Source organism: Hemibagrus wyckioides, linkage group LG13, assembly GCF_019097595.1.
Source record: "Hemibagrus wyckioides isolate EC202008001 linkage group LG13, SWU_Hwy_1.0, whole genome shotgun sequence".
Taxonomy (NCBI): domain Eukaryota; kingdom Metazoa; phylum Chordata; class Actinopteri; order Siluriformes; family Bagridae; genus Hemibagrus; species Hemibagrus wyckioides.
In genome coordinates, this window is record NC_080722.1 from 16,422,154 (window position 1) to 16,483,629 (window position 61,476).

At 38.3% G+C, this 61,476-nt stretch overlaps 6 protein-coding genes across 10 annotated transcripts in view; 2 read left to right on the forward strand and 4 right to left on the reverse strand.

Moving 5' to 3' along the window:
* Positions 1 to 533: 533 nt before the first annotated feature.
* On the reverse strand, positions 534 to 25,230 carry rhbdf1b (rhomboid 5 homolog 1b (Drosophila)). 2 transcript variants are annotated; one of them, XM_058407162.1, is made up of 19 exons: positions 24,950 to 25,230; positions 13,517 to 13,658; positions 12,938 to 13,080; positions 12,217 to 12,330; positions 9,695 to 9,908; positions 6,489 to 6,695; positions 5,806 to 5,928; positions 4,159 to 4,322; positions 3,647 to 3,898; positions 3,401 to 3,512; positions 3,244 to 3,318; positions 2,976 to 3,137; positions 2,564 to 2,664; positions 2,416 to 2,479; positions 2,173 to 2,267; positions 2,011 to 2,086; positions 1,725 to 1,825; positions 1,429 to 1,582; positions 534 to 1,322 (listed from the first exon to the last, which is right to left on the reverse strand). In XM_058407162.1, the coding sequence occupies exons 2-19, from the start codon at positions 13,628 to 13,630 to the stop codon at positions 903 to 905; spliced, it is 2,691 nt and encodes an 896-aa protein (XP_058263145.1). In that variant the 5' UTR covers positions 13,631 to 13,658; positions 24,950 to 25,230; the 3' UTR covers positions 534 to 902. The 2 variants fall into 2 exon arrangements, with proteins under 2 accessions (XP_058263145.1, XP_058263146.1); XM_058407163.1 differs by lacking the exon at positions 12,217 to 12,330 and having other exon boundaries at positions 24,950 to 25,222.
* Positions 25,231 to 39,688: 14,458 nt separating this feature from the next.
* hbae4 (hemoglobin alpha embryonic-4) lies at positions 39,689 to 43,685 on the forward strand. 4 transcript variants are annotated; one of them, XM_058405421.1, is made up of 4 exons: positions 39,689 to 39,768; positions 40,255 to 40,386; positions 40,533 to 40,743; positions 40,934 to 43,685. In XM_058405421.1, exons 2-4 carry the CDS (start codon positions 40,295 to 40,297, stop codon positions 41,060 to 41,062), a joined length of 432 nt encoding a protein of 143 aa, XP_058261404.1. In that variant the 5' UTR covers positions 39,689 to 39,768; positions 40,255 to 40,294; the 3' UTR covers positions 41,063 to 43,685. The 4 variants fall into 4 exon arrangements, 1 of the variants encoding a protein (XP_058261404.1); XR_009206281.1 differs by lacking the exon at positions 39,689 to 39,768 and having other exon boundaries at positions 39,794 to 40,386; positions 40,934 to 41,126; positions 42,758 to 43,685; XR_009206283.1 differs by lacking the exon at positions 39,689 to 39,768 and having other exon boundaries at positions 39,794 to 40,386; positions 40,934 to 41,126; positions 42,919 to 43,685.
* Positions 43,686 to 43,823: 138 nt separating this feature from the next.
* hbae5 (hemoglobin, alpha embryonic 5) lies at positions 43,824 to 45,589 on the forward strand. Its single transcript, XM_058405422.1, has 3 exons — positions 43,824 to 44,737; positions 44,832 to 45,039; positions 45,385 to 45,589. The coding sequence occupies exons 1-3, from the start codon at positions 44,643 to 44,645 to the stop codon at positions 45,511 to 45,513; spliced, it is 432 nt and encodes a 143-aa protein (XP_058261405.1). The 5' UTR covers positions 43,824 to 44,642; the 3' UTR covers positions 45,514 to 45,589.
* A 2,389-nt stretch (positions 45,590 to 47,978) lies between these two features.
* Positions 47,979 to 50,696, reverse strand: aqp8a.2 (aquaporin 8a, tandem duplicate 2). Its single transcript, XM_058406791.1, has 5 exons — positions 49,411 to 50,696; positions 49,195 to 49,321; positions 48,858 to 49,072; positions 48,493 to 48,627; positions 47,979 to 48,360 (listed from the first exon to the last, which is right to left on the reverse strand). The coding sequence occupies exons 1-5, from the start codon at positions 49,662 to 49,664 to the stop codon at positions 48,318 to 48,320; spliced, it is 774 nt and encodes a 257-aa protein (XP_058262774.1). The 5' UTR covers positions 49,665 to 50,696; the 3' UTR covers positions 47,979 to 48,317.
* A 416-nt stretch (positions 50,697 to 51,112) lies between these two features.
* aqp8a.1 (aquaporin 8a, tandem duplicate 1) lies at positions 51,113 to 54,519 on the reverse strand. The gene is made up of 5 exons (XM_058406986.1): positions 53,596 to 54,519; positions 53,222 to 53,348; positions 52,727 to 52,941; positions 52,259 to 52,393; positions 51,113 to 52,152 (listed from the first exon to the last, which is right to left on the reverse strand). Exons 1-5 carry the CDS (start codon positions 53,850 to 53,852, stop codon positions 52,110 to 52,112), a joined length of 777 nt encoding a protein of 258 aa, XP_058262969.1. The 5' UTR covers positions 53,853 to 54,519; the 3' UTR covers positions 51,113 to 52,109.
* Positions 54,520 to 55,037: 518 nt separating this feature from the next.
* The window catches only part of lcmt1 (leucine carboxyl methyltransferase 1), a 6,944-nt gene continuing 505 nt past the window's right edge, over positions 55,038 to 61,476 (reverse strand). The window contains exons 3-12 of the mRNA XM_058406984.1: positions 59,951 to 60,042; positions 59,637 to 59,758; positions 59,382 to 59,458; positions 58,211 to 58,272; positions 58,032 to 58,134; positions 56,683 to 56,803; positions 56,381 to 56,482; positions 55,561 to 55,652; positions 55,258 to 55,355; positions 55,038 to 55,179 (exon numbers count right to left, since the gene is read on the reverse strand). Coding sequence (XP_058262967.1) covers positions 55,157 to 55,179; positions 55,258 to 55,355; positions 55,561 to 55,652; positions 56,381 to 56,482; positions 56,683 to 56,803; positions 58,032 to 58,134; positions 58,211 to 58,272; positions 59,382 to 59,458; positions 59,637 to 59,758; positions 59,951 to 60,042 — 892 coding nt within the window. The 3' untranslated portion in view covers positions 55,038 to 55,156. The remainder of the gene's footprint in view (positions 55,180 to 55,257; positions 55,356 to 55,560; positions 55,653 to 56,380; positions 56,483 to 56,682; positions 56,804 to 58,031; positions 58,135 to 58,210; positions 58,273 to 59,381; positions 59,459 to 59,636; positions 59,759 to 59,950; positions 60,043 to 61,476) is intronic.

The window sequence follows — 61,476 nt, forward strand, 5'->3', positions numbered from 1 at the left end:
CAAGCGACTTCAGCAGCCTGCAGCCCAACGCACACATATTCATTTGCTACCTCTTAATTACCATTTCGGCTAAACTAACACAGGCTCTGTTGTGCTGTGTTGTGCTACAGTAGGGAATGGGAAGGTGGGGGTTGAAATTAACATAGCACACAATAGAGAGGAGCTTTTTATCGAAGGAGGTACGAGAGAGACGGTGAGCCGTGAAGATGGAACTCTATTAATGCAGTGATGCGTTCGATGAAGACTGGAGCTCATCCTTCAGCCTGTGGCAGACAACATGGCGATCCCAAAACACATACCTCCCCCCGTCACACACACCTCGTGCCTGTATGCTCACCACATTAAAAATTGATCAGCACAATAACAAACACTCAGAAAAACTACATAAAATAACCCTTAGATGGACAGTGTAATGGATAATTACATTAGGTCATTGGGCCCTGAATGGAATCCTGAACATATTCTGTTCAAGATGTTCAGCTGTTTTTCTTCTCCCGAAAACAGAAAATAAAAATGACACACAGAGAATGAAGTTTACTCTTATTGGACTGTGTATTACAAGGGACCAGGTAGCTAAAACACTACCAAACATGCACTACTTAAGTAGCAGTGTACATATTACAGGTTAAGAACAAAAGTGCTCAGAGTTAATGGAACACAGAGATCGCAGCAGTTGGTATTGATCAACAAGGCACTAGAGGCATTTAGATTATCTCTCTTCCTCAGGGAGGACATTTCACTGAGCCCATGAAATGAATAACTTCATTGAGCGCATATAAAAATACACATTGATGAAGACTCTAAACACAGCAAATAATGTCAGTTAGAGCTAGAGGATTGGAAACCGTTTCACATCTCTCCCTGTTTTTTTCCTCTGGCTTTCCTCTTCTCTTTCTAAGGCCTCAGTGGAGGTGAGCATTGAGGTCATATTTCTCACAGAACTTGTCCGTCAGAGGTATGCACGTAAGCAGCTCGCACCATTCACACTTGACTGGATACACATAGAAAAGCACCACAAAGCTAGAGAAGATTCCCAGAAAAAGTGCGAGGGAGACCAATATCTGGCAGCGCTTGCGGTATGTGTCCATTCGGCCAAAGCTGATGTAAGGCAAGAATGCGAAGGAGAGGAAGAAGCCTGAGATGAAGCCACAAATGTGGGCGAAGTTGTCAATCCATGGCAGCAGGCCAACAGCAAAAAGGAAGAGAACCACACACAGCAGCTTGATGAAGGCCCGCCACGGCCGCGCCAGTATCTGCCAGCTCTGGAACAGCTCTACAAACAGACAGGCGAGGATGCCGAACTGAGAGCCTGCTGGACCGACCTGATAAAAATACATGATGGAAGATGTTAGGTCTTTGCATGCTTCATCACATTACAACTCAGATTCACCCAGATGTTGATAATGTACTGTAGGAGAATGACTGCACCTCAGCTCTATAAGGAAGAAATATGGCACTAGCCAAGTTGCCTGTAATGCCGCTGAGGATGTAGATGATGGATATTCGAAGCCACCCTGCTAGTTTTTCCAAATCTCTCAGGATGGTCATTTGGAAGCACACAGACACCAGACAGTGTAGAACCCTGAGTAAAACCATAATAAAAGTTAGCTTGAAAAACAATAAATGTTAGCTTGAGTGTGAGTTACAAAAATCAATTTGATTAACTGCAAAAACATTTTAGAAGTTTTAGAAGGTGTGATCTTCGGAGCAGACATCTCACTTACCCAGCATGCAGGAAGAGAGACAGCCACAAGCGATAGAACTGATCTGGGACCTCTGGGTTGAGAAAAGGCAGCAGGCCACACACATCATCCATGCAGTGCACCTGATGAAAAGCATGATTAAGAGAACTGCCACTAGTTTAACCTCCACCTAGTGGGAGACCAAATATGATTCAGTCTAACAGACTGAGATCAGCTGGACTGTAGCTCTGTACACCCTCTGCTGGTTATGTTGAGTGACGGCTAAATGTTTACGAAATAAGTGCAGCTGTGAGATGCAGTAATGTACCTGGGAGCAAAGTGTAGCCTCTTCATGAAAATAGCCCTTCATAAAGTCACAGTACTCTCTGGATGTGATTTCACACCTGCAGAAAATAACGATGTGCTGAAAATAATGCTGTATGTCTGGTAGTCATGCTAAAATCTGTGTAGGCCTGTAGCTCCACCTCACCTTCCTTTGGTTCCAATGCAGCATGGCCGGCCTGTGATCACACAGTCTACGTGGGGCAGGTTGGTGTGGTTTCCACTGCTGTGCCTGGTGCAGATCTGAAAGAAGACAGTATCCGTAATCACACCATTCTGAATAGTGTGAATTGAATAGTACAGCTAGCTTGGGTATAACAAGTACAAATCATTTCCAATAGAAAATTATAGCGTACTAAAATCATAGGTCTTGTGACTGTGTCATACTCACTGGCCACTTGGTGATGTCATCAGGCCACTCATGAGGTGAGACAGAGCCTGGCTCCAGACAAGTCCTGATGTCATTGCACAGAGCCATCAGTCATTTGCCTGAATCATGCTAGCACTCAGTCACTTTAATCAAGCTTGTAATGTGTTACCTTGGGTCTTGGTGACAAACTGAGCCATACGTTCGTAATTTGCCGTTTAGATATAGAACGCTTGAGTGCTTAGGCCACTTCACCCAGACAGCCAATGTACTCTTACAAAGAGAGAGAGATATGTGTTATAATATAATATCAATATGATTAACATTAATGATAAACTTTCACAATACATTACAATACAAGGAATATTAGGAGTATTGTTTTTGTAAATGTCTTTCCATGTTAAACAATACATATTTGTAGGAATTTTAAATATACAATATAATTCATCTTAAATTATAACTTTATCACAATATTGTGAAAATGTCTCTAATTGCCCACCCAAAAAGCCTTTTGTAATTCTAAGCCACATGTATTTTTATTTCCATAGCAATATCCCAGTGAGGAATTAAGTAATGGCACTGACCGAACACTCTTGCTGAGAGGTCTGCACACAGCCTGATTGATCATTTCGGACGCAGCAGGCTGAGTGGCGCTCCTTCTCTCTCTTCTCCTGGATCAGGTCATGCACCTCCTGGTCTTGGCGCATGCATGGTGAGAATTTGGCTCCCAAATGTATCAGCGCCACCTATCAGCCATGATGTGAATCTCTGGTTAACTCTTTTGTTCCCCACAACTGAGCAACAACTGGACTATTAAAGTGAAGTCAAGACTAGACATTAAAGGCAACCTACCGAGTTTGGCCCAACCCAGAAATTCTCTTGCTGCACATACTTGACATTCTCATAAATGCCTTTATTTCTTAAAACCTGCAACCGAAAAAAAACGTCATAAACTGTAAATGTAATTGGAGAAAAGGAAACTGATATATACTAAGCAGGTATGACTTACAGAATCTACAGTTTCGTGTTGAGAGAAGCCAATAGGCGCAATGCCATAGATGGAAACTGACAGGATGGTGATGAGCAAGTGGACAAATGTTATCCAATATGTGAAAAAAGGCCTACAGAACAAAATAAAAATCTGTTATTACATCTGTTAGTATTTAAATACACATGGAAATGTAAATTCTTAAATGAACTGTAATATGTAATGGTTTTGTTTTTGTTTTTATTTATAATCAAAAGAAGGACCAACCTGTGGTTGTTCATGTCTTCTATCTGTCTCTTCACATAGCTGTCAATGCGTTTGCGGTACGTGCGGTTGGTCAGCCTGCCCACTATGCCAAGGCCGTAAGGACGCTTTTCACGGGCAAAGAGCTTTGTAACAGGTACCGTGATCCGATGTCCCCGTCTCTGGCCGCTCACACTCACAACTTCCTGTCGTAAGCGGACTTTAGGTTGGACCAGAGAGCTATCCCTGCCTTTCCTCCAGCCCCTCTCAAGTGGTCTACAGAGACAGAGATTAGGAGAATCTGGAGTTGTGGTTCGTACGTTGAAAACATTCAATCTTTAGTAATATTTATCTGTTATGGTTCAGTCTAATATTTACTTAATGCTCACTGTTTAGATTCCCAGTCTTGTTTGTCTCTGACTGATGGCTGGCAGTGTTTGACATAATTACTATGAGTAAGCTTTTTTACATAAGCAAACAGCTGGCCATGAGTATGTATGTGTTTGTATGTGTGGATGAGGGAGATAGAGACTCACAGCATTAGGTGACTCCTTTCTAACTCAGGCTTTCCCAGGGCGCTGCCTGTTAAATCTGTCTCACAGGGCACTTTGTTTGCATCATTCTCACGAATGGCAGCCTCAGAGGGCGACTCAAACACATCGTCTGCATATGTGGATAATTCCTCCTGTACCAGTCCATCCTACACACACACACGCACACAAACAGCTTTACTATACAGCTCTCTAAATTCACAATGTTAGCATATGATAAGGGAATATGTTATTCTTAAAAGCCCAGTGAATTAAAAATTTCTAATTAGATTTTTACAATACAGTGTAGTTTCTGATGTAACAGTGCTATTGAGTGTCAAATAAAACACTATATAATGTGTTTTTAGTTGAAAGATTTCTGAATGTCTTTTTTGGCAGGAACTTCTTCCTTAGGCAAGTAGGTGATTCCATAATTAGAAACATGATACCCACTGAGCATTTTTAGGACTACAGACAAAGAAGAATTTTGCCTTTTCAGTGATTAGTACAGATAAATTGTACACAAGAGCTAACATGGTAAAGCAAACCAACAAAAAAGATAAAAAGAACCTTTGAAGGTTCAGTGATCATGCCATCAAAACAGTATCTATCTAAAATGTCCTCAATTTTAAATCCACTGTTTTAGTACAGAGGTTTTTGTGTGGTATCAGTGTGATGCAGTTCCACCTTAAAAGCGACGCTGATCAGAGACTTTTTTTAATTATTAATTAGAAGTGGTGAAGCAGCAGATAAACCCACACAACGTGTGATCTTATTTTTATCACTTCAGCTAGTGCAATATTCTGAGAGGTCATGGCAAAAAAAACACCAACAGCACGGAAACACTGATGAGGAGTCATAAAGAGATCCAACTGTTCTAATCAGGAGAAAAATATGTTTGTATTGAGTTTACATATTAAACTGTGGCTATGGACATACACCAACCAGGCATGACCACCTGCCTAATATTGTCTTGGTCCCCCTTTTGTTGCCAAAACAGCCCTGACCCATCATGCACTGTGTATTCTGACACCTTTCTATCAGAACCTGCATTAACTTCTTCAGCAATTTGAGCAACAGTAGCTCGTCTGTTGGATCGGATCACACGGGCTAGCCTTCTCTTCCCTCGTGCATCACCGGTTCACCACTGTTCCTTCCTTGGACCACTTTTGATAGATACTGACCACTGCAGCCTGGGAACACCCCACAAGAGCTGCAGTTTTGGAGATGCTCTGATCCAGTGGTCTAGCCATCACAATTTGACCCTTCATCAAACTCGCTCAAATCCTTACGCTTGCCCATTTTTCCTGCTTCTAACACATCAACTTTGAGGACAAAATGTTCACTTGCTGCCTAATATATCCCACCCACTAACAGTTGCCATGATCAGTGTTATTCACTTCACCTCTCAGTGCTCATAATGTTATGCCTGATCAGTGAGCTATTATGTAATTTTATACATTTATACTAAAAGATGATTAAGTGGCATAATTCAGTATCACAGTTATCTCCGTGATCAAGTCTTAGTTGTGAAGTGCTTTTGCATTGAATGGCCAGTAGATGGCAGTGTTGGCAGTGAGCTCGGACAGCAATCAGGAATAAAATCTGTTGCTCGCTGTAGACCTTTGAAGGAAATACTACTGTTATTCTCACCCTTGTAAAAAAGGAGGTGTCCAGTTCGTCTAGGAATTCCCCTGTGTCATCTTCCATGAAGCTGTTTACAGCAAAGCTGCGTCTGTGTACTCGTCGCATCGTGCCATCTTTCAAAGAACGACCCTGAAAGCACCACCTTCATTATCACCACTTCCTTACCGTCTTCACCACCATTATTATTATCTTCCAACACAAAAAATATGACCAAACGTCTTAAAAGCAAAGCTGTTGTTGCAGATGCGTAATGACAAGGTTCTTTCTGCAGATTAGTTGACCAAACTAGTACATGGGTTGTCATACATTTTACATCAAGAGAAGCCTTAAACATGGTTCTGCTCAGCACAAATCTGGAAAATGATCCAACTATATAAATATTAGCCATACTGTAATGTAACATTCTAAAAAATCTTCAGTAACTTAACACAATGTAAATTTGTGCAATTCTTGTCACTTTTAAAAAAGACTTCCTAAAATTGCTCATTGAACTGAAGAGGAGCGTTTCATTACATTACATTGTTCATCTAAGTGGAGAACAAAAAAGACTATTCATTTCACACATGAAACATTTATTTCAAACAATCCCTGAGTTTCTTTACTTTACTCTACACGGTTGAGCTGAGCTTCAGTAGATAGATCTAACCCTCGATGTATATCTGAGACACAGAGAAAGTTCTGACTCTGACCTTCATGAGAGCTGCGGCTGCTCTGAAGCCCATCTTGGCCACAGACTCTCTCTTACGTCTGCGTGGCAGCCGGTTGAAGCCAGAACGGGAGCTGGTGAGAGAGCACAGGGAGACAGCTCCAGGGGTAATAGGAGTATGCGTCCCATTGAAAGCATCCACATCGTCCAAGTTACGAAAGGCTCGACCCCGAGCCAGTGGGTCCACGATCTGCATCAGGAAGAGGATATCAGCACCAAAAACTGTTTATATAGATATATATATATATATATATAGATATATATATATATATATACTACTCACAAAAAGTTAAGGATATTCGGCTTTCGGGTGAAATTTCAAATGCACTATAACCTTTACAGGTGAACTTAATTTGACCTTCTCTACACTTTTGAATGCACATGTCCAACTGTTCAGTGTTTAATTTTTTTCCCCGCATAACTTGCTGTTCACTAACAAGGTGCTTAACGGCAAAATTCAATATGTTTGATCCATAAATTGACCAATAAATTTTCTGGTTCAATTAGAATTGGTATTTAAACAGTCCTCTTCATCATGCTGTTCACATTTTGACATCATGAGACCAAGACGACACCTAACAATTGATCAACAGTACCTCGCTTCAAACAGGATGTTCTCAGAGAAAATGGGCACTGATCTTAGTGTGTCACAGAGTGTCATCAGCAGGTTGCGACAGAGATACAGAGAGACTGGAAGAGTCACAGAAAGGCATAGAAGTGGCCTTTGGCCACATCCCACGTTGATGACCGCTTCATTGTGAACAGTGCCCTGTGGAACCAGATGATGAATGCCACTCAACTCCAGGCACATTTAAGGGAGGTGAGAGGCACCGAAGTGTCAGGTCAGACCATTCAAAACTGTTTATATCAGCGTGGTCTGTGTGCTAGGCGACCTGCAAGAGTTCCTGACCACACCACCTGGCATCTTGCATGGGAGCCAGGGAGCATTTATCCTGGACGAGGGACCAGTGGGCCTCAGTGATGTTCTCTGATGAAAGTCGATTCTCATTGAGCAGAAATGATGGCTGCCAACGATGTTGGAGACGTCAAGGAGAGCTCTATGCATTAGCCACTGTTGTGGTGGTGTTACAGTCTTGGCAGGTGTGTCTACTCAATACAGAACTGCCCTACATCTTGTGAATGGTACAGTGACAAGCCAATACTACCTGAATAACATTAATCCAGTCATTGTGCCCCTGCATGAACAACACAGGCCTAATTTCACCTTCATGGACGACAATGCTCCAGCTCATCGAGGTTGCATCATTAGGGAGCGGCTGCTGGAGGCTGGGGTACTTCAAATGGAGTGGCCTGCACTTTCTCCAGACCTGAATCCCATAGAAAACCTATGGGATCAGCTGAGTCGCCGTGTAGAGGCTCGTAACCCTGCTCCCCAGAACCTCAATGACCTGAGGGCCGCCCTTCAAGAAGAGTGAAGTGCCATGCCTCAGCAGACAATAAGTCGACTTGTGAACAGCATGAGACGTCGCTGTCAAGCTGTAATTGATGGTCAAAGGCACATGACAAATTATTGAGACATTGACATTTTTTGTTGTGGTATACCCACCACTGTTGTTAGCTTTTGTTTCAATAATTTTTTTTTAGATGAGGAAATCATTGCATGCTTCTACTTCAGTGCCCTACTTTCATGATATAATATCACTGTGAACTTTTTACATTTTCCATAAATTTCACCCAAAAGCCAAATATCCTTAACTTTTTGTGAGTAGTGTATATATATATATATGCATCACACTAATAATAGCAATAATAATGAGCAATTAGAGAAACTGTTGATAGGAATTTATGTAATAAATTGTAATATTGTTACATTACATTAAATTACATTAAATTATTGTAATAAACTGATATACACACATATATTCACACATATATATATATATAAGGGTTTATTCAGCTTGACAGGGTAAGAGTTCAAATCCCACTGATGCCAACAAATTTTGGGCATTGGGTTAGTGATTACAAGGTTGGGGGTTTATTCCCCAGCACTGCTAAGTTGCCACTGTTGGACCCTTGAGCAAGACCCTTAACCATCTCTGCTCCAGAAGGGGAAGCTGGGATGAAAAAAGAGTCACTGTGCTGTAATGTATATGTGACAAATAAAGGGTTCTGCATAGTGGGTTACGATCCATTCTGAATTGATTTATATTCATTTATCAGGTGAGTGTACTTCAGTGTACCTGTGCTATGTTAGAGTAGGATAATGAATAGAATAGCTTCAAGCAAGGATCGTTGGAAAAAAGGCAACACTGTCTTGCTGACATCAAAATAAAAGGCTTCTGTAAGTGCAGATGAAGTGAAGTGAAGTGAAGGTTAAGTGATGTTTTTGATAATGACTCATCACACTGTTATATATTTCTTATGAATAACTTTGAAAAATGCATTCGCTGAACACACACACACACACACGTAGTCTAGGATTTGTTATTCAGTGTTATATTATTACTATAATATGACTCGGACAAACCAGAACTAAAAAACTTGATATTACGACAATCTAACAAACAACAGAAAATTAATTCAGAATTGTAATACTTAGGTCAATTCATGTGCAACATTTCTTAGTGGAATAACTTCTATACCTTGCATCATTATAGTCATTTAAGATTGGAAATCATTCATTGTGCAGTACCTTTACTGTTAACTTAATATTTATATTTATTTTTAATTCTTATATTTTATTTTACTTTTATTTTACTTTAGATTGTACTGTGAGCAGCTGCAACTTAACCATTTCCCTGAATGGATCAATAAAGCATTCTGATTCTGTGGTCACTTTCTCTTAGTCCACGTCATGGTGGATCATGGGAACACTGGGAGTGAGGCAGGTATACACCATGAATGCAACACTAATCTATCATATGCATTCATGCAATCATTTCTTGGGGCAATTTAGTGTAGTCATCCTACAGGTATGTTGTTGGGAGGAGGGAAGAAAATAGATGACCCAAAGAAAAAAAAACAACATGCAGCTCAGTACAGCTCAATGAATTATAAATTGTGCTTTTAATGTGCAGCAGGAGAACACTGTTATTTACAGTATGTGTGCTAAGCAATAAGCATGACACTGTAACATACTGCAGCTGCACATGACGTATGACCCAGCGTAATAACAATGCTACTAGTTACAGAAAAATATGCAGTTCCTAGTATTAAGAAGCATCTAACCTTCTGCATGCCATGGTGCACCGGAGGGACATAAAGAGGTGGTGGAGTCTCTGTGCTTGTTATGGAGATGTTGTCCTGGCTGGGCAGGTCCATTTCTCGGAGCACCTGTGGTTTTAGCTTGCCATAACGCTGGTTGCAGTGGCGCAGGCTCTTCCTCTGCCATTTCAGAGTGCTGTCGATGTCTTTACTGACCCCAAACCAGTCTGCTGTGCCCCTGGATAGTGAGCACAGCCCAATAGCATAATAAATACTGTGGAATACTTGAAAAGTGTCTTACTTCCTGTCATGCTAATGATTAAGAACTTCTGCTTGCATATGACACACATCTGTTATGAAACCAACCAAAACACTCTTCATTAGTAAAGAATTTGCTGTCAAAACATCTAAAACATCTCTTGTGAGTTTTTGCGAGTCAAACAATGCTTATAAATAGTGAATAATGAACAGAATTATAAATAGAAGTGGTGCTCTAAAAACTGTTATTATATTTAGACTGCCTAACTTGGATATCTCTCTCTCTTTCTCGCTCTCTCTGTTTATTGTGTGTGTAAATTGGGGAGAGTGGGAGGATGTAGGGAGTGTTTAGAGTAAAGGACACTCAGTAATAACAGGCCGTGTGTCATTACAGAGTCCAGCTGGAGAAGGCCTTTTAGGGTAGAATGTAGGGGTGGAGATATGAGTCCAGTTTATTGTTGTCCTCCTTGAGGGATATTTCCGTAATCTCAGTCTCAGAAATATATACAGCAGGTATGCATTATATCTGGTACTGGTGCATGAACTCACATGAAGCATGACCACACATGGTTTATAGTTATGGATAATAACCCACATGTATCCCATTCTTTAGAAAACATCACACAAAAATGCCTGAAGAGTTTTCTGGCTAGAGCTTTCAATTATGTAGGCATGCGATTCATTCGAAGCTTTTCTCACAAACACAGACATGAACATGAAAAATGCTGGAATCAAATGAGAATAAAGTCAAAGTAATAAAAACAGGTAACAGTGCTGAAATCAATACAAATAGCAAAATAAGCACCATGAATTAAATTATACTCCATTACAGTACAGTTACCCCATGCTAGTGCTTAAAGTAACAAGGTGGAGTCCATGCACAAGAGGAATGAAATGAAAAGAACAAAAGCTCTGATGAATGAGAAAAGAGTGCACAACATTCTACAAAAACACCCACGAAATCAGCAAAAAAGCTTCTGTGTAAGTTTCTGCTATCACATACCTGTTTTCATTTGCAGTAGCTAGAAATGTCATGCCTAAGGTCATACTGAGCACATGAGGGCCTGGCCGAGTCTGTCATCGATCCAAGGACACTACAAGGACTGACACAAACTGAAAAGCTCTGGCAGTGTGACAGATCTTGTGTGGTGTACTTTAAAGATGAGTGTTCTCTCAGACACTATCCCACTGCATGACCAGCTAACTACTACCCCTGTGTGCTGCCTGGTGTAAACACCTTCTGAAATACCAGCCTGCGTGATAAAAGAGACAGGAAGGACATGCCTCTGCCTGAAAGCAACGAACTTCACAGCTGCACTGTAGATGTAAACACACATGTTTGTAATGCACAGTCACACATAATGTGTCAACACAATAAAGCAACACTGAAACCAACATCATTTCAACCATTTCTAACATTCTGTCTGCTGTGATAAAACATGGCAGTGTAGTTCAGACATACTGACAGTTTTAGTACACAAGCCTGTTAGAGCAGTACTCTAGACAAGTTAACACTAATAAGATGAATCACAACAGCCATCAGCATTTAAAAAGAGTTTAATTATCAAATTTCTCAGAGCTGTGTGTGTCTGCCATAGAAGGTAGATGCCAAGCTCATCCAGGTTATCTTTCCTTATTCATATCTTTGAAGGTTGGCAGACCACATGATCTGGGACCAGTCGATAATTAAACTACAATCCTGTCAAACTCCAATGAGGAAGAAGCAAGCTCTGAAGACATCTGTTTTGTTTTTTACTCTTTTCCCAAGTCAACTGGATCAGGAGTTCTCAAACATTTAGGGAGCAGTGTAAAAATCAACTAACCCCTATTTAAATATCAGGTCTATAGGCAAGCATGTAATTAAGCCTCAGATTAAAGGTATAACTATATAATAAAATGATAAAAATTTATGATAATATTTATGATAGTGATGAAATCTTCCTGTCCATACATCATAGGCACTACTTTGAGAATGATGGATTTTTGATGACCTGTAAGTAAGAGTGAAGTGCTCACATAAGTCTGTGAGGCTGGCTGGTTTCACTGTTTCACACAGCTGTATTCTGGGCTGCTTAATATTTACACACCACATGGCTCTCACAAAGATTAATACATTTTCCACAAAGCATACCAAACAGCGGAGCTAAAAATACAACCCAGTGAACACATGGTGATCTGGTGTATGTCTTTGAATGAGCAGTGTGTTAGTGAGATACACAAGAGGCTATCAGTGGTCACTGGAAGGTTTGTAATCCTCCTCCTGCAGGTCACTCAAAGCGCTACAGTACCTGAGGACAACATGGGGTAGCGACTGGCGCCTGGTGGCCTCCAGCCGAGAGAAGCATTGGCCATTAACCAACAGTGTGCTCATCTGCTCAAAGCGTACCCTCTTCCCTGGAGGGCTGAAAACATGATCCGGCAAGAGAATAAGAGATGGGGAACAGAAATAAGAAAGAACAAGGGGTTAGAGGAATAGTTTTTAAAAGCAATTAGAAAGGACATGGTTAAATGGTTACAATAAGAATATTGAGGAAGTCAGAAAAGTTAGATCAGCATTAAGCAGAAAGGAACTCAGCAAGAAGGTAAATACTACAGCAGATGGATAAACATGCAGTGCAAATGGGGATAAATGTGTGATCTAGTGTAAATCTTAATAATGGGATTTGCAGGCGTCATTGTTCATAGAAACGGGATTACGAACAAGAGGATGCTATTACACCGTTTATACAAAAAAAACTTTAACGAACGCCTAAGTGTGTTACCCTTGCAAATAAATTAAAGTAAAACAATATCACAGAGAGCCGATTGCACAAAACATGCTTTTTCCTGACTAAAGATTTAACTAAATGATTTTATAACTCAGATGTTATACCCTGTGAGAAATACAAATATAAAATGTACAGTATATGTTCCTTCATGTTAATGTTTACCTGCTTGCCTCTTATATTGATAATCATACCTGTGTGTGTATGTCTGTGTGTGTGTGTGTTCTGTGATCTGTTCCTATACCTCCTGATGGTCTGTGAAAGGGAAGGTTTGCGCAGCACCGAGGGTCTTCGAGAGGCATAGGGGTCCACAATCGGAAATCTGAGCTGAATGTTCTCTGTGGGCACGCTGGCACTGCGCAGGTAAAGACTGTTACGTGCCCAGGGCTGAAAGAAAGAACAGAACACTGATATCCCATACAAAACGCTGATACACTGAATACATGTTCTTTTTTATATTTGAGAATGTCTAGATGTGACTGCTAAATCTCACTTTGAAACTTTTGTAAATGTTACAGACACACAACATATTCACAGAACCAGCAGGCAGAGGTCCTATTATCTGTCAAAAGACTCGATTAAACATGTGTTTGAAAGATTTAAAAACATATGAGAAACAGCTTCTGAGGGATGGTCTAGTCTATTGCAAGTTACCAGTACCATAAAGTAATATAACATTAAGTCCAAGTAATTTATGACTAATGAATCTTCCATCTAAATAATTACTCTGCAAATGTATCTGTGTTTCTGTGTGTGTTGTCAATATTAATGACCTGAGCAAACTGCAAAGAAACTAAGAGCATTCAGTTTCTCTGCTCAGTACCTGTATGTAGTTGTGCAGCTCCTCTGTGGGGCCCTGTGTGCTGGGGAAATCCAGATAATGCCATGGTGGCTTCTTCCGCTGCTGACTGCTGCTCTCCTCATCAGTTTCAGCCATGCTTATCTCCCCTCACCTCGCCTGCCAGCTGGAGGTAGACAGCAACAGGGAAACACTCATCGTATGTGCAAGGCACTCACAGTACATGCAAAAGTGGTTGACCAACACACACACAGCACAACAGTGATTTACATAAGATCCTTATCTCTATTTCAAGCTGGTAGTCGGATGATCGCTCGTCTTTACTCTACATACAGTTCTACCTCTAATGACTCAAGCATCACTGCATGATTTACTGCTGATCTCATCTCTCTGAATAGGAGCAAAGAAAATCCATGCATCAATATAAGAGTCTGGATAATTGAAGGCTTGCACAAATGCAGATGCATGTGCATGATGTGAAATCAAATGGAATGGTAATTGTACGCAGTTTTGGTTTTCAGTGTTCCTAACAACTAGGCATCTCTCTTCACTTCCACTAGAGGGTACTGATATATCATCACTCCATACAGATACATCACAGCTCCTCAGGTCTCCTGCATGGCTACAAAATTAAAGAGCAATCTGAATGGACATACGGAACCAGGATACTCTAGCAGTGTCATGATATGTTTAATTAATGAATGTGAAATAACTGTGAATATCCAGATTCTTACAGAGTCACATCCTTTGGAGTTAACAATATAAAATAGATTTTTCTGGCTCACACTGCCAATTTTTGTTTCCTAACCTCTTTTTTTTTGCCGTTGAAGTCATCAACCTACGCACAGCAATGTAGGAACGAGGAACAAATTTTATTCACTTGTGGTTACAAGCTCAGCCGTATAATATATTCAGCAATCGGAAAACAATAAATACACATCCTCTGTAAAGACCAATATGCTAATGAGTTCTTGATGCTTTTCACGTATTTGCTGTCAGATTTTCACCATTTTGAGAAAACCCACTGACATGTCAAAACAGCACAATAGACCCAAGACACATTCAGCAAGCATCATGAAGAACAAAAGAGCATTTCATAAAATGCCAGCCACCCTATGTAATGGCCACTCAGTCTCTCCTGTCCTGCTCAATAGGCCAGAAATTGTATTTGTATGTACAGTGATGAAAGACACACTCAGAGAACAGTCACTGTCATACAAAGCATGATAAATGACCAGATGGAGATTTTTCCTCCCTGCAGACACGGTTATTGACACAGATCTAGAGTGTTATAGAAAATGGGTCTTCCAGCACTTGTCAGAGCTGTTCAGATGAGGTCAAAACCCTTCTTCATAAAGACTCTATGATAGTGCTATTTATATATTTTTCATAAAGACATGCATTGTCCAAATCAGGCCCATTTTCAATTTCAAATGAACAGTCTGGCTAGAAAATGGGAGGGAGAAACTGCACAATTTGTACTATTGTTACTGGAACTATTGTCTTGCTTTGAAATAGCTTGGTCCAAGAACCAAAAGTCCAAGTAACTCAGCCAAAGCCAACATGCTATGTGCTATTCAACACCAACTGGTTCACCAGTCAGTCTTCCTGACTACCACAAGCTATTTCAAGTCTTTTGGATAATAGGCCATGGCACCAGCCACATGGAAGGATGGGACAACATAAAATGTCCAGTTACCAGCTCTGGTTTGATGTAAACTCATATTTTAAAGGCATATTTTCAATGGAATATGAAACCAACCTTTTTTTTTTTAAAGGAAAAACAAATCTTGAAATAGCATCCCTTGGCAACAATCTCACCACATCCTACTGCAAACCACATTTCCCCACAAAGAATCTTCAGGGAATGACCTTTTCTTGATTGTGGCTATAAATAACTGACAAATGTACACTTTTAAAGTGTACTTTCGTTTTTGTAAAGTGAAGCAATATACATGAATCCTCCATCACTTTTGCCTCTGCTCTTGCAAGTAGATCTTTGATTTCCAGCACACAGTACCTTCTCTCCAGTGTGCATGATTAATTTCCACTGTACTGGGTTTTTATCCAGAAATCTGATCAGACTATATTTGACATGGTCAGATCCATTGGCATACTTTATTCCATTGACACTGATCATACGCATGTTAAGTGATTTAATGCATTAAAATGGGCTGTTTATTGTATTTTAAAAAAAGCAAAATGGAATAAAGGATTCCTAAATTTTGCAGTCCTTTAAACTAATCGAACTAACAAATAAACCCAAAAGAACACATAAAGTATTAACACAGCAATGCAGAGTACATCACTAGACATTTTTCCAAATTTGATTGAATTTCATTTCACTAGCTAAATGCCAAAATAGTGTACATTTGCATCATTTCATTTTTTTTCCAAACTTTTTTGCCTGACCCTCATGATTAAACTTATTTCTATTCATGAGTACGAAATGATTACACAACTGAAAGTTTCATAGTCCACCACTCAGTATTCCATCATAAAGTAGTGCCTCACATTGACCAGAATGTTTATACAGCTCTAAGAAGTCATATTCACAAGTAGACCAACACTCTCAAATTTAACACCATGCAGTAAACCTGCTCTCGGTTTTAGCCTTATTCTTAAAAATGATGTTTTATACAGCAGAATGCTGGTATCATGGAAATGTCTGTACAACAGACTTAAGGTTAATGACATCTTGGACCAAAGTTTCCTTTAAAGCATCTGGATGTGCACTAGCGCATACTCCAGAATAATCCCTCCGTCATAACATTGGCTTGCCTTCTGTCATGATGTGTGACCCTCTTTCCTGATAGAGGAGCTCTATGCTGTGTTGTAATGCAGGCCAGTGTTTTACTAAGGCCAGATGTTGTGGTGAGATGTTGGGTCTGTGTGTTTAACTGGGAATTTAGGGAGCGTGGGAGCAGATGTCCTTGGTTTCTGGACAGTGATAGATGACCTCAGTTGGCAAACACTTCCTTCCTGTGAGCAGTGTGCACCTCTGCCTGTGCTCCTCCTCATCATCAGTCTGAACTGTGACCAATAACAAATGAAAATACTGTATTAAACCAAGTAGAAAATGTGTATATGTGTGTATATGTGACCTCAATATGTTTCAGATTCATGTTCATATAGGTTTTTGTTCTTCTAGGGAGTCCAGGCAATCTTTCAATTATCTCGAATCAGTCTTTCCATCAACAATACCCCATGACTATCACTGTCTGGCATTTATTATACACAAATGAGGACACACACTCCAGACCTCTTCTAAAAAAAACCAATTGAACTCAGCCTGAACTTCATGAATTCATTACATGAGCTAATAGAGCGTTGTCCTCATTTATGCATCATACAAAGAAACCTTAAATGAATAACAAAAGCCGTTTGTACAAGATATACTGACAGAAAAATATCTAGAAACACTTTAATAGAAACACCGGTACACCTCATAATTAATGTATTAATTTCTATACAATTAATTTCAATTATCCAATAGACCAATTATGTGGCAGCAGCACGGTGCATACAATAATGCATATACAGTTCACAAGAAACATCAGATAAACTATGAACTCAGTGACCGTGGCAGGGCTGTTGATTCCAGACAGGCTGATTTGAGTATTTCAGAAACTGCTAATCTTCTGGAATTTTCATGCACAGTCTTGAGAGTTTACACAGAAAAAAAATCTAGTGAGTAATATTGCTGTGGGCAGAAATGCATTGTTGAGGCAAGAGGTCAGTGTCGAATGGCCAGATTGGTTTGGGTTGACAGGAAGGTGTTACAGTACTATACACTAAACACTAAATATTGAGGTGGATAGGCTATAAAAGCAGAAGACCACATTGGGCTATAACCTTGTCAGCCAAGAACGAGATTTTATTAGGCACAGGCTCACCCAAACTAGATAGCTGAAGTTATCTTCAACTGTCCAGTTTTGGTGAGCCTGTGCTTAGTCTGTGACTGTAATAACTTCCTTAAAATTGTCTCAAAAAGATTCACTTTTTGATTCAAGTTTATGCAATGCATATAAATGTTTTTAAAACAATATAAATTTAAAAGTTTATTACAATCCAATTTCATAGAAGCAATGCTCACATGCAAATGATAGGCAGCACCTCCTATATGTTGAACATCAGCATTCTGGTGCATTCTGCATGCCGGTTTGAGTTTATAGAGAAAAGGAGAAGTTTCAAGAGACTGATAAGTCTTTAAAAAAAAGCACAAAACGTTACACATCACAAGTGCAATGCTCAATATTTAAAAAAAAAAGAGGTAAAATGATTTATTACATATTGATCTTATTCATCTAGCATAGAGGTTAGTGTGGTTAAAATATATAGGCACAGAAGGCCTCATACAGAGGCGTTCACATTAGGTTTTTTGACAGTCTTTTCTTTTCAGTCTGCCAGTTTCACAACTGACCGCAATGCCTTAATCTAACAATTCACAATACAACAAAAGGTTACCGAAATTGAGAGTGCAGAAGTGCTGCTGCCTGTTTTCCATCAAGTTAAGAATGACATTAAACTATGCAGCAGAGACTGCCATCTTTATCTTTAGCGGTAGAATTTCTTTGCCTATCCTTTTCATGCTTTTTTGCCTAAATTCATCCTTAAAATAGGATAGTATTTCCATCCAAACAAAAGACTCATTCAATTACTCTCAACACAAACTATATGCCATCTCTTGTTCTAAATATCTTAAATTAAATAGATATCTAATAACTGGAGTATTATTTAGTATACCTGTTATTTGGAAAGTTTGCCTGTTTAATAGCAAACTTGATGCTATGATGCACTTTACTGCAGAAGTCAAACAACAAAGTCCTTTTGTGTGAAAGACTAGACTTGTGACAATCAGCATCTATAACTGGAGAAGTGCAAATAGTAAAAATGAAATACGACAATGACCAGTTTATAATTACACAGTTGGCTGCATGTTGAGCTACTTGTAAAAAAAAAAAAAAAAAAAAAAAAAAAAAAAAAACTTCCATGTGCCTTCAGGAACCAATAAAGTGGGCGCTGAAATAGATTTTCATCTGCTTGTTAGTCTGGGCACACAGCTTGGCAGAGTGCTGTACACACATGCTAGGAACTGCCTCACATACTTTAAGTCGTTCTCCACCATTTCATCCCCTTTTCTTCCAGTCTACTGAAAGCAGGACTGAGCAGATTGGTCAATTTGTTCATGCCGAGCTGTTCGATTCAGACGGTCTGCTGATAGCGTTCATTTATCACACCAGTTGAATTTGACTGCCTCGGACAAGTGCACACTGTCTAAATACTGTAAAGTCCAAAAGGACATTGCATTCTGGCATTGAATACTTCTGAAAATATTACCCTCTTCCTGATCAGCTGTAATATGATCCTTCTAAACATGATGAGACGATGCGTTGAATTAACAGAGCTATACATTAACAAAAGAAACAGGAACAATATATTAATACTGCTAAACCCAGAGGCATTGAGAGGTATCATGGCAAACCTCCAGGTCCCTCTCCTCACATGCTGACAAGTGTCTCATTGTTTCACTGGAAAGCAGCCACTTCTCAGTTGGAGGAAGCTGTGAGGAGTGTCTGAATCGTATGCCTAAACAACATGTGATCTCCATTTAAATACTTTCCAGCACAATGGCTGCCTGGAGCACTCAGCGTTAAAGAGGACACACTGTGTGGGCTATCTGTACTTGATTGTGGAATATTAGCCACCCAGTACTGTTCACTGTTGAAAATGTCAGCTGTCTGAAATGGGGACTTGCTTCAGCCAGAAGCAAAGAGCAAAGAGAAACCCTAGCTCTACATATCCACATAAGTACACATAAGTAATGAAATGTGGTGCAAGAAAACGTGTGGAAAACTCTTAAGGCTTTCTCAGCAATATAACTTTCAAAGCCAGAAGGCAAAATGAGGTGAATATATTTCTCTGCCAATGAACTTCAAAGAGCAAACATATCTTCAGCAGATGGGCAGAGGGTCTGTCAATCATACCCAAAACAATGGGTAACAGCATGCTAAAACAGATAACTCTGAAAGTTAGAGAACTGTCAGATGATTTTCAGGCAGTAATATCAGAGTCCCTCATTCCCATCTTAGGTGGTACTGCAAACACGAACGCACTATAATTCAAAAACCTTATTTATCCAAAACTAACAGCCACATCTGAATAAATGGAAGGTATTAGAGTGTATAAAAACTTTTCTAACATCAGAATGAAATTGGATCTGGATAGCGTGTTAGCACTGGAGGAACAGCCAGGAATTATCCACAGTTAGACCTTGAAAGAATGTGGAAGCCTGAAACCATTCTCTAATTCAGCATAAGCAATGGAAGCAAGTCATTAGAGCAAAGGAGCATGCTGAACGTTTTTCATCGGAAATCTGTCATCTAGAAAAACATTCAAAATACCTTTAATATCCATTAACAATATCCATTAGCCTTCCAGTTCTTTTCTTTGACAGAATGACACAAGCAAGCAAATGACGTGTCAATCAGTTTCATTCAGTGATTTATTGCTTCATTCATTTTAGCCGCCATTCCATCTTGGTCAGGGATGTGGCCACACAGTGACACCACAGGCCAGTCCATCACAGGGCACCACACACACACACATACACACACACACACCTAATTCTTTACAATAAATCAAAATCCCTGTCTCTTTTAATGTGCAGCGGTTGGAAACAAATATTCTTGGTCACATTTGATTTACAATGAATGTCTGTCACGGTAGGTTTAGCATAGGAAGCAGGTTCACATCAGAAGAGAACAGACAGATCATAAGTCTTTCGGACTACAGATGGGCTAAGTCTGTGTCTCTGTCTAGCTATTCAAGTTCTGTGGAGTGTTTCACGTTATTGTCTGGGAAAGAGCTCCGTCCACAATGGAGCTCTTTATGAAGCATCTTCAAGCTGTGAAATTCACTTCCTCTGCTGGCTTGTGCTGTATAAAATACATTTTTAATTGAGCACAGATGCAGCACTGATGAAAGAGGGAAATTGCCACTAAAAAGGATATTTCACATGAATATGCTAATTCGAGAAGTAAATCCTAATAGTTCATGTGCAAATAAGGAGGTCTGAAGACCAGCTTTTCCCTCAGTGCTATGTTAATGAAAGGCTTCATTTATAATTTCCTTACAGAATAGAAGAGGAATTAGTGCCCTTTGAGGGATGCAGAAATATTTATTCATTAATACTGATGCTTGTTATAACAGCCTTTTATGTCATTCTATAAAGGAAGTCACAGCATGTATCAAAAAAGTGAATCAATTCACCTGAAGCAAAGGTTGGGCTTTACTAGTGAACATGCCTTTTTGTTTACACAGTAACTACTATTCAGGTGAAAGAACAGCAACAAAGCAAACTCAGATCATAAGTTGCTGACTCAGCTCTTGTCTTATTGCCTTGTCAGAACTGCTGTTTCACCGCAACCTTATGAAATATCAACCTGTCAAATAGCACAGAATATCAAAGCTGCATATAAAAGACGCTGCTTCAGGTAAAGCTGTGAATCCGCATTATAAGGATTCTAAAAGATTATGGGCAATTGCATGAAGCCTGTGGCACTAAGGATCTATTCTTATTCTTATTATTATTAACAGTCGTTTCATTACAAAATTTTAATTAAAGATGCACATGAACATGTTTTCCTTAATATGAATTCAACATATAAACTTATAAGCAAAATCATTTGTGTGCTTTGATACTGTCTGCCTTCCAAGCATGTGACTTAGCCTCCCATGTGGTTGTCTGTCACATGGAGATCCAAATCAGAAGCATAGCACAGATTGTTTCTTTGCTCTAGAAAAATAAGGCTAGCTACAGAGATAATCAAAAACATGTTTAATAAGGACTAGCTCAATTCATGTTTTATTACATCCACTGCCAGCCAATCAGCATCCAGCGATTATAAATTCCTCCTCCTAATATCTAATCTAGTATGGTGGATGTGATGATCCGCATGCTGTGTGTGTGTGTGTGTGTGTTTCTGTACAAAGGAGATTGAAAAAGATGAGCTGCTGCTCAAAAGAGGCTCACTAAATATTAAGCATTTGATTTACAGCACTGTTAGAAGCATGTAAAGACTTGATTCCCCTGCTTTTTCTCTGGAACTGCCACAGGCCCTGCAAAAACCGCATTACAGAACTCACCACCCAGTTGGTTAATGGTGTGTGTGTGTATATGTGGGTGTGAAAATGTGTAAAGGGGGACATAAGAACAGAATGAGGCAGACTAGCACTTAAAAAAGAGCAAAAGGATGGGAATAGGCAGGGACTGAAGTTAAATGAAGTAAAACTAGACCTGCAGCAAAGGACTCACATATCCATTTCTATTTCATCAACTCAAATGTTAAACAATAATAGATGTTACCTATCGTTCCACTAGTATTAATAACTCTGCTCCATGTCATTTTGTTGAATGCAAGTCTAAAACCATGACACATTATTGCACCTAACGGAAAGAACTTGGTTACTGTAAACAGCTGAAACATTTTATAATGGCTTGTTTTCATTCAGCATATTTCTTAAGTTAACCTTTATTTTGTTAAAGCTTTCAAAAACAGTCACACAGTCCTGGCATGGAGGATAATGAAAGAGACTGCTTGAAAAAAAACCCATGCAATGCCATGGAAACACAGTTGCAGAGCTACCTATTGAGTGACTATGTGGCCTGGCATAAAACATAAGCCCAGACTACACCCACATAAAGGAGTGAGCAATCACAAAACAGTCTTCTCTGTTCTCTTTTCAGAAGCTTTTCTAATGCTTACGTTGCAATGCTTACTGATTTGTACAGTTCTAATCTAATGTGTGGGATGGGTCTGGACTAGTCTGCATAGCGTTAAGTCCTGCAAGAAAAATTTGAGACATTTTTTTGACTGATGTTGTTAGTCACTGTGCAGTGATTTGTGATTACATGCCACCATGTTGTATATTTACATTAGTAAACTTCATCGTAATTCTTCCCTCACTATTATGTTTTCCTTTCAGGTGCAGATATTATGGCTATATGACTATGAATACTGATCCACTTTGTTTTTACAAAAGAAAAAGATGAGAATGGAGGATGTAAATGCTAGAAATAAAGCGGGAAGATGCTGCACTGGTAGTAACCTAATATTCTGTGTGACCACTAATGGTGGCAGTGGTGTGAGGAGAGAGAATTTCCTTCAACACTAAGAGGAGACAGCCAGACCCTGAAAAATGTCATAATAAAACACTTACTCCCACAAAACTCTTGGTGTTTTATATGAGGCAAAGCCTTGTACTGAAAAATAAAACTCCACCTTAAGTATCACAATAGCCCTTATACAAAAACTGCAATTAAAATCAAGCAGGATTGTGTTAAGGTAAGGTATACAAAATCATAGAAATAATATCAGCTCAAAAAAGGTCATTCCTTCAACATAGGAGAATACAAGACCCTCATGGTGCATGTGTTTTAATGGCTAAACCTGGCACAGTATTAATTTTAGCTTCATGAAATCTAACAAGTAGGAGAAAATCATATATTTTTTGGGCTTTATAGCAAGCTTTTAAGTGGTTAAGTGCACAAGTGAAACAACACTGGAAGGTATCTACTCAGCATTACTTCATCATGGGAGAAATCAGACTGAAGACCAATTCAGTAATCAATATATCAACATATAAGTTTATTTCGTGTTAAAGTAAAGAGAACGTATCAGTAAGAATGCAGTTGCTTTTTTGCTAAGCTTCATCCTGATCTGCCCTCTACACATCTGCCCACAAGATGTTATTTTCAGGTGGGTAACATTTTTTAAATGTATTCCATTCTCATTCCAAGTAAATTTTTCAATAGACTTTAATCCCTTTCACGCTCCCAAAAGAAACATTCCACCTGTCCCTACCTCTCTGAGTAACTTGTCTCTGGAAACTTCTTCAAATTATCTGGCCAGTTCCATCAGTCACAGAGGCTTTGATTCAGGTTTATATGTTATGCTATGCCATCTTCCATGGACTGTTTTTATGGTAATGTAGCTCAATACTCCCTGACACTGCTAAAGGCAGAAAATGGCTAACACAATTTCTGACCGAAATAAATGGGCGCTAATGTCTAATCATACACCTAAAAGGTGGCCCGAAATGGTAGATTTGTATATTATACAATCGCCTGCAAGTGTATAGTGTTATATATGTATAGTGCACATTTATTCCAGAAACACACACATAACCACATCACTGTCAGTTCTGAGCTAAGAAAAATCAGCCACTAAACTAACATCTAGTTGTGGTAATGACAATGCCTTCCCCACTGACAGACAAAGAGAGAGAGGAGAGAGTTGACAGGTTGCACACAACAACTACAGCCAGTCGTTTTTGCCGGACCAATAAACTGGTTAATAAATCTAACTGAAAGGTAGTTATACCTAAGCTTCTGCGTGGCCCAACAAAAAAGCGTTTCATCTATCATTGCTACTTTGCAAATTTTAGTCTTGATGCCATGGCCATCTGTAGCTGGGAGTCAAGAAAGCAAAACTTTGGGAAAGATGTCACACTCTGTTCGCTGTCAATCACAGTGACACTAGCACACACCAGTTTCTGTGAGTTCATGTATGCAGATTAGGGCAGATAGTGCTTTCCTTCTAGTGTGTAATGCTACTATACCGCATGTTTTGGAGAAAGCACATGTTAGCATCCACACTCCCTATTTGGGGAGAGCTGGCTGGTGGGAGTGAATTGGCAGGTGAACAAAACTGATGTGAAAAGCAGGAAAAAATGTGGCTGTACCTAGTAAAGTGGCAAATTTGTGTATATTGGTCAGAAATAGTATGAAAAGTGACGAAAGCATGAAAAAGTGTAAGTATACCCTAAAGAGCATCATAAAACTACATCATGCCTCATTGCTGGATCTAGGTTCTTACACAATAACATTTTTTTGGTGACTGAACCACTGCACTAGCACTTTTACAGAAGAGGATATTTTTGTGTGTCTGCACACATTTTAAAAAAAGTAAGCTGTACCTTTCTTTGTCACTGGGGTCGGTACTTGTAGCCTACTTTAGTACCCTTAGCATGCATCTTTTACCTAGAAAGGTGCATATTGCAGTATGTCCAGTACAAAGCGCAACAGCATGTTTTAGTTATTACTTTTTTGTTTACTATTTTATTTTTGATAGTTCTGGAGAACTATAATCTGTTCGTTGCTGATGGCTGTATTGCTCTGTGATTGCACGAGCACGAGAAAATCCCTACGGAGGAATCCTAGTTAAAGCAACTAGACTGACGTTATGCGCGGTAATATATTCAGGCGGATTACAGATAAAGCGTCTCTCATCAGCAGCACACAGATGTTGACCGACGTCTCCCGGTGCCAAATCATATTAAAGATATGCTAAAGATATCAGCATAGAGATATACTGGAAGAAACTATAACCATGCATCAATATCAGTGTGTGAAATTTGTCATGAGAGTGTGTTGTAAAGTGATGCATTACTTACTCTCTGACTTCTCAGCTCCCTGGTCTGCTCATTCACCGCGGTGTGAACGCGCCTGTAGGGTGTCACTCTCACGCAAAGCTGATATCTTCTCAACAAACTGTATTATGGACGCGATCAGGAAACGAAAGCAGTGTTATAATGTCCCCGTGTCCACATCTCCGCTGGGCGGTGAGTTTCACAGACCGTGGGCTGAACGTGATTCACTGTGACTAAATCGCTCCACAAACACCGGTGTGGGCGGAGCCACATCAAACGCACCTACGTCACAACTCACACGCGCCGTCCGCGAGCACAAACACGCGACCACAACCTACAAGTTATCGTCTAGAAGTAAACAACTCTGAAGAAAACTCACTGCCCAGCTGTGATGTGGACAAGCGACTATGCAAATGGTCCATGCACACCAGCAGTGGTTTCTAACAAGAGCCTGAATCCTTGCTTAGTACCTCTGCTAAAAGTGGAAATAAAATGCAATCAAATCAGAACCGGAAAAACAATCATACCTCCAGGAACAAAGTTGACCTTCCCTTTATATTGTGTACACAGACTACTGAAGACACACCTCTTCCAGCTCATCAGGTAATGATCAAGCTCATCATTAGAGCAGGAAACCCCTGGGGCTCTTCCCTGGGCCAGATAACTCCGAGACATACATATGGCTTAGTGAAAGATTCAGCAAAGAGCTACAAAAACTTTAAATCGTGAAATTATGGACATACAGTAATAATAGTCAATTTTTATCAAATAACAAAATAGAAAGTAAATGAACAGAAGAGAAATCCAAATCAATCAATATTTGGTGCGAACCCCCTTTGCCTGCAAAACAGCATCAATTCTTCGAGGTACACTTGTAGACAGGAACTCGGCAGGTAGGTTGTTACAAGCATCTTGGAGAACCTACCACAGATCTTTTGTGAATGTGGGCTGCCTCAAACCCTGCCTCTTCCCAAACAGACTTGATGATGTTGTGATCAGGGCTCTGTGGGGGCCAAACCATCACTTCCAGGACTCCCTATTCTTCTCTATGCTAAAGAACGTAAGGGCTTTGCTTGGTTTTTTAAGGGTTTGTTTTGCTGCTGCAGAATTAATTTGAGGGCCAATCAGGGGCCTCCCTAATGCTATTCATGATGGATAAGTATCTGCCTGTATTTCTCAGCATTTAGTTCATTATAAATACAGACCAAATCTCCAACTTCATCTGGGGAAATGCAGCCCCAAACCTGCAAGGAACCTCTACCGTGCTTCACTGTTGCTTGCAGACACTCATTATTGTACTGCTCTGCAGCCCTTTGGTGAACAAACTGCATCCTGTTACAGCCAAATATTACAAATTTTACTCATCAGTCCAGAGCACCTGCTGCCATTTTTCTGCACCCCACTTTCTATGTTTTTGTGCATAGTTGAAGGCTTTTTAGCCACTTCCAGTCTGCTTTGAAATCTTTGCCTGGGAAAGACCTTGCTGGTGCAGTATAACCACCTTGCGTATTGCTGTGCTCAGTCTTGCCATGGTGTGTGACCTATGACATGAAACTCATCCACAACCTCACCTTAGTAGCAGAATTTGGCTGTTCCTCCTCCAGATTTAAGCCTTCTACACAGCTGTGTCCGTTTCAATTAATGACATTAATGACACCTGCCTAAAACTTTTGAGTAGTACTGGATGTGTCGGCTAAACAGAGCAATTTAAAGTTCTATAATATTGTTTTATGTAATTTTGAAGACTTTTATGTTATTCTTGATTGCCCCATTAAGCATTAATAGTCCTAAGCAGAATTCCTGTTATTAATATGGCAAATCTATAAGAAAGAAGATGACCAACATATTCAATGGGAAAAAAACGTTCTAGTTTCTACTACAGTATAAAATAACTACACTACACTGAAATATACTATTTATTATAACGAATTGAACTGTGCTCAATTGTCCCTAGGTGTGAGTCAGAAATATACTGATTCATTATATGATGCTAAAACAAAGGCAATTGAATGTTATTGTTTTCTCTGTTTTTCTCAGAGCTGTCCCTGGAGAAATGTGCTTTCCTCACTGTATATTAAAAGATACATAAATATAAGTATTTAAGAGAACATAAGGGGATAACTGACCATTGGGGAACAAATGAAAGTGCATATTTGCAGCAGAAATGGAGTTCATTATTCTTTTATATCACCAAATAAGTCATAACAATATCACATTGAATATCAAGTTGAATAGCACCCCAGCCCCATATAAATATTATTCATTTGAAGTATACTTCAGGGGGTGTTGTGTTATTTAAGCAATACTGTAACTATAGCTAATCAATGCAGTGCCAATATTCAGTATAACCACGCTATAGATTGTGCAGAATTGCATACATACGTTTATTAGTTCTAAAATGACTAAAGTTTAGTTTATTGTTTGTTTTACTCTGCTAACCGAAACTGATCCCAAAGAAGTTGCATTTGCTGTTGGCTAGCTGGCTAGCATGCTGCTTGTTGGATTCATATGATTTGTACATTCCTGTTAAAGGTGTGATTGTCTTCACATCTTCCCTGTCATCTTCATCTGACAAGTTTTCATATTTTAAGTAAAAAGATATAATCATGAAAAGTGTGCAGTTTGCCATATCTGCTGATTAAATCACTAACTCTACATTAGTAACTGTTTTAGTTAACTGTTGCTTGAATTGGAATTTTACGTGGCATGTGCAAGCTAAGTGATACACATAATTAAATGTCCCAGTGTGCTTATACTAAACATATGCACTCTTGGAACGCCGCTCATCCAATCAGATTAGTGAACTGGAACTAATTGTTGTATAGTGTAACACATCTCTATACATTAGCCCACTGCCATATGTTTGTTCTGGATTAAGGATAAAGTCTGTGAGCAGAATGTGACCCAGGTGGGTTTAGTCTTCAAACAAAACCAGCCAGCGTGCTTACTGTATCAGCTTTCCTCCATGAGTTCACATTTCAGCCCTGCACTGAACCGTAGACTTGGCCTTTGATATAAATATCTGTCCAGTAGAGCGCCACACCACTCCTGATTCTGCTCGATAAATCACTCAAGAATTCAAGTGGGTTACCTACTCATCTCGACCAGGGCTATTCTATTTTGGCCTTTCACTTGTCTTTTCACACAGAATGAATTAGGTGACATTATTCATTTGTTCTGTGGTCACAATCTGGCTCAGATTTCATGGAAGATAATGAAATTCATGAATGACCTTTGGATTACATGATGAATGATGAAAAAACTTCAACAGACCAGTCCGAATGGCTCGGTTATTAGGTCTTAGCTTTGGATTGGATTTCAGAGGACAAGGAGAGGGGGAAATGCTATCCATTTTAATGCATTCGGTTCAAGGTTTTACTCTGAGTTATATTGCTGGCTTTTCAGAATATTCTGTTTCAGATGCCTATGTATTCATAGTCACACTGACACAGACATTCTGTTCAAATAACAAGATTTGTGGCATAGACGAGTGGAAGGAGATGACGATAGTGTAAATTTACACAAAGAAAGGATCATTTGTTTAACATGAAAACACACACACACACACATGAACGCGCGCACACAGAAGCGATTCAGAAAAACAGTAGCAGCAAGTCAAAAGAGCAGATTGTAGATAGAATTCTCCATTCAATCTATTGTAACTGGAAATGCAGCATCTGTTTCCTCGAGATAGCATTAGCAGAATGAAATCCTGCATACTTTTTTAACATTATCAGCAGAAAGAAGTCAATTTGTGGGACACATACCATAGATGGCATCTGCACGTGGACAAATCTCCTCCTCCTCCTCCTCTATGAGAGTCAGGCGCATTCCTCCTGCAGGATGGACAAACTTCCGTCAGGGAATTTCCAGTGCTAGGATCAGTATGGCTCTTCCCTTTAGCTATTTTCTTCCCTGGAATTTGTTTTTAGGTTCATGCAATCTGTTTGTAGCAGTCAGCTATTGATGTGACCTTGTGCAGAGTACATTTTCTCCCTAATTCTAAATTAGGAATAAAATGTACTTGAAAGATGTTATTCAATATTTCACTTAAAAAGGAAATTCATCATTTACAGCATTTGGCAGATTCCTTTATCAAATATAACTACTTATAGACGTTCTTTCAAGTATCCATTGTAGAGGTGTACCTCAGTGCCACTATCTTTATCTATAGTCAGATTTAACCTGAACTGGAGGTTTTTAGTGTTTTGTTTGGTTTTATTTCACGTCAGATATATATAAACCACTACCACAATGCATCCTGAAACACCGGAAAAAGTTGTCAGTCTGTTCTGTGAATTCAAGCTGAGCTTGTGATATGTAGCAGTCTTTTCTTAACCCTGTGTGTGCACCTAATATATTTTCTTTCTTCCTGTCTGCAATATTTTAAAATGTATTTGGTTCTTTTTCCAAAACCATAAACAAATTGCATTCTAATTTAAAGGCAGTTCCTGAGAATGTTGTAAATGCATCATGTAGTGTGCATGTTAACGTGGTCACAAGCTTCACATTTGTTCATTCACTTGTGCCCACATGAAAAACCTTCAGTTTGTGCAAACCTTTTGGTTTGAGTCTAATACCGAGGCACACCCCTTGTCTCAGCCACATGCCCTGTGAACCATTCTGGCATGCTTTCTAAAACAATACATGAATAGTGCATCAGTGATGTAAAAAAGTACAAATATTTGACTAAGATGAAAAGGTGCAGTGGAGGTTTTATATTTGCCTGCATGCATGGTGACAGGTTGAGTCTTCAGTCTTTGTTTGAATATAGACAGTGAGTTCAGACTATTTGGATAGTAAGCGGAAGTTCGTTCCACCACATGGACACCAGGACAAAGAGGAGTCTTGATGCATGTCTTCCTAATGTCTTAAGGGATGGGGGTGTTGTGTTCACTTGAAGCATTCTTGTGGTACTGAGTGGAGTTTGTGAAGAGCCTTGAGGTAGGAGACGGCTGTTGTGTTTTTGGCTTTGTCGGCAAGCATCAGTGCTTTAAATCAGATGTGAGCAGCTACATGAAACTGGTTGATGGATCTACTGCGTGATCTGGAACAGAACAACAGAGCATGTAATAATTACACAAAACAAGAAGTAAGATTACATCGGTCATTATCTTTTTTTTTTTTCCTTGGCCTGCTTTTAGAGAGCATGAAGTACCAGACTTTGTCCAATTAACTATTGCCTTCCTCTGAAAGGCTGCAGTTGCTCCTTGCCAATCAATCATACTCTTTTTCAGCAGCCAGGTGTGGACAGCTTCGAATTTAACATACTGGTGCCACTGTTCAGGCAGCAAAGCAGAACAAATCAGAAATGTCTCTGTAGGCTATGGTTAACATGGCTAAACTTGCTACAAAGAGGAATGAAAAGGAAAGGGAGACTTTAGGTGGACCCCCACAATGAATCAAACCATACACGCGGAGACATGGGAGATTTAGTTCTGTGTGCTGATAGCGATATGCAGAGATGAGAACACAGCTGACAGCAGGTTTCAGGGTATGGAAAGCATTATGCTCTGACCTGAGCCTTAACCTTGCTCTTCTTTTACAACCTAGGGGGTCCTACAAATTTCCATGCTTCTTTCCGGGGTCTGCTTATAGATAGGTATTATTTGTGAAATTTCCCCACTCACTGCTTGTATAAATTACAGGTAATTAATGACATGATTCTTTACTGGTACCTGAAAAGTGTGCTTGTGACAGGAAGTTATTTTTCAGCTCTAAACAATATATTAGGTTCAAGAGGAACTCTGGAACAATATGTGCAGTACAGGAAGGGAGAGAAGCTGGCAGATTATTAAATAATTCACCTGATAATGCAAAGCTCTTTTTAATCTCTTCCCACTGACAAAAATCTTTAAGTACAAGATCAATATGAAGACCGGACTGTTTTCTTAACTTCTTATGTCTGAGTCAAACAATAGAGTAAAATATACAAATATAACATGTATATGTTATAATATAACATATGTCATAAAATGTTAACTGGGTGTTGTGTTAAACTGTTTATGTGTCTGCTACAGAACTTTTTCTTTACTCCTGACCTGTTCCCTTGGGAAAGATAAAGCTAAAGAGGGAAAGGAAACGATTAAATGTCAGTGGAGTGAGTGCACCTAAAGTGCCCCTTAAAGTCTGTTAATCAGTAACAGTGAAAGAGCTTAAAGAACCCCAGATGGAATCTCATAAAGTCTGCTTTCTCCTTAATTAGCACCTTAATCAACATACAAGCAATGCAGTTTAGTCGAGGATGTTCTTAAAAATACCTCTTGAATGCTACAAGGGTCAACAAATGAGAATCTTGATTATTATAAAATAATGAAAAGTTAAATGCAAAAGATCCAGAATAATGAGTACGCTTTGCTTGCTTAGCGTCTGCTACTGTGAGTCGTCCTGAGGCTCTCAAAAATCAAATCTAACAGAACAGTGAGTCACTCCATACTACAAAATCCTAACACCATCCTGGAGTTATCACAAAACTGTAGACAGGCCATTGAATCACACTGTTCCAAAGGCGTACAGCCCAGACTGTTACACAATGTTCTTCACACATGCTGATTTTACATTCACTGACGGTTGATCTAAGGTGCTTCAAAGATCCCAACGCAAAACATGGGTAGGCCAGGGTATTAGCATATATGTATCAGGCATATATGTATATTTGTTAGCCATTTTATAAAAAAAAAAAAAAACACCATCACATGCACTAACTTTAGCCCATCTGTTGCTAATTAATTTCCCCAAACCCAATCCGTCAGTATAACGGTACAACCACTGTCCAGTTAGTATTTCTCAGCACAGCAATGACACTGGCATGGTAGTGACATGGTAGTAAGAGGTCAATGAGACGTGTGTATCAGACAGTACTGTCACAGAGATTTTTCACACTATCACTGCTGGGCTGAGAAACAGTCTGCTAAGAAGTCTACAGCAATGCTGTGGTTACACACTTACACTGATAAAGGCAAACACTGCATTCTCTAACTGAACCCTGACTAGTGGACTAACAAGATAGGTGTTTAGTAATGTTTAAAAATCCACAGAAACACCTTTTACACTCATACCAGCAAAATACACACTACCGTGTGATTACCACTTCGAACAAATTTACAGACTACTGTTACTTAATTTTCTCATACCGAATTTGCATTGAAGTATTTAACATCTAGCTTCTTTTTCTGTACTGAAATTTTAAATTAGAAGTATTTTTAGAGCAAGATATTGACTGCAATAGACAATATTACAGTAAACAATCTACATATCAGGATTCATATAATGGTTTGAGTGATTTGTGCCTGAAATGAACAAGAATTTGCTCTAATTATTCAAGCTTTTTTTTTTAATGGTAACTAGTGCTTTTTATTTTGGGGGAAGTCAGTACACTGTGTTCACATGTCTGTCACAGATGAATTAAATGCACACTGCCACAAAACACAGAGGTACAGAAAAAGACAGAGCACTTTTACTCCCTGCAGGGCGGTGCAGAGATAAAAAGCCACAAGTAGAGGAAGTGTTTATCAAAGTTCAGCAATGGTCCATAAACTCAAGAGAGTGAGGGGCCATGGATTCCCACTGAGTGCTCCATCTGCACTGATGGTATGCTGCTTTTAAACAACATTACAGTGCTTTAGGACCTCCTCATTAGCCTGTGAAGCAAAATATTGAAGCAGCTGATATGTCTATAATGAGGATAAATATCAGATTAATTCTGTAGACAAATATCTTTTACCGGGAACCAAATCAAGCAAATAAAATCCATGTCCTTGTGAAAGCAAAAGAGGTTTAGAATCTGACAGCAGCACTCAGCGCTCAGCACATAGCCCCTTCTATGCTTTCCACAGCAATAAATCTAATTTTGTAAGACGGTGATGCTTAACGGGGTCCACTTAAATAAAGACAGCATAACCCGTGACCCTGCTTCTTGAACTTCCTGTCTGTCCTCATGACCTCTAGACAGAATGAATAATGGAGATGGGGTATATGTTGAGCCATGCCTCATTAGATGAACAAGATTCAGGTCATCTGATTTTCACAGGGCTGGCAAGTGTAATCAAATCTTAACCTGTGTAAATATATATGAGACGTGAACCTGATCAAGCTGCCCTGGGTTGATCTACTAACATGCAGGAACCCCTGCAAGCACCAGGGCAGAGCATCTCTGAGCTATAGTTTTGTTGGTTTTTAGTTTTTGGCGCATGCATTGGCATGATACGAGGTGTGAGCAGTCCATGTGAGTCATGGCGCCTGTGCCTATGAGGAAAGCTGGCAAGAATATTCCAACTGTGTAGACAGCTCTAAGTTAGTACTGTTAGTTCTCTGGCCCCCATCCTTTTATCTGCATTGCTGTCTCAGCTTCAGTGGCATGAGGAGATCCCAACTATTTTAATGTCCATAGATTCTGTGTTAAACTTTATGGTGTGTATTTAACTGAAAAGCACACATTTTCTCTCTAGCCTTGTGCTGGACATTTTCCTTGATCACAGCACTGAGGCAGGCAGCAGAGTCAGGCCATGGAGAGGGAGCTGGCAATGTCCAGTGGAGCTTTGTGCCAGGAATTATTCACTCTTGTTAAATTGAGTGTGGTCATATAGGCATTAGACCAAGTAATAATTTTGCTTTTGTGCCTGCAATGTTTCACTACTTGCCAGAAGAATAACTAACAGGCCTATTATTCCCTGAGCTAACTAGACATATATACAATAAGAATTCAATTTAAGAAAATGACAAAGGGAAAATAACGGTCAGTATTTCATTAAATTGCCATATTTTAGCTTTGCATATCGTTACATCACTACAGTAACTGATGCGTGTCTTTGTGAACTTTTCTCAGATTCTATAATTAAAGAGTGTCTTTCCAGCAGTATCCCCTTTTTTTCAAAAGAGAAAAATGTGCAATGCACAGAACTACAGAGTTGAAGAGCACTGCAGACCAGCAAACTACTCTTTGCCAAAATCGACCCACAGCATCCAATCTGCAGGTTACCTACAGCAGTCAGTTGGCCTGCACCCTCTTCAAAGCCCTACAGCCGTCACCGAGGACCAGGGAACAGGAAGTGAAGCTGGCGGGGCTTCAGAAGAGTTCAGTAACCGGCTCAGCTCTCCTTGGCTTTATGGAGGCCAGCAGCACGTGGCCTGCTCCTCCTGATGACTTGACCATGCCACTTGGAGGGATGTTTCTCCAGAACAGGTCATGGCTTCAGAAAGCAAATGAAATAGTTTTCAGCACTAACTTATGGGGCACTGAAGCTCAGAGTATGAAGTACAAAGAACATGAAATCTCTTGTGAATTACAAGCACAGCTCACTCATCAGTGAGGAGCAGTAAAGGAGGGGGAAAAAAGATGAAACAGAAGCTGACTGTATTCCCATGGGCCAAAGACTCACAGCAGGTGAGGAGTGCTGCTGATGTTATTATCTAAACAGAGTAGCCAGGAAATCTGCAGCTTGTCTGCACTGCGTAAATGACATACATAAGAAGGAAGCTCTTCCAGAACCTTCTGACTTGTAATATTTATTGTTTACTTAATCAGTGTGTTGGAGAGCCAGGATGTTTTACCATTACGTAGAGTGAACTGGAGACCAAATTCAATGCAAGTGATTGTTTATAATACAGGAACAGATAATGGACTGACTTTGACTCCTAAATCCAACATGCCCTTAGCTTAATGGTTAAAAGAGCCCTCCAATTCCAACACAAATTAAGTTCTTTATGTCAAGGCTACTAGAATCGTTCCTGCCTTTTAGTCCTTTACTTTTTAACTTACGTGCAGAAAATCCAAAAACCCCTTTCCCTTTGTGTGGCCTGATTACAATGCACAGCCAAAGCACATTAACTTTACTGTTTTTGGCATGTATAAAACACCAGTACAACCACAGAGAGGAAGCTGCATCGTACATTCCTGGATGGACTTTACCTCCAGGCCAACTATACTGAAATAAAGTATAATTTAATAGCAATTAGAACCCTTGTGGGGTTCTGTGGTTGTCCATCTAAATCTCTACAACAGTGTTTCCCTATCAGAAAAATTTCCAAGTAGAAACTTTTTTTGGAAGACCTAACATCCTTTAATTATCTATCAAACCTGTAGAGAACCATTGACAGACACTTTCATTTGTAAGAGTGCAGATACAGTATATGAAAGAAAGACATCTAAGTGGCAGCTGGAGGACACATTTAAGCTTTGAGATGAAAATGTCTTCCATTAATATATTACCATTATGTGTTAAATTATTTGGATTGCTGCTTTCTATACAGTATGTACGACAGACTCACAAGGGAGGAAATTGTGAATACAAGTATTTGTTTATCATTTATGCCATCAGAGAGTAATATTACTAACCACCATCATGTGACTACTGCAGGGAAAATATGTTCAAAATGTGCTTTGACTTAATGGCTTAAAAGGTTATTAAAAATGTTTAATAACAATCAGCTATGGTGTCAAATTATTCATCAGATTGTAATTTATAATGAAAATGTCAATGTACTGTGTTGTGTAACTGATACGTGGGCAGAGCTGGTTGCTAAAGTTGCTTGTGCAACACTTTAGAACTGCTGTGAAATTTTTTCCTATCTCTGATGAGTAATATGTTGATGCTTTACCTGAATTGTTCTTTCTGCATGTTGCCACTAATCCCTGAGAAATGTGTGTAAATAGTTAATCGTTCACCACAGGTTTGAAAACAGACATATTCACCTGCATTTCTTCATGCTACATCTGAGTATTGATTGTGCTGCAGGTACAATAGCATGATGGTGTATAATTTGATGTACAACCACATGCTTGCTAACCCACATCCTTCCTCTTGGAAGCACAAATGCCTCTGACTCTGCTAAAGATGACAGGTGTAATTCAGTAGTGCTCTCTATAAGACGACACTGTACAGGCTGCTCACATGCCTTCAGCAAAAATGAATCATATTTTAATCCTTTCACAAAACAGCACATAGTCATGAACAACTCAGCATAACTGGATATAATAGTACTGAACAAAGAAAAATTTATTTAATTTAACTACATTTACTTAACACTCTACTACTTATGTATCGTGTCTGTGGTCTTGTTACATTATCTGCAGAATTATTGAATTATTGAAAATATTAGAGAGGTCTAAAATAAACTGTATAAACTGTCCATACTCAGATTCTCCTAATCCTTGAACAATAATTATTCATGTTTATTTATCTGCCAAATGCTAATTAGAGGACAGGATATAACCTTGACAAACTGAAACAGGAAGAGAGGCTGTGCCAAAAAAGATAAATATAATATCAGGGAAATGGAAATGATTCTAAATATTAATCCAGGGAATAAAATATTTAGGACATGGAGCAATCATCTTGTAGACTGAAGTTAGGCCCCATTTTTTATTTGCTTACCTGGCTTTCAGTAACAATGTGCTAAAATATTTCCTTTATCAGAGGTTAATGATTGTTAAGAATTTTACTCAGATGTATAGTGTCAGTGTTCAGGTCAACAGCTGGTCAGCAAATGTGTGTAGGATGTGTTATCTAGTAGCGAGCATCTTAGCATCATTTGGTGTCTGTATTAAATGTGAAAGGTGAACAAAACAAAAGGAAACACAAGCAAATCTTGGATATTTCTTTTACTTATTTCATGATTCAACATGCAAGCTTCTTATAGTCTCTTGTGGCCATTGTCATATGATGGTAAGCACAAAACTCACCACTGCCACCTGTTGATCAACATAACAAGACAGCAGAAATTAGGTCAATGGAAATAAACTCATCATGGAGAGTGGTCCTAAATAAGACTTTAGTAATATAAAATGAGAGATTTTACATTTCAAGTGTCAAACAAGCCTATTCAAAAAGAATCATTTGGTGGGTTTGTTTGTGGCTTTTGTGTTCTGAATGCCTTGTATTGTGTTCAGCAGAGGGGTGTATATAATGTTTATAATATAATATTATATAGTTCATTTAAAATCAAAACTGTGAATTTTCATATTCTCATACACTTACAAGAGCTATTTGTAAGATATTTATAATTGCTTCTAAATATCTGAAGATGGATGGACACAAACCTTCAAGTAAAGCTGAGCTGTTTGCTTTTTTGCTAAAAGAGTGGTATAAAGTTCCCCAACAGCAATGTGTGGAGCAAACTGGTGGAGAGCATGGAGCCTAAACGCATGCAAATCAGGGTTATTCCACCAAATACTGATTTCTTAATGTTATTTAGCCAAAGCATTAACACAATTTGTTTACAAATAATTTGCATTTTGTTTTATTTGACTTATTAAAGCTCTGTAAATACTGCATGATCTTGGGTTATTTTGATGTGTTGTCATTTCCTTTAAATATAAACTCGAAATAACAATAGTTATATTTTGAATTTAGGAGAAATATTGTCAGCAGTTCACAAAAAAATGAAACAAAACTGTTCATCTCACCAATACATGAACGTGGAAGAAAAAAACAGAAGAAACTCATTATTTTGCAGTGGTCTCTTATTTTTTTCCAGAGCTGTATACATACATACATATATATATATATATATATATATATATATATATATATATATGTATACTCATTTGATAAGTCAAATCCATCCAAAGGTCACAGTTTACAGCTACCTACTGATGTTTCCGATGTTTCACACACACCCCCATTACCCCCCTCCCCATACCCCCCTCCCGTGCAACTATGTTTTTCAGTAAACATTAGTCACTGGTTTTTTTTTAAGGTTTTAGACTATATCCCAGCTGCCAGAAACCTCACTGCTCCAGATGGACTTCCTGTTCAGGAATCTGTGCCTACAGTTGGCACAGACTCACTAAAATGGGTCAGTTGAATATTAGGGGTAAAAAATCCACCAGGTCTTTTTTCTAAAGTTTAACTGTACTGTTTAACTGATCCTGTGCATCAGATTCTTGTTCTTGGCTTACAGGAGGGGAACCCAGTATGTTATTAAGCTGTTGGAGCCCATCCATCTCAAGGTTTGATATTTTCTGTGTTCTAAGATGTTTCACTGCTCAACACAGTTGTAAAGAGTGCATTTTTGAGTTGCTGTATTCTTCCAGTTGGCTTGAACCATTTTTTCTGACCACTCGTATGAACAAGACACTTCCGCCAACAAAATTTTAAATTTTATTTATTTTTTATTTTATTTTTTCAGAACCATTCTGTGTAAATTCTACACAAAAATTTGTTTGTGAAAGTCCCAGGAGATCAGCAGTTTCTGAAATACTCAAAACAGTTAATCTGGCACCAACAACCAAGGTTAATAACACAGTTAAAATCACATTACCAAGATTTTTTTTCTTCATTCTGATGTTTGATGTGAATTTCAACTGAAGCTCTTAATCTGTATCTGCATGAACGTATACTGTGCTGCCACCACATGAATGGCTGATTAGATAATTGGATGAGTAAGTTTACAGATGTTCCTTATCTAGTTCTCACTGTGTGTACATCGACATGGCATGGATATGAGTTAAACATGTGGAGTGCAGTGGCTGATGGGTGCTGCAGTCTCATGATGCAAACACTGGGCATGATTACTAAACTCCATTAAAAAGTAAAATAGAAATGAGAAAATGACAGGTCTAGAAGTACTGATAATTGTTTCAATGTTGTTTTGTTAAAGAAAATCTATATTTGATAAGCTTTGTCTTTAAAAAAAAAAAAAAAGATAAGAACACATTTACTTCAGTTAATAAACTTCAATTAATTTATTATATAAAAAAACTGATAATGGAAATTAAAACCTGTTTATTTCCCACTACCTTGGTTATTCCTTTGACTTTGGAAATAATAAAAAAAAAACAATACATACTGAATAAATCAACTACTACATACTATATTTTAATTTTAGTAGTTCAGCATAAACCTGTATTCAGCAGTGAAAACTTTTCTAAACCGATACACAAGCAACATGGTTGTCAGAAACGGTTAGAAGTATGGAGTGTATGTTTCTACACCCGAACACCTGGTAAACAGCTACACAACTAAACTATAAAAGACATCCTTAATGTTTTATTACAACTTTACAACACAGTACATATTTTTAGGATCCTTTCTTGGTTGCTGAGTCATGAGTTTTTGAGTTACTTGCAGTGAGGCATCAGAGGGGGCAGGAGCAGAGCTATGGGTGATTACTGCAGTTTCCACCCTCTGTCCCTGCTTGAACCTCTGATAGGAAAGCACAGAGACTTTATCGGCCTACAGTGCATGTGAGCCTGTTGATCCCCTCCCATTCTGTTAAATTGTGATAGGTCAAAACTTTGTCTCACAGACATTTTTTTTTTCACTTTTTCCTTCTTTTATAAGGTAGCAACAGAAGCGAATAATGATATTGCACTAACAGGCTCTACACAAATCTGGACATATGTATCTTGACTACACAACCAGCAACACTTCCTTCATAAAAGAATTGAAATCTGATATAATTGCACTTACAGAAAAAGGTCCTTAAGAGTTATTTAGATGGGTAATACTTCTAGCTATTTTAATACTGTTTTACTTGGAACTTTTACTGAAATGGAACCAGGTTCCCCAGACAGTTTTGGTGAACTGCCTAAACTCACTGGAGCTAACTTTCATTTATTGCTATACATTTTCCTAGTATTGAAAGTATTTGTGTAAGTTGTAGGTGTTTTTTTGTGTTAATTATTAAGATGGAAGTAGTACCAGAAATGGAAATGTTAAGAAATCAAGGCTATTGGTGACATTTTTTTTATTTGCATACTCAGCTTATTACCACAGTCCCCAGCTTCCTAACCCTGGTTCTAGAGTACTCCCTGTCCTACACATTTACACATCAGATATTCAGTTCGAATCAGGGGTCTTGCAACAGATAACGTGCCAGACATGTGGTACTACATGACAAGGGTAGGAGCCTGAGTATTGGTCTGCTTCTTTCCTCTTACATGCATTTTCTTTTATTCTGCCTTATTTAACCAGAATGTTTATTTTGAATTGTTTTCACGTGTGTTTTCATGCAATTCAGTGTCCAGTTGCTGTGCACGTGTATAAGACAACAGAATACTCCGTTTTAATCTTCTTACATAGTTTTATCAAAAGGTCTTCAGGGTTGTGTCGGATTTTCTTGGAAAATCTTAAACAAGCATCTCTAAATTAAGAGATTCCTTTTTAAACGATCGGCCACATTGGCTGGCTTTCAGGTTATGCCCCTTGTAATGACGTGGATGCCTCACAGTCACGTCATTTACACGGAGCTTTCCGCCTGAGCGGCACATTTTCTAAATAGCGCGTGGTATTTATCCTGGATAAATGTACCGAATAAACTTTAGAGTCCAGATGGTCCAATTGCGCAATATCTAACGCAGTACAAATATTTTCTTCTCTTAATCCTAGTGGTTTAAATCAAACTGACCACACGCCTTTACTGATCATAATGCTTTCAAAGCTCGAGAAACAAATACTTATAGACCTGTGGCAAAAACTGATACCAGTGGCAGAGGATGTTGGAAGTGAAGCACTGTACAGGTATGATAACACACACACACACACACACACGGATTTTGCCTATTCAGTTGCCTGTGCATCATGTTGTCTTGTGTGATTAATTAGTGCCCCCATCTCTCTCTCTCTCTCTCTCTCTCTCTCTCTCTCTCTCTACCTCGCAATGACAGAATGTTTACGACGTTTCCCAAAACCAAGACATATTACGGCCATCTGGACCTCAGTCACGGTTCTGAGCATTTGCGCTCTCTCGGGAAGAAGATAGTGGTGGCAATAGCGGATGGGACGATGCACATAAGCACTCCAGCTTTTACCACCAGTCTGGGCTACCTCAGCAGATATCATGCCTATCAGCTAAGAATACACCCGACCAACTTCAAGGTTCAGCTCAGATAGTTTTTTACTGTATATGCACTACACGCAGATCAAGCATAAATCCAATGACATTTTCCAGAGGGATCTTGCTGGCTCTGTGTTTAGATCTCCTACTTTACTATTTATTTATTTTGTTGTTGTTATGGTTATTGTCATATTAAGCATCACTGGAACTGAATGAAACTTCTTTCCACAGCTGTTTAATCACTGTATGCTGGTGACTTTAGCTTGTCATTTGGGAGATGACTTCTCTGCTATAGAGCACGCAGCGACTGACAAATATCTCTCAGCTTATGCTGCAGTGCTGGCCGAGAAGTTCAGATAAGGTGGATTTTCTCATCATCATCTTCATCAAACGTGCCTCAACATCTCTAATGAGAGACACCCAGGTTTATTGTCTTTCTTTCATTATGTAATTATTGATGTAAATAGATTTACTGTTGTTAAATTAAATGCAATTTAATATTATTCAAATGTTTTTCCTATGTATTTAAGTTTTGGGACACCCCTCCAAAACATTGAATTCAGGTGAATTTCAGGGGTTGGGCTTGACCTCTTAGATCCAGTGAAAGGAACTCTTAATGCTTCAGCATACCAAGACATTTTGGACAATTTCCTGCACCCAACTTTGTGGGAACAGTTTGGGGATGACCCCTTCCTGTTCCAACATGACTGCGCACCAGTGCACAAAGCAAGGTCCATAAAGACATGGATGAGAGAGTTTGGTGTGGAGGAACTTGACTGGCCTGCACAGAGTCCTGACCTCAACCTGATAGAACACCTTTGGGATGAATTACAGTGGAGACAGTTAGCCAGACTTTCTCGTCCAACATCAGCGCCTGAACTCACAAATGGTGTCAAGTTCCTCCACACTAAATTTGCTCATCCATGTCTTTATGGACCTTGCTCTGATCACACAAAGTTGGGAGCATGAAATTGTCCAAAATGTCTTGAACATTAAGAGTTCCTTTCACTGGAACTAAGGGACCAAGACCAACTCCTGAAAAACAACACCTGAGTTCAATGATTTGAAAGGCTGTCCCAAAACTTTTGATAATATAGTGTATCTCTTACCTGCGTCGCTATATCCAGCCTTATAGGACTAAAGTCTGCCCAAATCTGTCTGAATTTAAGATTAACTTTAAAACCCTTAACTGTGTTGGCCTTGAAGTCTTTGTCTCCCTCTAGCGGCAGATCAGGGAAAATGTCGCGCTGCCAGTTTAAATCAATATATACAGTAGATTATTAACAGTGCGTGTAGTTTTTAAATGATTTTAAAGTGAAGAAGAATTTTGCTATTTATTGTAAATAATTGTGTAACACCGTGCACAGGATTATAATATTTAAAAAAAACAGTTTTGGTCATTAGGCTTGGTGCAGGCTTCAGCTCAAGAATAACAGTAGTGGTTGAACAGTAACATAAATAACAATACATTAATATATGAATGTACATTAATCAGAATTATCAGTGCAGATTTAAGTGCAGAGTGGTAAAGTTTAACCTGTGCAAACATTACAGCTGTTTTTAAATAAAATAAGAACCAAGAATTTGTGCCACCCTTAACACCTAATCTGGAGGGGATAAAAACACTGAGCCTCTTTCATGGTCAACAAGGTTGAGGACACATCTGGAGGATCACATACAAGACACCTGTCCATTCAGAACATTATAAGATGCTTTATATGCTTTAGTTTACACAATGACTCTTAATTCAAACCAAAGCATGTTTATATGGTTAAATCAATTGTGGGATCAATTTTTTAAATTGTTTTTCTGGGACTGTTTCTATCATTGGGATTATTGGATTTGGATGTTTATTTGGGGTCATTGTCTTATACAAAGAGACATGGACACCCAAGTCTTAATTGTTGGGGTTTTTTTTTTGGTTTTTTTTTTTGAGGTAACCAGATTTTGGGTTATAATCTTGCCATGGTGAAATAACCCCAAAGCATCAGTGATCCACCATTACATATTGGTAGTTAACAAAGTGATTTTGGTTATGTCATGTCTTATGTGCAGTTTAAGACCCTTGGACTGTTAGCTGCAGGAAATGTGACAGATATCCTAACATCTGAAGGTAACCACTGGTAATGGTAGGTCAGGATGTTGTCTGATTTCTCTTCCATTGCCTTCCCACTGTTCTAGATCGCAAAAGCCCTCTTTTAACATACTTTCCATAGAGTTGGCCTACCTGAGGACATTCTCTCCAAGGAACCCCAACACAGTTCATTCTGGAGGAGCCTCATGTCTAAGCACCAACCAGTCAGGGTCAATGGTATATTATTTCTTACCAGTGTTTTGTATGCCTTGAGTTCACTCATTCCTACCTCAGATGGCCTCACACCTTTCCAGTACTACATGGACTACCAACCACCATTTGTCCCCTAGAACCAACATAAGGACTGGTACCACTGGTTGACACTAGCTATAGGTGCATACATATTCATAGTTTCAAACAGAGATGGTAGAAAACACAAGTTGATCATCACCACAGAGAAACTCCGGTAGACCACCTTTATCTAGAAAACTATCACCCTATTTCATTGGACCATTCAATCATGCTTTTCCAATGTGTAATAAATAGATTTCAGTTACCTGCTCATTTATTATACCTACTCATTTCTCAGCATTATTAAGCTGGTATTTCTCTTTGAGTTTTTGCTGGAACATACAGCTGTGTCTCATGAGCATAACAGTAAGAATGAATAATATGTTTAGAATTTATTATACCCAGAAGTAACATATATAGAGGGAAATCAATGGCACTAGAACAGACCATTCAGGAGCCTCTGTAAAACTTTACTTTTGTATGCATTGACAGGGCACCATTAGTGTCAGTGAGATAAGAATTGATCAAGAAAAGAGCTTTTTCCATAACTCCAAAAACATTATGTTGTTCATCTGTAAGAATGTTGTGATCGACAGTATAAATAGATACTGAATTTGATTGGAGGCCAATTGTAGATCATTTAATACTTCAACAAGTACTGCTCCTGCATTGTGATGAACCTAAACCTGCATAAACCTTGACTAATATATTTCCCAGGGGGTATTTCTTGGAAAAATGTATAACCTTAAAAGATTTTAGGGTCAGGTTTTTATTTATGTAATAACTGCTACTTTTAAATATTTTGCTAAAGCTAATGGGTAGTTTATTGTAATCAGTAGAAGCTCATCTGGCACATAAATGATCAAACTATAGTTCCTTCTATATTATGCATCATTGATGAGTAAATCTATGTTTTAAATAAAGTTTAATGCAGGGACCTTTGCTCTGTTATCTCCACCACTCACACACACATACACACTTAAACACTTAAATTCACTTGAAGGAGATAAGAAGAAGCAAGCAAACCATTATTTGGGTGTGGTTAGATCTAATTTGATTGTTTGGCCCAATTAATGAATTCATAAATCTTTTACAAACCAAAGCAGCTAAATATGAAATTTGACATGACCTACGTTTTTTTCCCGTTCTATATTCTGATGCAGAAATATATTGCACCAGATTGGTGTGTTTTATCAAAAGCAGTTAAGAAACTGGAGATCATGTATTGTCGGATATTAGACATATTTAATTCACATTTAGGTTAGTTTTTTATTTCAAATATTATAACATTTGTTCTGTTCATTTTAAATTAATGTCGATATCTAGCACAAAGTGAAGGAAAAGTCTTGAAATATGTGGAAATCTAAATATATATGTATATAACAAGCATAAATTATGGCGATAATTGTGGAAAACAAACCTCTGGCACATTGTCAAAGCACGCACGTTGTTTGGAAGAGTTCCACTGGCGTAAGTCACTTCTATCTTGGGTGGGACTGCTCTGATACAAACGTATAAAAAGCGAGCTAGTAGACAAACTAGTTAAGATCGTCAGGACACATCAACTAACCCATCATGAGTCTCTCCGAGAAGGACAAGGAGATCGTGAAGACGCTGTGGGCAAAGATCTCCCCAGCTGCTGATCAGCTTGGGTGTGAGGCCCTCTCCAGGCAAGCAACTTTCTATACATCTGCATTTACACCTGTGCACTGATCTGCTGTTTTTTAGTCCTGCGAATTAAACCCCTTTTCATCGTTATTGCAGAATGTTCCTGGTCTTTCCTCAGACCAAGACTTACTTTTCTCACTGGCCAGACCTGAGCTCGGGCTCAAGTTCAGTGAAGGCGCATGGGAAGAAGGTGATGGAGGGTATTGGAGAGGCTGTCAATAATATCGATGATCTTTTTGGTGCAATGAGCAACCTCAGTGAGCTGCACGCCTTTAAGCTTAGAATAGATCCTGCTAACTTCAAGGTAAACTCCTGAGCAATAATAAGAATAAGAATAAGAATAAGAATAATAAGAATTATTATTATTATTATTATTATTATTATTATTATTATTATTATTATTATTATTATTATTATGTTTTTTTCTGTCATTTAAAGTAGTATTCTTGTTGTTTTTGTGTCATTTAAAAATAATAATAATAATCAGAATATTCAGAAAAAAATATTACTTATATGTGCATAGAGGCAGCCTAATATTTCTGCATCATTGACACTCCACAGATTGGGCTGCGTAAGGAATTTTATTTATTTTATTTTTTTTGCATGTTTGCTTAAATCTAAGCTGTTTTGTCATCTTAAATCATTTCAGATCCTGTCCCACAATCTCCTGGTCATGATTGCCAAATGTTTCCCCAAGGATTTCACAGCTGAGGCACATCTGTCTCTGGAGAAGTTTTTCTCCAGGGTTGCACTCGCCTTATCTGATAAATACCGTTAAAATACGAGCTTCTACACATCATGGAATACAATATGCTGTGGAATGATGGCTCATTGTGGTGAATAATAAAGCTAATCTCAGGAAAGTGTATGATTTTTGTGATGTTTTTTTCACGGTTAATAATGAAGTTCGAATATTCACAGTAGTTTTATTCATTTGTTAAGAATTAAAATTTTTGATGACATTTTTGTAGAATGTGAGCAACTTGTGGACTAAATATATATATGATATATGCTTTGCAGTTGCATTTGCCTGGGTATAGTCCGTACGACAGAAAAAAGTTTGAGGTTAAGCAAGCTTTTCTGTTTTCTCTGACAATTTATTTTAGTAGCTTTAACTTAATTTAATGGCTCCATGTAGGACCTTATACAGCAAATTATTTTCCAAGTTGAACAGTTTATAGATGTTGAGAGATCTTAATTATCCATCCATCCATCCATTTTCTATACCCGCTTTATTCCTAATTAGGGTCACGGGGATCTGCTGGAGCATATCCCAGCACACATTGTACGAAAGGCAGGGGTACACCCTGGACAGGTCACCAGTCCATCACAGGGCCACATATGTAGACAGACAACCACACACACTCACACTCACTCCTATGGGCAATTTAGAATTACCAATCAACTTAACGTACATGTTTTTGGACTGTGGGAGGAAACCGGAGTACCTGGAGTAAAGCCACTCAGGTACGGGGAGAACAATGAAACTCCACACAGAAAGGCCCCTGCCTGTTCGACCCAGGAGTCGAACCAAGGACCTTCTTCTTAATTATCCAACAAACCCATAAAGAACCATTAAATAAGAATTTTTCTAAGAATGTAATGTCCCTAAATAGTTGTAGTGTAGTACAAAAATAAATGACACAATTAACGGGACGTGGTAGCTTAGTGGTTAAGGTGTTGGCCTACTGATTGGAAGGTTGTGAGTTTGAATCCCAGCTCCTCTAAGCTGCTTATATAAGCTCCCAGCTCCTATAAGCTTATCTGGATAAGGGTGTAATTATTTATCTACAGCCTGTATGCTAGGAAATGTAGTTGGGTTCATCACCAACTGTTTGAATTTAGTAAAGTACGCTATTTAGGCAAATTAGTGCAAGAGTAATTTAAGATGCACGCACTGCGCTACTGTACTGCACTTTAACAACCATTCAAGTTAAAGGTGCAGGTTAAATGCAGCTTTCATACTTTATAGGTGTCAAATAGAAGTGAGGACTATTTGCCTGTACCTTATTAAATAAATAAAACATTTCTAGTTAAAGCTTTACCATTTCAAAACATTCAGGCTATAAACACAGTGCTTATATAACGTACTAACAAAACTTTTTATTAGGTTGTAGTGAAAGCAGAGAATATGTACAAGAAATAAAACTTACATCACTTGACTTGCTATAACCGGGTGAGTGAGTTGATAAGCTTATGTTTATAGGCTATAAGAGAGCCTTATTAAGTTTATACTGAGTTCAGGTGCAAATATAATGCCTGGTGGTTGCATATGACGTGCAAATGTAGGAGATTTCGTCCCACAGTATGTGATTTAGAAACTTTTAATCAGTCAAGGAGAGGAAAGTGTTCTTGTTGCGTTGAAGCTGTATGTGTGGAGAATTAGTGCAGTAAAATTCAGTTTATCACATTGCACCAAATCAACAGCTTTCAGTATTAAAAGACTCAGTGGCTTTGCTGTATTATGTTAACAAATACATTAGAATTTATTAGACCTCTAGAAGCCAAACACAAGGGAAATAGACATTTATGGAGTAAATAGCAAATATGTTTGTATGAATACACATTCAATTACACAGAACATAATATAATATAATATAATATAATATAATATAATATAATATAATATAATATAATATAATATAATATAATATAATATAATATAATATAATATAATATAATATAATAGAATAGAATAGAATAGAATAGAATAGAATAGAATAGAATAGCATAAATAGCATAGAATACAACTGAAGCAGCTGAACTGTGTATATTTTCTAAGGCCAAAGATACTGTTTAACAAATACAAAAAGATCTGTATGACATACATTTACTGACAATATATGGATGGATAGATTTCCCTCCTCGACTGTTGTATGTTCGCTGTGCGTGAACTTGACTATCGTGTGTATGACAGATAATGATGTAATTACAAACTGATACGATCTCATGACGTCTGCGAGGAACAAAACAAGTAAAAGTTTTCCCTTATAAGCTGCACACGTCCACTATCTACTGCTTAAAACTCTGCTTTCCGCATACACGCATCAAGTGCAGGAAATTTTTTCCCCTCAAAAAAGCTGACACTTATTTATGTAAATATGTCATGTATAAATTTGCATAATTTAAAAAATCTAGTTTTGTTGTAATGTTAGAATTAAAATGTTTAATTCAGAAAAAAGTTTGAAATCCTTTTCATGAAATAATCATTTAAGAGAAAAGATTTTCAGAAAGTTTGTAGGAAGATAAATCCATAGATAATTTTATTTCAGCTTGTTTGTTCAGGAAATCACAAAGGTACTTTCATAAAATTGATTTATTTCATGTTTCGGTATAAAATTCATCATTACACAACAATTCAAAATTTCTGGAAGAGTTAATTCAATACTGTACATTTTTCTCCGTTTATTAACTTCTGTATTATTGGTTGAAAAGTTACATTATTATTATTATTATCAATATTTTACTGTGGCATATACAAATTCAGCTGGCAACATGACCAGTTAAGCACTCTGACAGTTTCATCAACGCTGTTGGATATTAAACAAACAGGCTTGTGTTTTTTTTTCCAGAATTGTGCCATCATTTCATAATAACTCTGATCTTCTCATCGCCCAGCAGGAGCCTTAAAAGATTTGTATAATAAATTAGAATCCTTGGAATATAATACAATGAAATTATTTTGTCTAATACCTTCAATATAAAAAACCAAACGATAATGTTCGGTCTACGTTATATAAATAAGTAGTAGACTCACCTTACAAGGGCTGCAGCTATCAAGCCGCCACTAATAGGGCCAACCCAGTATACCCAGTGATAATCCCAGTAACCAGCCAGCAGTGCAGGTCCGAGAGCTCTTGCAGGGTTCAAACAGGTGCCAGATACATCACCTCTGAGATACCAAACACATGAAATTCTAATGTAAATATACAGGCAATAAAACCAATGAAGCATCTCTGATCATTGATCCTATTCGCGCACATAGATTTTAAAGGACTGACTGATTTGGTTAATCAGCGTATTCTCCTCCAGACAAAAGCAGAGGTTACTGAATGAAGGCTATTAATATGCACAACAGTGATAAAACTGTGAATACAGTATAATTATGCATTCTTGTCCTACCCTGCCAGGATGTTGACAATCACAGTGCAGCCCACCAGGAAAGGTACCATGGGACTCTTGCTTTTCCCATTTACTGCCCCCAGGAGCACGACCATAGTCACCAGACAGGTCATTGCTATCTCAGCAAATATAGCCCCTGGTACTTGTTCTTCTGATTGTAGAATGGTAAAAGCTGCACCAGTGGCATTTATGTAGTTTTCCTTCGATGTCATGATCTGAAGAACACATCATCATTTTTGATAAGCCTATTTTATTTATAAATAATTTTATATGGCTAGGTGATATTCTTTCAAACTTTAAAGCTATTGCATCAACAACAGTATAGAAATAGACCTACCTTTGACATTGCAGCACCAAGCACACCTCCAACAAGCTGGCTGATAAGATATGGGATAACCATTGCAAACTGCATTCCTCCACATAAGAAAATCGCCAAAGTAAATGGTGGGTTGAAATGGGACCCACTGTGAATCCAAACAGTTCTTATTTAGACCTTATTACTATCAAATACACAAGTGTCACAAAAATAGAAATGATACAACAAAGGCACTACCTGATCTCTGCCATACAGGCTACCATTACAGCCACAGCCAACCCATGCACCAGCGCCGGCTGCAGACGACCAGCTGCCTCTACATTCTCAATCACTGATACACAACCAATAAAGACAAAAAACATAGTCCCAACCAACTCAGCAATGCATGGCTGGATTATTCTCTCAAACCTGTTGGGTGGTTTAGCTTCCTTTTTGACCTTGTCTTCTGAAGATCTCTCTAGCTCTCTAAGCTCCACTTTCTCTTCTTCCATCTTCAAGCAAATACGGTATGTTGTAACTGCTTTGGTAAAAGACCAGGGTGTAAATGACTAGTAACCTCTGTACTGGTATTTATAAATAGTTCCATTTTACTATCACTAGGCTGACACAATAGGAGTGTTATTACTTTGACCCTTATTTCCAGAGTCCAGACTGTTTGCAACAATCCACACATTTATGACACAGTCGGAGGAAACGTCAAACAACCTGGCAGGAGATGAATAAACTGGTCCTATCAAGTGCCAAACATCATAAGAAATGGGATTTTGTAGGTTACACTGAGGATATTCAAGGTTGAGACTGCAAATATTCTTTTTTTCTTAATTCTATTGCTGGTTCTGTGCTAAATTAAAAAATATCCAGCATCTGATTGCATGTCCTTCACTATCTTTTTCTTTTTCAGCTGATGCTGGAACACAAGTTTATTAAAGGACTGAAGATACAATAATTTTTTTCTTACATCTTGTGTCCCAGAATTATTGGCACCCATGGTAAAGACAGGTATAAGATGATGTTTAGGGAAAAATATCTTTGTAGTTATTTAGCTTGATTTCACACAGTATGTAACAAACTTTTCATTTAATTACATTTAATTCTAAAAGAAAACCAACAAAAAAACAACACATTACCATTATCGGCATTCGTAAATTTAGTGCAACATCCGTTGCCAACGTGACGGCACTGATTCATCTCCTTTAAGGGTTGTTGAGTGTGGAGAATACAGAGTAAGGAATCTTACGATCTCATGCTGTAAGGAATCCTGCAGAGGCTCAGCCCACTATTCTGGAGCTTCGCTGAACGTTAGATTCTGTGATCATTGAACCATTTTTGAGTGCACTTGTATATTATGTTTTTATAGCCATTGTCTGATTTATGAGGTTATTACACTTTTGCATGATTTCAGTTGGGTATTCTGTAATCCATGTTGATGAATGACTAAAGGTATATTACCTGAGGTAAACTTAAAAATATAATATAATGCATTAATAATATGCTTTATGTAGTTATATTTTCTTTATATGTCCAGGTGTGCCGACGACTGTAATAAATATTTTTGTGGAAAAATATGCTTATGCATTTAATTTTATTAAATGTACCATTTTAATAAATAATACATTTAATTGAAAGACTTATGTGTCTCATATGTTCAGTTTTTCGATTAAACTAATTAAGCACATGCATTTTTTAAACAAAGGATGGAAAGTTTTCTGGAGTTGACTGTGTAGTTTAACAGTATAAAATAAAAGACCATCTCTTTGGTCACAAGGAATATTGTCTTCTACAAGGGAGCTATGAAACTGTAGAGAACAACTGAGTCATGGTGATACTATAATATTACATTCATCCAGCAGTTTCAAATTTTTTTTTTTTTTATTTTTCATCAAAACACAAGCAAATTGCTTCTGTATTATTTAAAAACCTATGAACACAGTTTAATCTGCAAGGCAAATGTGCAACAGAGAGTGGTGAAAGGTATTTTTTACTCAATTTAATGTCTTGCATTTTTGTATGCTGGGACAAAGTGTGTCCACAGAGAATTTTCACCAAGAGGTAATAACATTTATCTTATTTTTAATCTTATCTCTTATCTGGAAAAGCTCATTACTGTAGAGCTTTTTTTTTTTCTTCTTCCATGTTTCAGCTAAACACACGCAATGTTGACTTTTTTTTTTTTTTCTTCAAAACATTTTCCAGTTCCAGTAGGAACACATGTATGGATATTAACATTCTATATCCTCTGAAGACCATTGTATCAGTGGCATATGGAAACGGTTTGCCATGTCATATATTGCGTAAGAACTTGTTTATCTAGGCCACATCTTCCACCATAAAACCCCAACCGCGTGTTAAATTTGCTTATCAGTTTGGATCACTGTCCAGCTTTGTGTTAACTTTATCACTTCACTCTGAGATACTGCACAGCTACAATATTCCATTCAAAATGCTGATCTTTGATCTGAATATAATATGAGGGCTGTTGAATTTTGATCTCACACTAATTAAAGCACTCACCTGTTTCTGAACAATAAAACACAAGGGCGGTATTTAATTTGCACCTTTTTTTTTTTTTCCCAAAGGCCACTGTGTTGTAAGACAGCACATTAAACATCAGAGCATTCACAAGGAATCATTTCATCTACATTTTATCATCATACAAAAGCAAAAGGTTTTATTTTATACACGATTAATCCAAATTATATAAGCAAACACAAGGTTGAACGGGTAGAAGATTTGTTTTTACAGCAGATTGGAAGAAACAAAATACAGCTTTATACAGTTATATATATAAGTTGTTAGTCTGTTACAGTGTGAAAAATAATGGGGAAAAAAAAACCCTAAACAAGGTAAAACTGAGTGAGAGACTTTCTACATAGAGTCATTAAATGGCTATCTAATCAAAGGTATGCTATGAATGACCCTCATAATTTGTAGTTAAATCATTTAAATACCACACGTGTCTTCTTGTCACCCAGCATTAACCTAGAACAAAGAACACACAAACAATTACCCATTAAAATCCATATACACTAACACTAGGTTATAATATTCTACACATCTGTCCAAGAGCTTGTGGTTCATACTCTACCTGATAAAGCAGACAGTGAGCACAGCACCAATCATAGGTCCAATCCAGTATACCCAGTGGAAGGTCCAGTGATTAGCCACCACTGCTGGTCCAAAAGCTCGAGCTGGATTCATGCATGCCCCAGAGATCATACCCCTGTTAAATAAATATTAGTCAGTCTTATTTAAATAAACCTGCTTTAGCCATTGAGTAAGCTTTCGTAACTTTTTCCCCCTTTATCTGAGGTCACATGACATTTACATCACAAGCCGGAAAACATTCATACAGATTTTACACATTTCCTCTAGTGTTTTTGCACTCTTCTCAGCTTATTAATAACCCTTTATTAGGTTCAGACATACGTCTTTGAGCAGGGACGACTAATATATTCAGTAGACAAACACTTCATGAGTAAGACTGAGACACTGCATGCATAAAAGATATTATACACCCATTATAGACCCCATAGTGGATAAAAAAAAGATTTACCCAGCCAGGATATTCGCTGTTACTGTAAGGCCGATAAGAAAAGGAGCGAACTGGCAACGTGTTCTCCCGTTTACAGCCCCCATGCTGACTGACATGGTCAGGAAGAGAGTCATCACCATTTCAGCCACTGTTGCAGCTCCTACATCGGCGCTACTACTGACAGCTGTGAACGCAGCTCCAGATGCATTACTGAACTCAACAGCTGGGGAGATAGCCTAGAGCAAACAAAATAACTTCCTTAGAAAAATATGCACTAAAGCAAGTATTACTATAAAAAAAAAGACATAAAATAGCCATTAGCTGGTGATTTATCTATTATAATAAACAACTTGTTAATATCTTTTGACTAATGTTGAAAATTAATATGAACTTGATGTATTATAGGAATAACTGCATAGCCATGTAGTGTTGCTTTAATTAAAATCACCATTAGCCAAAAGACCACAACAGCATAATTAGTAAGCATTAGTACTGGTCAATACTTATTAGTCTTACTTTGGCAAGGCCAGCCCCGATCATTCCACCAAACAGCTGCATAAGTATATATGGAACAAGAAGGACCAGCTCCATTCCTCCCACAAGGTAGACACACACCGTTACAGCTGGATTAAAGTGACCCCCACTAAAGAAATCACAATTCAAATCACAATCATTTCTTAAAGCTTACAGTAAATTACAGTGAAACTGAAATGCTAGCCTTCAACTAACTACAGCAAGCAGTTCTGCAAAATTTTTCATTGCTTTAGTCATAGAAAATAAATCTGTTTTATTTATTTATTAAACAAGTGGCAATGATATTGTTAATTAATATTATTTTATAATAGAACTGGAAAAGAAAAATCCTAAAAGTACAGCTCTGAATTCCTGACCTGATCTCTCCAAACAGTGCAATAACGATAGCCAAGGCCAGTCCATGTGCCAGCGCAGGCTGAATACTGCCTGTGATTCCCACGTTGCCGATGACTGAGATGCAGCCGACAAATATGAAGAGAGACGAGCCGAGCAGCTCGGCCAGGCAGGGCTGTACGTAGCGCTCGAAGAAGCCCATGGGGGCGTCCTGGTCTTTCTTAGGCTGGACAGTCTCTTCACTGGCCACAGTAAATAGCTCACACTTGGACTCAGTCATGCTTCTCTACGATCACCAGCACACTGTCCACGTGTCCTCCAATCTAACGCTGATAAAGGTGCATGTGAGGGAGGGCAAGAGGGTGGGAGAGGGAGGACCAGGCACCCCCCCCCACCTCTTTTCACCCATTCAATAGCCACAGAAACCACCCACTTGTAAAATATCTGGGGTGATGGGCATAAGGTTATAGATGGGTACTGCTTATCCTTGAAAATCTTATCTGTGACCATAAACAGCATATACAACAACACGTCCGTGACGTACATGAAGTCTGTGTCAACTCGCCTCACAAAAATTGGCACCTATCAATCCCACAAATCATCATTTACAGACAAATATGAACATCTCTGACAAAAGAGAGAAAGGTACAGTACCATACACCAATTGTGTGCTGCACAAGGTCACACTGGGTTAATGTTTCCCCCAAAATATGCACTCAAACACGTGGGAGACACTGATGATATCAGGGTCCAGTGTCCACTGTTATTCTTTATTTGTCCAAAATTCCGGCCAAAATGCACAGACAGGATTTAACATTTATTACACTTGTATTTTGTGTTAAAAATCTAATGTGAAGTTTAGATTACTATAGTGTGAAGAACAAGGTGCATGAGACCTAACTGTATGACATGCCATATAATTTTATTACTCTTCAAGCAAATTAGCACCTTGTTACTTCCAGATCAAAATAACAATGTGCCAGAATTCAGGCACACACACACACCATACACTTTAACAACAATGCCTGTGCACCTGAATTTTGAGTAGCCGCAGTTATTTAAGCAAGCAATCATGTGGTAGCAGCGTACATATAAAATCATGCAGACACAGGCCAAGAACATCAGTCATGTTCACGTCATTCATCAGAACGAAGAAAAAGTCTGATCTCTCTGATTTTGATAGTTGCATGGATGTTGGTTCCAGATGGGCTTGTTTTGAGTATTTTAAAAACTGCAGAAGCAGAAAACTACACCGGGTTTGAGTGACATCAGTTCAGCCAAGAACAGGAATCTGAGGCTAGCATGAGCAAAGACTTTTACAAGGTTACAAGAAGTAGTAGTAATAGTTGTTTTTGTTGCTATTATTATTATTATTATTATTATTTTTATTATCATAAAACTTCCATTTGCAGCCTGACTCCTGACAAGGGAGATATTAAAAGAGAACAAAGGCAAAATAAGACAATTTAGTGGACTCATCTTTTTTTTTATTGACGTCACGAAGGAAAAATAAGTTGAAATGACTTCCTCCAATTCATGTTGACACAAAGACTTCTAGTCCTCCCAGCCAGGTCAGAGTTGAATTCAAAACCCAATCTGTGAAATGCCTGAGAAAGTGAAAAATATCACCGATCATCATTTCTGGACATTTATAAGTATTTGAAAGCAGCAATATTTAAGCTCACCTAGATTGAGTGTGTCCTTCACTGCCCAGCAGATACTGTAATGCTGAAGAAGCTGCTGGAGTAGCTCTTTCTCGTCTAAAAACTCCAGCCTTTCAATCCTGTGAATGCAAACATTCTCATAAGACATTCCGAGAAACCAAATGCCAAGCCCAATCTCTTTATGGTGCCAAATATCCTAAATGCATTGTTTCTAGTGAATGTAACAATTCAAACCCAGATTCTGTCACGCACATTGTACTAGATTAGTCATGAAATCCCATTGGCACAATACACAAGCTGCTTTTTTTTTTTCACATCCTGTACCTGCTTATGTCTTCCTGAGGAAGCAGGCTATAGACCGCCATCATGTCCAGTGCGTTCACACTCTCCCATCCTGTAGAGAGGAAACGTTCCTTCTGAAACAGATTTCATGATAAAAACCATAAGCATCTGTACAGATTTTTTTGAATTCACTACAAGATAGAAGCAAAGATAAAAAAAAAAATGCAAGCATAGACTTTTACACAGTTGAACCGTGTTATCAGTATCTAATCTCAGGTGAAGCTGCATTTAACCTTCCTGCACTTTGAAACTGCTCATGTGGGACTCAACAGCAACAGCAACAGCTGCGGCACTAAAACACATCTGAACTTGACAGTTTTGTCTAATTCCCAACCACCTGTTGGGCACTGAGCAGTCAGTAACACTGCAAACAACACTATTTGCAAGTAATATGTAACGCAAAGCTCTCACCTCCAAGAAAATCCAAGAATCTCCAGATTTAATTTAAGCTTGCATGATCAAATGGGACAACCATGCATTTTTCTCATTTTTAGTAATGTTTTCTATTCTTGACAAATCAGAACTGGCCATGGGCAAAAGCATGTATGACCCACAGCAGATCAGCTAGAGATGTGAGTTTAGGGTAACACATTACCGGACAATCGCATACACAATCTACCGTGCCACTTCACAAAGGCTTCACAGTGATTATGGGCGGAGCAAACAGCTCTTCACAAAACAGCCTTCAAAGATTTTCTGTCTGTATCACTCACATACATTTAAAACAAAATACGGTCAGCTCTGTTTTTCAGTACCATCACATCACACAGAGAAAACAACTGATGTCTCCAATATCTTTTACCTGAGAATCCAAAGACTGGCACACATCCACTCCAGCCAGATTACACTGTCGTCTCTGCAGATTCTCAATCATGACCTGCCCAAAGCGGTCAGCCATGTTCACCTGTAATGAGAAGGTAATTAAAGGAATTGCAAATTAGATAAATATTTCACTGAATAATGCCTGATTATTGTTATCACCTCCTTACTGTGCTTTGATTTCTATTTGTAGCTCATTTTAAATACAACAAAGGCTCCTCTTTGCTGGAGACATTAATCCTAAATCACATTAACTGCTCATCTGTGACTGTATTTGTGTGTTACCTGTTCATAGTTGATGAACATGGCCGTGTGGAAGGTGTGTGCTGCCCAGTGCACCAGTTTGGAGGATTGCTCTGGGGTCATGTACACAAGCACGCATTCAGAAACAAAGAGTGTTGGCAATCTAATTGGGGAAAAACATGAAGACATAAAATAAAAACAATGACAAGCAGGGTGGAGTAAGCAGCTGCGTTTCTCCTATAGCGCTGCTATGGGGGACAATATAACGTCAATAGGTTGTGACCACAAACGGCATGAATGCTGCAGTATATAACAGTTTCTCAATGTTGGTTGAGGAGGTACTACTTGAGGATATTAAATTATATTTAAACAGCAATAATAGACAGTACAAATCTTCCAGGAAGGATTTCCAAGATTTTGGAGCGTGGCTGCGGGGATTGATTGATTCATTCATAAGAGCATTAGTGAGATCAGGCCCTGTGGTGCAGCTGGTGTTTTAGTTCATCCTAAAGGTGTTTATTGGGCTTGAGGTCAAGGTTCTGTGCAGGACACTTGAGTTCTACTCTAACCCTGAAACCATGTCTTCATGGGCCTTGCTTTGTGCACAGAGACACTGCCATACTGGAACAGGTTGTTCCACATACTATACATGTGTGTTATTCAGAGGAAGTTAAAGAAAGGCGTTTGAAGAAAGTGCCCTTGAAATCGAGGTCATTAATGTCGTAGACATTCTACATTTGTAAACATTTCCAAGACTCGACGTCGCACAACTGAGATGATGAGCTTTTTTGACGCACATGTGGATATTTTAATAAATCCCTGGTGTACTATTGTTGTGAAGGCTATTGGCACTGGGATACTCAACTAAACAATAAAGGTGAAAATTATATCAAGCCAATGTGGCCAGCCAAGCCCAATGTATTTGTTTTGCCTGTGACGTCAATGAACGTAACATTTAAAAACCTGACTGTCATGCACAAAGTACGTGAGATTAGTCACAACATCCCACGGCCTTGAAGTGACTGAAAAGGTGAACAATACACAGCACATTTAATAGAAATGACTGAACCAGGTTATCATGATCAGGATCATCATCACAGCATTACTTGTATCTATAAATGGATAAAGTAAACTGTGATATTCTTTAGTCAAGTCAAAAATATTTTATTTCATTTGAACCATATATAGCTGACGCAGTACACAGTGAAATTAAAACAAAGTTTCTCCAGGACCCTGGTGCTACATAAAACAACATTATTATTATTATTATTAAATCATTTCATCATTGAAAAAGCCTGTCACTTTTTATTCTCCTATTTCCTATAATTATTTTATTCACTTTCAATTAATCACAGATATTTCATAGACTAGATCAGAAATATATGACTCACTCTGTATTAATGTGGAATTTTCTGAGTTTTTCCTCCATGCCTGGAAGATCTCGGAGATCAGCACCAATAATACAGTATCTGTCCGAGTCCAGGTTGTGGCCATCTGTTTCAGAGACATATACAAGCATAAGAGCAGCTCCAAGGACAACATTCAACATTAGTAAAGCTCAAGTTATTACCTAATAGGAGTGAATCAGCTGAATGGGTCTCAATCAAGGGCTTTGACAAAGGAGGTTTTGTCCTGCAGAAATGGAAAAAGGACTTCGTATTTTTTTTTATACACTCATAGTCTCTCCAAGTAAAACAAAAACTAATATATATATATATATATATATATATATATGTGTGTGTGTGTGATTATTAAAAATATTCAGGGTAATACTTAATCCTCTACATGCTTATAATTTCTATGAAATCACATGGAGTCGTTTTTCCCCACTCAGGATGAACTTGTGTTTATACATCTGCTGTTAGGCATGTAACTGCACTTTGAGTTCACCTTCCTTTAAGTGATCTTTGTGCTGTAGCCTTTCCTGGTGTACCATGGCCTTCCTTTATCTAAGGCATTCTGAAAGGCTATCTGAAAATATAATCAGCTAAGAATGAAAAATATTTTGTAAAAAAGTATAGAGATTTTTAATTTCCCCTATCTGTTGAGACTTCTGGGACACCCTGTATTATTTATACAGCTCTTTAACGTGGCTTCATACAGAAGTGGAAACTATGCTAGTTGTTTATGATGCACATTAAAGCTAATGCAGTTCTAGATTCTGCTGCTTCCATTAGAAATTTATGCCTTTATGCACTAAAAGTGAACACAGTATGTGAAGACAAAGCACTTTGGAAGGACATAATTCACATATAGAAGGAAGAAAAAACTTGTGAAAGAAACTGACACTACAAGCAAATTTGACCACTGTCTTGGTGTATTTTAAATATGTCTCAAAAAGTGGATTAAATACCGGTGCTGTGTGCATTATATAGTATAACACTCCAATTCAGAGACAGAGAGATAGAGATAGAGAGAGAGAGAGAGAGAGAGAGAGAGAGAGAGAGAGAGATGTTGCATACAACAAAAAATAGCAATGCAGTTATATAATGAGGTCACTGACAGATGATAAAAGACAAAGTTTTAAAACAAAACAAATATTAGTATTGTTAAATAAAACCCCAAAACTATATGGAGAACAAAAAAAGAAATGATTTTGTCTTGTTTCATGTTTTCATAGCCTTTGGTTCCCTCTACAGGCACTGAACTTAAATGACATGTTATAACCATGATCAGTACATTAGCTAACAACAGGTGGTGACACAAACGGAATAAATAAAAAACTCAATTCTACACCTTACTTGATATGATGTATCTTCCTGGCAACAATCATAGGGAAGTCAACTTCAAAGTACTTTTTCGGCAAAGTGTTCTCAGCCTAACAATTAAAACAGGAGGTTTTTATGCAACATTTTGCCAGCTGATCAAAAATAATCAATGGTTTGAGTAAGGTGTCAGATGGTAATGTTGCTCATTAAACAGTAATATAAAAACACTAAAAAAGAATAATAATAAAACAAATTACACTCCTACACCAGGTTTTCTTTTAAACCTACCTTCAGTCTCCAGAAAGTGGTGTCCAGTCCAGCTCCGAGATTCACCACCTGGCAGTCACACTGAGTCTTTTTAAGAAACGCATCAAGCAGGTGATTCACTCCGTGGACACGGGCATAATAGCCTACAACATGAAACAATATTATATATATTGATTGACATGAATCAATATTAAATATATAAAACTACTACAAAACAAACAAACATGACATCATGGCATGCCAAATGAGATGGAGATGCCTGTATATGCCACATACGGTATCTGTAGACATCCATCTGTGTCATGTGTGTATGTTATGACAGAAATACACTTTACCTCTGTTAATCTCAGGTGCCTTGCGTTCACCTGTCTGACGCACAAAATACTGGATGTAAGGGTCATTCCAGTATCCTTTACTGGTTGCAAACCTAAGAATAAATAAAAGCAAATCAGTATGAATCCAAATTAATATAAATCAGTGTCAATCTAAATGGTTTTCTTAACCTCAAACAAGTCATATTTCACAGCAAAAACATCCTTATTGTATAGCTAATTTAATGCACAACACATGAAGTTTGCTTCTAAAAGTCTGTTAACCAGATTGTTTCTACAAATATGTCACTAGCTCAGTCTGAAGGAATCCATTGCATTTGAGAAGCAAGCAGACAAAAGAAAAAAATAGGTTGCCAGTCAGTCATGATAAGACAAGTTTATCATTGTGTTTAGTTTTCATCGTACCATTCTACATAAATCCTCTAGAGCCTTGTTCCTCACGGCTCAACCTTCTGTCCCTAGCTTTACACCATCTGCAGTGTATGCTTACCCATTTTCTATTTCGGTCTTAGCTTCTACTTTTATGCATATGACACTCAGATACATCTCAAAGGCCAGATATTGCATTAAAATAATGCTACATAGATTCAAGGACAGAAATTTATTTGTTGCCCCCAGAATTCTGTCTAAAATTCCATAATTTTAAATGTATATCAAATATAATACAAATGTTTACAATTTAGCCATAATTTTAGCAACATCCACACCTTTGATCAGCTTTACACCATCACCTGGCTTCAACCAGAATACTGAAACCTTGATTTATGCTATTTCTGGTACCACAAATAAACTTCATAGTTCATAGTCACACCAAACCTTCATTACCTGTACTTCAGCAGTTAAGTTAAATTGTCTTTATTTGTCACATATACATTACTGCACAGTGAAATTCTTTCTTCGCATATCCCATCCTTGGGGGTTGGGGTCAGAGAGCAGGGTTAGCCATGATGCAGCACCCCTGGAGCAGGGTGAATTGGGAGCCTTGCTCAAGGGGCCAATGGTGGCAGCTTGGCAATGCTTCCAGTCAACAACCCAGAGCCTTAAACACTTGAGCTACCACTGCTTGAGTAACACCGGTTACCCGTCTCATAAAGAATCAACACAGAGAATCATCAGGCTTCAGCTATTTGATGAAAAAATACTACAAGACCTTGAACTGTCTTATCTCTCAGAGCACTTACAGCCCTACATGCTGCTCAGGATTTTTATTACTGCTGGGCGATAAGACTAATATTGATATGTGTTATTAAATTTTAATGATTTAATTACAAAAGTGAGCCGCTTAAATGATTAAATGTTTGTACAGATTTTTATTTTACAGATTTTTTTTCTAAAATATGCATACATTATAATATACATTATAAATAAATCGTTTCTATAAACATTATAAAAAAAAATCACTGAATAGGTTTTTTATTATTCGTTGCATCTTAATAAATATGGACTCCGGTCTCGTGCTATGATGTTACTGTCTGATCGCCCAGCTGTAATGACCCTCAGTGATGATGAACAGTGTGTTAGAGTGACCA

Bases quoted from the DNA above. Each gene is read 5' to 3' on its own strand.
- rhbdf1b (XM_058407162.1), bottom strand. From the start codon at position 13,630: ATGGCTGAAACTGATGAGGAGAGCAGCAGTCAGCAGCGGAAGAAGCCA. The intron at 4,323-5,805 runs GTGAGAATAACA...GTGTGTGTGTAG, and splicing joins ACACCTCCTTTTTTACAAGG to GATGGACTGGTACAGGAGGA. The intron at 3,513-3,646 runs GTTGGTCCTTCT...TTTGTTCTGTAG, and splicing joins GAAGACATGAACAACCACAG to GCCTTTTTTCACATATTGGA.
- aqp8a.2 (XM_058406791.1), bottom strand. From the start codon at position 49,664: ATGGAAGAAGAGAAAGTGGAGCTTAGAGAGCTAGAGAGATCTTCAGAA. The intron at 48,628-48,857 runs GTAGGACAAGAA...TTGGTATCTCAG, and splicing joins ATTGTCAACATCCTGGCAGG to AGGTGATGTATCTGGCACCT. The intron at 48,361-48,492 runs GTGAGTCTACTA...AAATCTTTTAAG, and splicing joins ATAGCTGCAGCCCTTGTAAG to GCTCCTGCTGGGCGATGAGA.
- hbae5 (XM_058405422.1), top strand. From the start codon at position 44,643: ATGAGTCTCTCCGAGAAGGACAAGGAGATCGTGAAGACGCTGTGGGCA. The intron at 44,738-44,831 runs GCAAGCAACTTT...TCGTTATTGCAG, and splicing joins GGGTGTGAGGCCCTCTCCAG to AATGTTCCTGGTCTTTCCTC. The intron at 45,040-45,384 runs GTAAACTCCTGA...AAATCATTTCAG, and splicing joins TAGATCCTGCTAACTTCAAG to ATCCTGTCCCACAATCTCCT.
- hbae4 (XM_058405421.1), top strand. From the start codon at position 40,295: ATGCTTTCAAAGCTCGAGAAACAAATACTTATAGACCTGTGGCAAAAA. The intron at 40,387-40,532 runs GTATGATAACAC...TCGCAATGACAG, and splicing joins GGAAGTGAAGCACTGTACAG to AATGTTTACGACGTTTCCCA. The intron at 40,744-40,933 runs GTTCAGCTCAGA...TTCTTTCCACAG, and splicing joins TACACCCGACCAACTTCAAG to CTGTTTAATCACTGTATGCT.
- aqp8a.1 (XM_058406986.1), bottom strand. From the start codon at position 53,852: ATGACTGAGTCCAAGTGTGAGCTATTTACTGTGGCCAGTGAAGAGACT. The intron at 52,942-53,221 runs GTAAGACTAATA...TGTTTGCTCTAG, and splicing joins TCGGGGCTGGCCTTGCCAAA to GCTATCTCCCCAGCTGTTGA. The intron at 52,394-52,726 runs GTAAATCTTTTT...TTTATTTAACAG, and splicing joins ACAGCGAATATCCTGGCTGG to GGGTATGATCTCTGGGGCAT.